Raw genomic sequence first — 72,089 nt, 5'->3', positions numbered from 1 at the left:
TATGGGTTGAACATTGTCTTAATGGCCTCCTTTGAGTCTCTCTTAAAATGTCCTGAAAACGAATGTGAGCATCTATCCACCTCTAGATAAAGGTGGACTTGTTATGATGTCTTCTTTGAAATGACTCTGGGTTCACAGACAGCGATGCCAGTGCTTGGTGTGTAAATACTGCATGTTCCAAGTAAAAGAGGGGCAACCTGGATTCTTTTGTGTGGAAATCCCATACACATTAGCAGGAAATCTCAGAACCTTATTGTTTTGTAAACTGTAAATCTGTCCTCCAGTATACTGTGGTTTGTGTCAGTAACCCCTCTCTGTCTTTGCAGTGTGCAATCAAAGCAAAGGCTAGGTTTGTGGTGACATTACAAGATTAGTCTCCACAAATTTTCTTTTTTTTATTTGGCTGGTGGGTGTGTAGGTTAATCAAACCCTAATGTTATGAATTAGGCGAGAGAATGATGGAATTCACAGATAGATGCCTCCACCCCCAATTCCTTGGCCATGTTCCCATCCTCTCCACAGACAGGCCCTGCAGGCAATGGTGGCTCAAAACACAAGTCCTCTCATTCCATCTGTAATGCTGTCACTCAGATTAAGAAAGTGTGAGCTTTTTAAGAGGATCTTGTTTCTGGAATTCAGCTTTTTATCTAACTGACCTGGGTAGTTAACTTGATTTATGTTTCACTTATGGACCAGAGAGATATTGGAAGTTGATTCTGCGACATAATAAACCAGCACTTCCTTAATTAACTGTATTCTCCTGTTCTGGCAATGTTTAGTGAACACTACTCAGGTTTACAGAGACCAATAGCATCAGGAGATACCACGGAACATAAATGACGTGCTTGGAAACCAGCACGACTGCTGTTGAATACAAAATGCTTGGTCAATAATATTAGTGACCATGTAAAGGTCTGATCACATTGGTTCCGAATATTGTTACCGAGTATTGATCACTTATAGTGTGGTTAAACGTGTGGATATGAGAATGTGAAATCTGTCACTAGTCTGTAGATGTTGTGGCCTCGAGGATTGCTGTTCGTGCCTCCTTGCCCACCACCGCCCCACTGAGGAGACCAAATACGCAACTCTGGGGAGGGCAGAACCAGAATGGAAGGCTCCAGGGATGGCACGGCAAAAGAGAGCGCCAAGAATAGCCAGACAACCTAAGTGTCCTGTGGGTGTGTTGCTAGACAGGAGAATGCAAAGTCCCTAGGCCAGATTATCCCACACAATAGCACAAGGATGGATAGTCTGCTTGAGACCTACACTGACGGCACACAGATGAAACAGAAGAACTGGGATATTGTCAGATTAGAGACAGGTAGCGGGTTCAAAGAGCATGCTAGACTATGGTACACAGAATATCCTTACACTAGAAGATACGTCAGATTAGAGAGAGATAGCGGTTCAAACAGCATAGAATATGGTACACAGAATATCCTTAGAATAGAAGAAGCATTGTCAGATTAGAGACAGGTAGCGGGTTCAAAGAGCATGCTAGATTATGGTACACAGAATATCCTTACACTGGAAGAAACATTGTCAGATTAGAGAAAGGTAGCGATTCAAACAGCATGGTGCACAGAATATCTTTAGATTAGTAGAAACATTGTCAGATTAGAGACAGGTAGCGGGTTCAAAGAGCATGCTAGAGTATGGTACACAGAATATCCTTACACTGGAAGACACATTGTCAGATTAGAGAAAGGTAGTGATTCAAACAGCATGGTGCACAGAATATCCTTAGATTAGTAGAAACATTGTCAGATTAGAGACAGGTAGCAGGTTCAAAGAGAATGCTAGAGTATGGTACACAGAATATCCTTACACTACAAAAAACATTGTCAGAGATGAGACTGTATTGGACAAACATACATCTGGCCTTTTATTATATGCCATTTGCTGAAAAGTGCCTTCTTGGGGGAAAGAGTTATAGAACATGGCAGTTTGAGCACTTTTCTAAAACGTAGGAGGTCTTCGTGTAGTTTCAGGTTCTCAGGGAGGGAGTTCCACAGCTTGCGCTACAGGCGCACCATCATTCTTCTTCCTAGTCATAGCTTGCTATGTTTGGCCATGCACAGTGGCATGACACAGAGGATCTTAGGTTTTCTGCTCTTTTAAAGGGAGATACAGGGGTGCAATATCCAAACCACGAATATCAGAAACTCTCAGTATCAGCTGAAACGTTATTCCTCTCAATGAACATTGCCATGACAATCCTAGAATCTAATTCGAGCACTCTCACAGTTTATCAGACACACAATACGACCAATTACTCTTGTAAAACACCAAAGCTGATGCTTAGAAAGATCCCCGGGAATTTTATAATATGGTGACCCCAAATGATTGAGTGGTAGCAAAGGTTTGAATGAATGCAACCTTTGTCATTGAGAACTGGGTTGGCACTCAGCATCCGGCTTTCCTATTTAACCTGCTAGTTTGCATTCATACCTTTTCCACCAGCAGAAGCCAAACCTTGGGGATAGTTATGCTGCAGGAGAAGAAGCCAAGTTAAGAATCTGATTCTGTGATTTAAGGTTGCACACAGATGTCAGAGATGAGCGCTGAATTTGCTCAGAAATCTCACTGGCTATGCCATGGTGGTATTTTACATACATTGTCAAATTGAGCCCTGAATGGCGACTCAGCATTTAATATATTCTAGAGCTGGTTTAAATTAGTATCCCATAATTCAGTACAAAGATAATCCCAGTTTAGTGAGTTTTGTTCTGTGAATCAAAAGGGATCATTGAAATTCTTAATGAAAGAACCTCGATCTCCTTTTCGGAACTGAAAAAAGTGTTTGATTTGAAAATGTGTTTTGTTGGCAGTGCATGAATACTTTGGAATTCCTTCCTCGACAACCACAGAGCTAAATTGTCCGACACTTACAGAACATGACACATCGTTGTTGGAATTTGAGGTGTCATTGTGAGACCACATGCAAATAAATACCCCTAATCAATGAAAAGATAAACAATGTTATGTCGGAAACTGATTCTAGAACCTTGGTGAGATTGTTACATGTGATCACAACAAATAAAAAAATAGTGAATTAAATAATACAGAAAAAATAAAAATATTGATTTTTATTTATGTTGGGGCCCGGGCTTGCCCCTAAAAACCTCCCATTTTCCCATGCTTTTTACCCTACCCCGAACCACCCCCACACTTTATAAAATCTTACCCCCACCTCCCATATATATATATATATATTTTTTTTCTGTTTTATTTCATTCATTTATTTTTCTCGATATAATTACTGCACACCGGCGAAACACCTACAGAGGTTTGAGTAAATAAAGTCACAATGTGCTCTTGAAGATGCCCAGGAGTATTTATTGTGGGACATGAAGTGAGCGAGGCAATGCACTTTTTGCACAGATTCGTGGGAGTCCTATCAGGTGGACTGAGTCACATACTGGGACTAAAGGTCCCCCATTCCCCTGTCATAATCACCTGGGTTACTAAAGGCAAAATATTATTTTCCTTATTGGTATGCTGTCCTCGTGGGTTTATCATTACTTCGGTCACAGGGATGAATGCAGATGGGACTTGGTCTAAAGGCACATCTCTCTGGGAGGCAAAGGCACAATGTGCAATAGAGGAGAAGTGTACAATAGCGGAATAGGGAGGAGTAGAATAGGCAATGGAAGGAGGTTCGGCCCGGACCCCAGGCACATTTTCTGGTATTGTAATATGTGATAATAGATCCATTCCCTATTTAAGAAAGATATCTACAAATTAACGCTTTCTAAAGAGGACAGTACTATGGTGGATTGCAGAGATCCTGTAACACAGGATTGACTCACTGAGTATAATTGTATAAAGTTTTAACATTTAGAAGATCTTGAAGAAGCAGCATCTCAATTGTCCTTTTACTATCCCACCAATCTACAAAGGTTATGGCAAGGCATATCATGTTCTGAATGGGAAATAAATGCCACAAGAGAAAATAATGCTCTCAATTACATGTAAGTAAAAATAATGAAGCCTTATTGTTGGAACAAGTGGTCATGATCCCAAGATAATGAGCTGCCCTCAAATTACATATGTTATTTTATGATATTAAGCTGTTGTACTGTAACAATCAACACTGTAGTGGATTTACACTACATGTACCTTGTCCATAATATGTGCAGAAAATGTGAGCTGTATCACCTTCAAGCATCTTTTGTGCAAGATAGAATTACAATAATGGTCACAAACCAAATATCCAGACAGACTCAAGGACTATGTCAAAGTACTACTTTATTTTCAGTTTAATAAAGCAGGGTCAACAGGCAGACATCGGACTGATGCATGCATACTCACACATAGGTCTGATTGCGTGGACTTCTTATACCTCAATATGTGGCATGTATGATGTCATTCTATGTGGCAAAATACAAAACATATGAAGGGTAGGGAGTGGTGAAGGGAACATATATACTTATAGAACAGACATGCTAGTGCTACATTGGCTACCCCTTGTCTGTAGGGCACCCCTTGAACTACCTCAAAATGCATACAGTATGATATGATAGGTTATTTATAACGTGCTTATTACCCAGAGGTTTCTAAGCACTGACCCGGGGATCAACCCTGTGTTGCTCTGTGTCATCTTGCTTCCAAGAGGAACACGTTGCTGCTGAGCTATCCTCCTGATCGATACAGTACTGATTACACCACAGAAAACCACAGACCCTTGTGGATGCTCCAGAAGTCCTTTCAAGATGGACATACGTGCCCAACTGCAGGCTCCCCTGGCAGAAATTAAGGCCATTAATCAACACACTCAGCAAACCAATGATTCTATGCAGAACATAATGAAGGAGGTTAATATCAGCATGAATCTGCAAACACAATGCACTATGGAGAATGAACGATGCATAACCACACTGAAAGACATCCCCGAAACACTGACTAAAGATATGTACGTGACCATAAAAGAAATGCAAAGGTTCAGCAAAAAAACCTGCGGTTGTTGGGAGTGCAGAATCTCATGAAGGCGCAAGCATGAAAGGGTTCTTGTACAAATTATTTTGTGACACACTTCAATCGATGAATCCATGGGATTTCGTTATGGAGTGCACATCAAGCACCCATCGCCAAATCAGCAAGTGGGGAACTCCCACGGATCATCACGATGAAGTTCCTGAAACTCCAACATAAATTGCTGGTGATGAAAGCATAACAAACAAAACAAAGGACATAGACGTGATAAGACGACATAAGGATTCAACCCTCTATTTGAAGTGTTAAAAGGGTCTGACTTCTGCTACTTCATGAAGTTCCCTCCAGTGTGGTGTTTTCAACATATGCAACAATGACACTTGTTTGAGAGTCCATGGAATGGGTGCTGCTACCTAAATCAGCAAAAGATAGTGGATGAGGACCATATACCAGATACAGAGGACCAGACCAGCCTACAAGAACCAAATCACTGATGCAATAATATCCAGGCAAACAAAATTGACGGTCAAAAGGAGGATGGAAACCAAGTGGTCTGAGGACAAGGCCAGAGAACAGACCCAACTGATGATGCAGAAAGACACTGGCTCCACTCCAGTTGCTGTGGTGTAGGGCACCTGAACACATGGACAGTGAGAGGTCCATATCAACAAGTATGCTCATCAAAGGGTGAGCTCAGCAAATAATACAAAGTACATTAACAACTGGAAGCTGTACCCGTCTTTTATACAGCCAATACAACCCACACCTAGAGTGTAGGGAAGTGTGATGTCGTCACGTAACTCCCTAGTCACGTGGAAAGGACACGGGGGCCTCGGGAAGGGGAGGGACGGGAAGTGACGTGGGATAATCACTTCTGGGTATTGAGTAGGAGAATAAAGGATGTGTTGACAGAAGCTCCGTGTCCGTGCCTTATTCTGAAGTGTGGTATCTATGCACATCTCGACACTGGCGACGAGCGAGTTCACGCAAATCATCACCTTCCGGCACTTCAGGCGTAACGGCTGTGTACGGCGTGAGGCGGGTGGGAGTGGATATACTCCCCGCCAACGGAAACTCTTCCCAGGAGTCCGAGCAGGGTCCTGCATGCACCTGTCAACGGCGACAAGTATTTTGCGGGTGGAGCACGGCGACTCCCTGCAATTGTCACGCATGTTTTAGCAAGTGGAGCGCATCGGTTCCTTGCGACCTCTAGCGTCCAGAGTGGCGAATTTACTCGTGAATAGAGCGCATCAGCGTGTCGGCTCTTCACAGCGTCTTCCTCGCCAACAGCGTGCGGGAGACGTGCGGGTGGAGCGCGTCGGCTCCCCGCGACGGCTCGTCTTCAGTGAAAGGAATTTAGCGTGTGAGTGGAGCGTGTCGGCTCCTCACAGCGTTTCCCGCCAAAAGACAGCGGCACCAGTGGGTGGAGCGCATCGGCTCCCCACGCTCATACAGGTACGCTTGCATTAAGTAGAACACACGTGTATGGAGCACAGCGGCTCCACACGCAGAAGTATGTGAGTGGAGCGTGTTGGTTCCTCACAGCGCTTTTCCCGCCAAAGGCAGTGGCACCAGTGGGTGGAGCGCATCGGCTCCCCACGCTGCAACCTGTCACGTCACACGGAACGTCCACCATTTTCAAGTCTTCAAAATAAAAAAAATTAAAAAAACGTAGCAGTTATCCTCCACTACACTTACTAAGTGCGCAGTTATATAATTTCTGTCATGCTTGATGACTCGTCTGAGGAATCACTAACAGTACAAGTAACTCCTGCCAAAACAACACGCACAAGCATGACGGATGGCCTGATTACACAACTACCCCCCAATTTTGACCTGAGTGACACCAGCACACTGGGACCAAGATGGAAAAAGTGGGTGAGGGATTTTGAAGTGTGTCTCAAAGCAGTGGGCCCTTTAGAGGATGAAAGGAAACACAGTTTACTCACCCATGCCATAGGATCAAATGTGAGAGACATTCTAGATGAAATTCCTGAAGATGACATAGACACCTACACCAAACTGAAGACAACCCTAACCAACTACTTCATGCCACACACAAACGTGGACTATGAGCGTCACATCTTCCACACCACTAAGCAACTAAAAGGTGAAACAATGGATGCATTTGTGATGAGATTAAGAATAAAGATGAAACACTGCGATTTTAACAACTACTCAAATGAGGAAGCGCTTCGCTCACAGATAATTGTAGGGTGCGAAAGCAGTGATTTCAGAAAACGGCTCCTACAAAAGGCTCGAAATCTGGAAGAGATTCTAAGCCTGGCTCGATCTGAGGCGGCACTAACAGCACAGGTGGAAAGTCTTGAGGGCATCACCATCATTCATGGGAAGCATGAAAATCTACACAAACTGGAGAGCACCACCAAAGGAAACACAGATCCATTTTGTTATCGCTGTGGACATGAATATCCTCATGAAGGCATCTGCCCCGCCATGGGTCAAATTTGTTCTGCATGCGGGGGGGGAAAATCATTACAAGGCTGTGTGTTTCATCTATCGCAGCAAAATGCGAGGAAGTGGAAGAAATAGACGCTCCTCAACAGAAAGAGAATTTAGGCGCATGAGTCCCAATCGTGAGTCACACTACCAAAATGACGCAACATGCCGCCGACAACGAGAAGAACCGTCAGATAGAAGACAATCAAAACCCACACATGAGTGGCGTGACAACAAATCTTCATCCTCCGGGCGGAGAAGACGTCCCCGGAGATATGTCAGGTGTCTGGTGGAACAATCACATTCTGACAGTATCTCTAGTACCTCCTCAGAGGACAAACCCAAGAAGGAATCAAATCCACGCAGAGGAGAACCACGGACAAAAGGCTACCTATATGCACTTGGAAACCCCACGGCAAAAGAAAACAGCCCTACTCTCATCATCAATGTCAACCAAGTGGCTGCAGAATTTCTGGTGGACACAGGAGCCACAGTAAATGTGGTGAGTGAGGAAGTATACAACAACATGCCAAATGCACCACGTTTGCAACCAGCTAGAGCGCTCATTTTTCCATATGGCTCCAAGACGCCGCTACCGTGTAAAGGTTTCTTCACGGCGTCATGTCGATACAAAGATCACGTGAAGGAAATACCCATGCATGTTCTCGAAGCAGCCACTGACAGTGGATGCATTCTTAGCTACAAATCTGCGGTCGACATGGGTCTGATTCATGTTCTATATAGACTCATGATGCACAAGCACCTTGACCCCACCGCCAACATTGACATGATTTTCCCTGCATTGTTCAGAGGACTCGGAAAATTGAAGGACAGACAAATTGAACTACATATAAACAGCAACATTCCTCCGGTAGCGCAACACTACCGTGGTATTCCCATCAATATACAAAAACAAGTGGAAACTGAATTAATGAAACTCTTGGAAGCGGACATAATTGAACCTGCTGAAGGCCCCACTCCGTGGGTGTCTCCCATTGTGCCAGTCCCGAAAAAAGACTCCGCTGACATTCGCATTTGTGTGGACATGCGAAGACCCAATGAAGCAATCTTGAGAGAACGTCATCAATCTCCCAGAATAACGGACATGGTGCATCTGCTCAATGGAGCCACAGTATTTTCAAAACTGGACCTCAATAAGGGGTACCATCAATTAGAACTTCACAAAAGGTCCAGATACATCACCACTTTTGCTACCCACCTGGGCCTCTACAGATACAAGCGGCTCAGTTTTGGAGTTTCTTCAGCGGCTGAAATATTTCAGTCGGAAATTCATAACATAATAAAACACGTACCAAATTGTTTGAACTATAGTGATGACATTTTAGTGTTTGGACATACTCAAGAACAGCATGACCCTCATGCGTGTGTGCATGGCACTGGAGGAAGCACACCTCACCCTGAATAAGGACAAATGTGAATTTAGAAGACCAACCCTGCGATTTTTCGGCCACATCTTCTCCAAAAATGGAATGACACCTGATCCTGGAAAAGTCAGCGCACTCACAAGCACGACACCACCAACCTCCGTCACCGATCTGCGATCATTCCTGGGTCTAGCAAGTTATTGCACGAGATACATCAAGGATTTTGCATCCGTCAGTGCACCCTTGAGAGCCCTCACCAAACTTAACGCCGAGTTCCGATGGACGGATGAATGTCAACAAGCGTTCCAAATTATCAAAGATCGCATCGCAGATGCCAAAAACATGGCATACTTTGACCCACAGAAGCACACAGAATTGATAGTGGATGCCAGTCCAGTGGGCCTCGGAGCCATTCTGACTCAACTTGATCACAAAGATGGACAGTCCACACACATAGTATCTTATGCCAGTCGCAGCCTCTCAAAAACTGAACAAGCATATTCACAAGCGGAGAGGGAAGGCTTGGCGGTCGTGTGGGCATGCGAACACTTTCATCTCTTCCTGTATGGGAAACCTTTCACCATAGTCACAGACCACCAGGCATTATTGTTCATCTATGGAAATGCTCAAGCCAAGATGCCTCCCAGAATAGCTCGATGGGCCTTAAGGCTACAAGACTATCAATTCAACATCATTCATCGACCAGGAAAAGAACAAAATCCAGCAGACTTCCTTTCGCGTCATCCCAATCAAGATTGCAACTCCGATCCATCCATTGCAGATCAATACATCATGTATGTGGTCCAAGAAAGTACACCACCAGGTCTGGACATGGAACAAATAGCCAGGGAAACCAACTCAGACACTGCAATGCAGATCATCATGAGATGTCTTGAGACAGGGCACTGGAAACAGGCAAAGCAACTCAAAGAAAGTGCGGAAGAAGAGACCAAGCAAGACATCACCTGTCTGCTCACAGTAAGGGAAGAGCTTGCAGAAACAGAAGGACTCTTACTAAAAGGGACAAAACTAGTGATTCCCCAGTCACTAAGAAAAAAGGTCCTTGAGCTTGCGCACGAAGGACACCGGGGAATAACGTCTACAAAAAGGATGTTGCGACAAAGGGTGTGGTTCCCTCAAATGGACACACAAGTGGAAGAACTACTCAAGAACTGTCCCACGTGTGTGGTTCTCAACCCTCAAACTAGACCTGAACCGCTCAGCATGACGGAATTGCCCAACGGAACCTGGGAAGAAATCGCAGTAGATCACTATGGTCCTTTGGAAGGGGGTGAATATATCCTTGTGGCAATCGATGAGTATTCAAGATTCCCAGATGTGCAAATTGTACCATCAACAGCAGCATATCACACCATCCCTGCATTGGATAGAATGTTTGCTATATACGGAATTCCAAAAGTAGTGAAATCAGATAATGGACCCCCATTTACCGGACAAGACTTCAAAACCTTCGCGGAATACATGGGTTTCCATCACAGAAAGGTAACACCGTTGTGGCCTCAAGCGAACGGTACAGTTGAACGATTCATGGGAAGTGTCAAACGCACCACGCAGATAGCTCGCTTGACGGGAGAGCCGGTGGAGAAACTACTGTGTAAGCTCATGAGAGACTATCGCAATACCCCACACAGTACCACTGGCAAATCACCATCAGAAGTCATGTTTGGTAGAAATGTGCGAACGAGACTACCCCACATAGAACTAGAGGAAGAACGGTACAAAGGTGATGCTGAAATGAGACAACAAGACGCGTCCCAGAAAATGAACATGAAAAACACGGCAGATAAGAAAAGGAGAGCCGAGGAGAATAATCTGGAGCTGGGAGACATCGTCGTTGTGAGACAGCCACAAAATCGCAAAAACATGGCGTCGTTCAATGAAGAACCCCTCACCATCACACAGAGAAAAGGCTCTTGCATCACGGCTGAAGGGACTACGCGCATGGTGACAAGAAACAGCTCTCACTTCAAGAAAATGCCAGGGATCATTCCCCTAAGTGAACATCCCGTGCCAAGGGACACTCTGGTGCTGGATGCACCCTATGAAGGAGACCAAGAAGATTCCGACACTGATGAGCCCCGTTGGCTACCTCAGGAATCGAGCGAAAGAAATAATTTGAGACCTCAGAGAACTCGAAGAAGACCCCCGCGTCTTATTGAGGAGATGCCCTGACCACGAACTTAATGTTTAGTATCGGGGGGGTGTGATGTCGTCACGTAACTCCCTAGTCACGTGGAAAGGACACGGGGGCCTCGGGAAGGGGAGGGACGGGAAGTGACGTGGGATAATCACTTCTGGGTATTGAGTAGGAGAATAAAGGATGTGTTGACAGAAGCTCCGTGTCCGTGCCTTATTCTGAAGTGTGGTATCTATGCACATCTCGACAGGAAGCAACACAGAAATGCAAGAAACATGTTACAGACTAAGATGATCTATTTAACATCGGCTTCCCCTTATGAGAGGACAATTATTGAATTTCTTTATATGAGGTAAATAATCGTTTGTCCCAAATTATATCAATGATATTTGCACTCATGTTGAGTTATTGGTACATACAAGTACTACTATTCATGGAAAAAGGGAACATGATACCATACCTTCACCCTCAACTCCTACATGGGTCGTTATATTTACTATTAGACCTCAATGTATGTAGGTTTCTAAGTTTCCTTCATATGGTAGGATTCATTTGAAACATCTGAGCCCAGGCGTACATAGGATATCATTTGATGTACAGATATGTTTATATAAAGCAAGGAAAGCATGAGTCGAAGTTGTGGGAAAAGCCACATCATACATCTGGGACATACAGGACGATCCCTGTGGGTGCCCTGAGAGGTCATATACCGAGCTACAGCGATTCATACGCAGCATTATGGCATTAAAAAAGGGTTGTCTGGGAAAGCTATAGGTTTGCGTCACATGCTCCAGAATGACCACCCACAAATGCATTACTATAAACATACAGGGGCTGGGGGGCCCGGTCAGGAGATGCAGAATGTTGAGCAGTATGAGGGATAATAAGGGAAATGTTATTTTCCTCCAGGAAACATATCTTGACACAATACAATCTGCAAAACTGTCCAGATCGTGGGTGTGACAATCGTACCAAGCACCGTGCCGTAAGAAAAGGGGAGTTTCCATCTTGATACATAAATCATTCACACTGCAGGTTCTTAAAACCATAGCAGACCGAGATGGGAGATACATTATGGTACGTGGGAAACTATATCAACACTGCATAAACCTCCTTAACATATATGGTTAACGTAGGACAGCCCAGGTTTCTTTACACATGTCATTACCACTTTTGCTACTTATACGGGCCAATAAACCCTAATAGGGGGAGATCTTAATGTTGACGTTTCACACACGATGGATGACAAACCACAATAGATGCACCTCAATACATCCCTCATAAAAATAGAACCCTACTCACTGATGAAGGAGATTTGCAGAGTAGAAGCATGGAGAACGTTACTGATGAAGGAGATTTGCAGAGTAGAAGCATGGAGAACGTTACACCCAACACAGAGATTTCACTCATTATTTGCATTTCCACCACAGTCATGCTCGATTAGATTATTGGTTGCTTATGAGTAATGTCATGCCCAAAGTAAGTAATTGCGCTAAACTCCCTCTGACACCCTCTGATCATGCCACAGTATTGCTTAACATCACTTATCCGAGTGAAGTGAGACAGTTCCCTTCCTGGAGACTTAACCTGGCGGCCCTACAATATCCAGACTGTATTACTCATTTGGCTGAGGACACTGAGAGGTTTTTGGGGGGATAATTTAGTGGATGTGTATGACTCTCATTCCTGCTGGGGTGCATACGAGGGGTTCCTTAGGGGAAAGTGTATATTGCGGTGGGCGTACAAACTAAAAAAGTGGTCAGCAAGAGAAGAAGAACTGACGACGGAACTGCGGGTGGTCAAACTCAATCACAAGAGAATGAAGATGGTACCGGACTGGCACGAGTTTACACACTTAGGGCATGATATGTGATATGATAGGTTATTCATAACATGCTTAATCCACAGAAGTTTCTAAGTGTGGACCCGGGGATTGAACCTGTGGTGCTCTGTGTTGTCTTGCTTCCAAGGCAAGCACATTGCCCCTGAGCTATCCTGCCAAGACAGAGAGGGCAGAGATCAAAAGCATAACCACCACACATGCGAACACATTTTCTCTAAGTGGTCCCAAACATTCTTTGAAGAGGGAGATAGGTCACGAAGACTGATAGTGCTAGCATTAAAATGCCAACAACATGCCCAGATAATTCAAAAGATCAAAACTAAAACAGGAGATGCTGATAGGGGATATCTGGAAACATGCGTTTTGCAGAATTCTGTATGGAACTATAAGCTGCACCATTGCAGGATAATGTAACTCAGATACACAACTTTTCAGCCCAAACTGATCTCCCGAAACTTTCTGCAGAAGAACTAGTCCTATTCAACCTGCCTCTCATTGAAACAGAAGTCTTCAAGGCCATTGCGAGCCTGGCCCCTGGAAAGGCAGCTAGCCTAGATGGAACTACTGATAGATCTATATAATGAAATGTCTGTATTAATGGCACCAAGACTAACTGTGGTGTATACAGAAGCACTAGACTTGGGACACTTACCGAGATCAATGGGTGTGGTGATTGTCTTACATAAACCTGGTAAAGAACTCACATACGTCCATCTCGTATAGATCTGTCTTGCTCATTAATACAGATACACAAATATTAGCCAATTGCCTGGCACAGAGACTAGATAAGATCCCTCCTGGGTTAGCACATCTTGATCAGACAGGCTTAATAAATAAGAGACAGTTGTTACATGTGATATCCAATCACCCCGTTGCTGAGGAGATAGTGTTGTCCCTTGATGCTGAGAAAGCATTCAACAGGGTGCTCTGGTACTATCTGTTCAGAGTGCTGGACAAATCTGGCATGAAGGGGCGATTCATTCACATGATTGTACTCTTATACAAGGAACCCACAGCAACTGTGGTCACTAATGGACACACCCCGCCCCCTTATCGGCTCTACTATATGCACTTGCCATTGAACCACTGGATGTGAAAATACAGAATGAAGACGTAATGAAAGATATTACCTGGGCGACCAATGAACATTGCATATCAGGATATGTCAATGATGTACAGCTGTATATTGTTGATGATCAAAGTTCTACTGTGCCTATGTGCTATTAGCCAAGAATTTGGTGCGGTGGCCGGATACAGAGTTAATTGGGAAAAGTCTGAGGCAATGCCACTGTGAACTGACATACCCTGGGATCTAGAAGATGTGATCCTGTTCAGACTGCAGATACAAGCAATTAGATATCTAGGTATGTGGATAAGCACAAGGTTTGAAGACCTAATCCAACTTAACCATCCACCTATTTTACTTAAGATTAAGAGTGACTTGACCAAATGGAGCATCTTGCTGCAATCGCTTACGGTCAAATGAATTCGGTTAAAATGAATACCTTGCCCAAACTTGTGTACTTGGCACACATGATCCCATTACCTCCACTGACAGGTATGATTCAACATATCAAAAAACATATAGGGGAATTCTTATTGCGCCATAAGAGAGAGAGAGAGAGACACTCAATATTAAAATACTGCAGGTGGCAACTACGATAAAGGACTGGTGCTCCCATCTTGGAGGGCTTACTATCTGGTGGCACAGGTGATCTGGGTTAAAAGATGGTTCAGTGATGAGGATAATACTAGCTGGAGACTAACAGAGCAGGATCTGATGCGCCTATATAGGCCGCAGGAGATTATTGCAATACCACCCAAAAAAACTACCGAAATGCATCAAGTCCAATCACATACTGGGTAACATGATATGACAATGGCATGAAATGCTTCGAGAGATGGGGACGAATGTAAATGACATACAGGCAGTATTTACCTTCTATTTTGGTAGACTGGACAAGATTCAGATTGGAAATGGACTCGGGTGATGTCTGAGTAATGGATCTTTATGATGGGGACACACCATTACCATTCCAAGAGGCTAGAGATAGATTGGGATTTACCAATAGTGAGTGGTTGAAACATAGAAAGCTAATGTCATTGATAATAGTAAACAGTTCTGAGACTACCCATTCTAGAGAAATGTTGCCATGTGAGCCGGAACTGATTAGAGCTACTGATAGGTGTTCCCTAGAATTAAAGTGTATTATATATTGTGTATACCTAATAATTTAGGGATATCAATAGATACCAGCGATATATACAGCATTTTCACTGATTAATACATTGTCACTTAATCTAACGAACAGAGATACAATGTTAATGTTAAAGGATATTTGTACCGTGCACTATCACCACCAGAGTGGTCCCCTGGCACTCTGGTAGCTCTGAAAGAAAAAGGGAAGGGTGGGGGGTGAGTTAGTGGGAATAAACTGGAAAAGTGCGAGAGAGCAGTGATGTGCTGTTGGCAGCCTCAGCCTGGTGGGTCCGTTGGCTGGGCTTGGGGTGTTTTACGGTCGGTAGTCGACGTGTGCTGTTGTGCGTGTCTATGTGTGGTTTGTTTTGTTGTTGCAGTGTAGTAGTGAGGTTTGTGCGGATTGTTGTGTTGTAGGCTTGTGGTTGTGTTTGGTTAGAGTTTGAGAGGTGTATGCAGAGGGGTGAAATAGTTAGTGGATTGGTTAATTGGCATTGCTGTCTTTGCAATTATGTCTAGGTGTGATCCTTGCTAGCATTCACTATTCCATCTGAGTGGGGCACTTGCTAATCTTCAATATCCTATCTAGATGCGATGCAGGTTAAAGTTCAGAATTACATCTAAGTGTGGCATATGCCGACATTCATAATCCTATCTAGATGCGACGCAGGCTAAAGTTCAGAATTACATCTAAGTGTGGCATATGCCGACATTCATAATCCTATCTAGATGCGACGCAGGCTAAAGTTAAGAATTCCATCTAAGTGTGGCAGAATCTAACATTAAAATTCCTATCTGGATGCGACGCACGCTAAAGTTCAGAATTACATCTATTTGTGGCGCGTGTTAACCTTCACATTTCTATCTGGATGCGACGCCGGCTAAAGTTCAGAATTACATCTAAGTGTGCAATATGCCGACATTCATAATCCTATCTAGATGCGACACAGACTAAAGTTAAGAATTGCATCTAAGTGTGGCAGATGCTAACATTAACCTTCCTATCTGGATGCGACGCAGGCTAAAGTTAAATATAAAATGCTGCAACATTCATACTATACTCCGACCAGACTCCATGCTATGAAGCTTATGGAAAAAACCAGAATACCGGAGAGAATGTGGGAAACTCTGCAACATGGGGCATATAACATGGACATGTCCACTGATTCAAGCATTCCGTGGGCAGAAGGGCATGGCAACGATTTCTCGAATACAAGGGTCCTTCACAATGAATCCCTCACAGCCCCATTGTTTGGATTGGGTATACAGGATTAGCATGGTGAGAATACTGGTACATACCATGTTTTTTACATCCCGAAAGGCCATTATCCTCAGGTGGAAATTGGAGACTCCTCGGGACCAAGGCATATGGAAAGATCTGTTCTTTAAAACTTGTGCACACAAAAAAAGGGCATGTAATGGTAGACGATTAACGCCCCGAGTGGATCGGTTATGTGAACTGCTTGTCCAATTTATCTGAAGCGACAGAGACTCCGCAGTGTCTACCAGACAATGAACATATAGCAATCACAGGGGAACAGCAAGAGGGCAAGTGAGCGGGGGATTGTCGTGCAACCACATAAATAGAACAATGACTCAGGGTCGCTATAACATTGGGTTATAGATTACTAAGGGAGAGGAAATCAGGGAATGTTAGCCCAGCCAAATATGACATGATCAAGCACTGTTTTCTCACCTGTGTTATATGTAATGTATTATAATTTCTGTACACAGGTCTGTAGAGGAAAGTACTGCCAGACGAAGCTAATATGGGCGATAACTATACTGAAGTAACTTTTGCCATAATATGAACAGTTTTAGTTGCGGAAAGCAGGTGGGAGGAGAAATGGGAAAGTTAATAGTCCTCAACCGTCATGAATGCACATATATGCGTTTTAAGTTATGGCACTGTTGAAATGTTTAAACTTTAATAAAAAGATTAAATCAAAAAAAGAACTTCGCCCCAAGGGATAGAGGTGGAAGAAAAAGGACAAACCAAATAAGGGACCCACCATACTGCTACTATGAGAGGATATGCACAGATAAAGACAGTTGTGCTAAGCACCTTGTTTACAATTATATGTTCCTGACAAACAGTTTGCCTAGAAAACATGTGTTGCTCTTTACAAATGTTGCTTTGCGTAAGAGCTCCTAAAAAATGTTCTGCCAGCCCCAATTATTTTCATCATTAAATCCCTTCTTCATTTCTCTCTCTGATTTCTTATTATGGGGAACCCCATAAATGGCTGCTACCCCATCTCCATCATACTCATCTTGTTTTGCTGCCACTACATATAACCTGGTCACATAATTATTCACAGAATAAAGTAGGTGTACTGGAATGTTTACACCTGAAGAATGTCCAACAGTCAAATCATCCTAGGACAGAAAAATGTTGGCTCAATTAATTCATATTAATCTATGGATTTTCAGCACTGACACTCAAACCAAAACACCATCTTTGAATGGTCTCTCCATCCTCAGAAGGAACTTAAATTGGGCTAAGAGGAACATCGAGCTCAGCACACCATGACTAAAGGCTCTCAATCCAGCTGCCTGAGGCTGCCTGCAGAGGTCGGGAAGGTACAAGAACCATCCAGGGTCGATATATGGGCAGATCGTGTTACACCTGACCCCAGAACCACCATCTTTGAATGGTCATTCCATACTCAGAAGAGGTTTTAACTGTTCAACTGGTCTAAGGAGAACATTGAGCTGAGCACAACATCGCCAGAGGTTCTCATTTCTTTTGCCTGAGGCTGCCTGCAGAGATCAGGGGACCTACAAGAACCATCCGGTATATGCAGAAAGGATCAAATTCTAAAACACCAACTGTAAAATGACCAAATTCTTCTGGTCAACTTTGTTGGGGAGTTTTGTCCTTTTTTAGTACAAAATAGAAGGGAGTGGGCTAAGGTTATAGGTTAAGGAAGGGGGAAGTGTCGGGGGCAGTGGTTCTGGGGGGGGGTCTCCCGCTTTAATATTTTAAAAAAATATGCCCTAAAAAGATTCGGTCATTTTGCAGTAGGTATTTTATTTTCACTCATTTCACGGTAATCCGAACCATCCAGGATTGATCTACGGGCTGATCATGTGACATCTGACCCTATAACTGCCATCTTTGTATGGTGATTCCATCCTCAGAAGTGGCTTGAACTGGGTTGAGAGGAACATCAGGCTCTGCACAACATCACCAGTGTCACTCATTCCAGCTGCCTGAAGCTGCCTGCATAGGTTAGGGGACCAACAAGAACTATCCAGGGTCAATCTACAGTTGGATGATGTCACCCCCACCCCAAAACTGCCATCTTTGAATGGTATTTCTATAATAAGGAGGGCTTGAACTGGGATGTACTTGCAGGTTACTTTGGGAAGTTAAGCAACTCCTATAGGGCATCCACTCATGCATCCAGAGCAGAGTTTTGACAGAGCTAAGGGTTCTTGATATTACCTTTGTCCTTTTTTCATTCTGTGTTCACCATTAGCCCCTCGTGTGCCACAGGTTGCCACAAAAGATGTCTCATACAAAGCACACAAATAACATTCAAATTACACTCCAACACAACACTCCACTAAAACAACTAGTTGCATACGCAGGCATTCTTCTCAACTGCCACTCTGCACATGCTCACACACATGAAATCAATAAACTCATTAGCACACACTCCCCAAACATACTCTTCCTTACAGAAACATGGCTCAAATTCCACCACACACCTATTATCCCTGGCATGCTTCCTCCACACTATCTCATCCACCACAGAGACCGCCCACACAAAAAAGGTGGTGGCATTGCCATCATATATGACCATTAATTCACATTTAGCAACATCCTACCACCCTCTACGCATCATTTGAAACACTCTCTCTCACTTGCTCCCCACCATCACACCCACAACCCACCTTTCTCCACCTCATTTACCACCCCTCAACACACAATCCTAACTTCCACAATGACTGGACAGACTTCACAATTAACAACCACTGCTCCCCCTGCATCAATATTATCATAGTGACTTCAACCCTGGTAGTTCCCACCCAGACAGCAACCCAATACTATAGAGTATAATTATTCCACTCACCCCTTGTGACCTCAGACAATTCATCACCTACACCACACATGCAGCTGGCAAAAACCTGGACCTTTTGATTGCAAGCAAAAATTATGAAACTAGGTGTTATGTCAGACTTCTTTGCTATCCCCTTCACAATCACTCTACTGCAAAAGATCCCCCACCTGTCACACAGTCTACTCACCCCCAGCAAAACAAACCAAACACATTACAGACATGGCCTTAGCACCACTCATACCACTGTCATGATCTCTGCTTCCAAAAGATCAGGACTTGCCCAACTCCCTTGGAAGCAGACCCATAACCCTGGTTCCGAGTGCCAGCCAGTCCCAATTGGGACATTTTGGACCCTGTCCTGGCGCCAGTGGCACCAGTCTCATAAAGATGCCCAGTCCCAGCGCTGGAAGCGCCGGGCTCATAATGCTTGGGTGGACTTACCTGCAGCAGACCATGCTGCTTACTTACCTGCCAGTTGAGCCCCTGATCCTCTTCTGTTTGGGACTACTTTTCCTGTTGGGTGGGGCAGGAGCCACGCCCTAGGTTCAGAACACTGGAACTCTTCTGGAAAGCAGGAACTCTTTTCTTAGGCGAGGCTGTGGAAGGAGACACCTAAGCACTACAGTAGGCTATTTAAACCACACCCGATGGATGAATCTTGCTTTGCGTTATTCTGCATTCTCTGCAGCAGAACGCTCATCGTGTCTTCTGCTTCTGATCCTGGGCCTAAGGGAACAAAGGCTTACCATCCTGGAATCCAGTCTTCAGCAGCACCTGTAAAGACAAAGAAAGAACAGGTTAGCACTACGGTCTTCAGTGGCAGCGCATCTCTTACCTGGTCCATCGGCTGTCACCAACGCCTCGCGCTGCATTCCGGCATCTGAAAGACAAAGGCTTACCTACTCTTCGCATGCTCCGGAGGTCTTCGCACTGCATTCCGGCATCTGAAAGACAAAAGCTTACCAGCTCTTCGCACGCTCCGGAGGCCTTCGGCGCTGCATACCGCATCTGAAAGACAAAAGAAGGTGCATTTAAAGACATTGCGCAACTTTATTACTCACGTGCCATTACTCCTTCCCACGCCGAATCCAGTGGGTATTCCAGCACCCTTCAGCTTCTCTAAAGCTCCGAACTTGTACCTGCAAGATAAAAGGGACAGTTAGTACGCATCGTGAAGCAGGCTACAAGCGCTTACTTACATGCTTCCAGGCGCTTCTATTCCTCACGCGGGTTCGATCCTCAACTCTCATCAGCCCGCCATCCGCCATCGCCGGAACCCTGTAAAACAAGAGATATCATTACAAAAGACTTTTAAGACATTTGAAGTGCCCAGAACTTACCGTTCGTGCAGTTAACGACGGACAGCAGTCCTCTGAGGTCAAGAGGCCTGCACCCTTATCCAGTGAAGAAACTGGTTACGGCACCCTGCCCCGAGGCAGATGGAGAGCTCGGCGTTCACTTACCTAAGGTGAGGGCGTTAACCTTTGGGGTTCTACAGGAGAAGAGAAAGGGAAGAGGAGAGAGGCACCCAATAACCCCAGTTCATTAATCCCATATTTTCTATCTGCAGACATCTTACTCTTCGAGTCAGACATACAGTGCACAGAGGTCCAGCCCAAAGAGCCAACCGTGTGTTACACATCACCTTTGAAGATACGGCATTCACCCAGTCAAGACCGGCGCCTCTGCGGGAATCAGGTGAGCGTTACAGAACGCAAAGCCTACCGCAAAACTCCCACCCAGGCGCTATGGAAACCTCGGATACCGACCAGCTAGCCCAGTTACTTGGGGAACTAAGAGCAGAAGTGCATGCAGCCCCTCAGGAAACGAATGCTCTAAGAAGGGAACTGATTATTTCCAAGGAGCGAACAGACGATCTCGCTAGACAATTGCTACAGTCACAAGCCGGACAAACTCCGTTACCCGCATCAGGGGCAAATCTTCCTTCAACATCCTCTATGAACCCAGTACAGATCAACCTACCTGGAAATGTACCTCTGGCTCCGCCCGAACGATTTTCTGGTGACCCAAAGAGGTTTGCGGTATTTATTAATCAGTGCCGGTTGCACTTCTTATGCCGGCCAGCAGCCTTTCCAACTGATCAAGCTAAGGTAGCTTTCGTGCTTTCGTACCTTAGTGGCAATGCGGCAGACTGGTCGATCCCTCTAGTTAATCAAGATGATCCGGTTCTCCATGATTTTCAAGCTTTTCAGTTCAGTATGGAAAAACTGTTTGCAAGACATTCACAGGGGCAGGCCTTGGACAATGAGCTCCTTTCATTGCGACAGGGTAATCAAGACCTTTTGGCTTATATTGCGTCTTTCAACAGACTGATAGTGGAAACTCGATGGCCTGAGGACAAAAGGATTACGTTGTTTTATAGAGGTCTACGTGGAGAGCTCAAAGATGTGTTAGCCCAAGTAGTGAATCCCCCGCAAGACTGTTCGGACTATATTGACTTAGTCGTTCAAATAGACCACAGACTGCAGAACAGGAAGGCCGATCGTTCTAAGTTTGATGCTCGAGTATTTTCCAAACCACCAACTCCTACCAAAGGAGTAGACTCCGGGGAACCCATGCAAATAGGGGGCCTGAAAGGACCACTAACACAAAAGGAGCGGGAAAGGAGAAAACAGCTGCAATTATGCCTCTATTGCGGAAACTCGGGGCACTTTCTTCGAGACTGTCCGGTGAAACCAGCCAAGAAGGCAGTAGGAGCTGCAGTTACCAGGGTCACAAACTCTGAGCAGGGAAACGACCTCGCCCGACAAGAATAGAGGTCCTCTTGCCGAGCGTTAAAACCAGTTCTGTGACCTCGCATTTCGTGATACCTATGGTCCTCATTAGCCCTGAACATCCGGATCGATTACATGCGATTGAAGCTTACGTCGACAGCGGTGCCATCAGCAATTATGTGGATCATGAAATGGTTTTGAGGATGAATATGACTCTTTGTCCAAAGGCTGTAAAGGACGTCATTACTACGGTGGATGGTACGGAGATAGCCTCCGGACCAGTAACGCATACCACCCAAGAAGTGACGCTAGTAAGTCAAGATGGACACCATGAGAAGATCGTGTTCGATGTGATCAAGGCTCCTCAGTTCCAGATTATTCTAGGAATTCCTTGGTTAGAGAAGCACAATCCTCAGATCGATTGGCGAGCAAGAACGGTTCAGTTTCCAGAATGTGTCTCTACTTGTCACCCTCGACCTGGTGTTGCACTGGCAGCAATTTCTTCGGAGGCTCCCCAGTTACCTCCCGAATACCTAGAATTCCAAGATGTTTTCCGGAAGGATCAGGCTAACTCTCTACCTCCTCATAGGTCTTATGACTGCCAGATAGACCTGATACCTGGATCTACTCCTCCTTGTAGTAGAATTTATGCCCTCACCGAGCCTGAGAATCTTCACCTCCGACAATACCTGGATCAATACCTAGCGAATGGGTTTATTCGTCCTTCCAAGTCCCCTGCTTCCTCAGCTTTGTTCTTCGTTCCAAAAAAAGAAGGGGACCTTAGAACTTGTATAGATTATCGCGCCCTGAACCAGATCACCGTTAAGAATAGATATCCGTTACCTTTGATCCCTGAACTCCTGGACCAAGTCAGAAAAGCATGCATATATACAAAGCTGGATCTTAGAGGAGCCTACCACTTGGTACGAGTAAAAGAGGGCGATGAATGGAAGACGGCCTTCCGCACCAAGTATGGGCTATTTGAATATCAGGTCATGCCCTTCGGACTTTGCAATGCCCCGGCCGCCTTTCAATATTTTATGAACGATGTCCTCAGAGAGCTCATAGATGTGTGTGTTGTTGTTTACATTGACGACATCCTCGTTTATTCTTCATCGGAAACTGAACATCGGAAACACGTGAAAATGGTCCTCGAGAGATTGCGTCAACACAAACTTTTCGCTAAGTTGGAAAAATGTGTTTTCAACGTGACTGAAGTTGAATTCTTGGGATTCATATTATCACCTAGCGGAGTGCGTATGGATTCAAAGAAGGTCGATGCAATTCTCAAATGGCCATCGCCATCCTCCGTAAAAGGTGTTCAAAGCATGTTAGGCTTCGCTAACTTTTACCACAGGTTTATCCCCGAATTCTCTCGAATAGTCCAGCCCATCACCGCCTTGTTAAAGAAAAACAAACGTTTTGAATGGTCTACCGAGGCGGAACAAGCTTTCCAGAATTTGAAGACTAGATTTATCTCTGCACCGATCTTAAAACATCCTCGCCCAGAACTCCCCTACATCGTTGAAACTGATGCTTCGAGCCTTGCCATGGGGGCAGTTCTATCACAAAAGGACCCAGTAACCAATCAGTTGCATCCCGTGGCATTTTGGTCCCGCAAATTCTCGCCTCCTGAAATCAATTACACTATTACTGATAAGGAACTTCTAGCTATCACGTCCGCCTTTAAGGCTTGGCGGCATTATCTTCTGGGGGCCCGACACACCGTTACTGTGATTACAGATCACCGAAACCTACAATATTTGAAAACCGCAAAAGCTCAATCCTCTAGGCAACTTCGTTGGGCACTATTCTTTGCCGAATTTGACTTCATAATTACCTATCGACCTGGTACAAAAAACGGTAAAGCTGATGCCCTTTCTCGGATGGGAGTGGAAGAACATTTGATCAATCCTAAACCTGTACCTATCATTCCCGAACAAAGAATTCTGGGTGTAATCGCCACACAATCCATAGAGGAAGTTAAGGATAAAGCCAGGCTACTGGTAACTCCAGCAGACATACAGAATTGGCATCTGCAGGGAAAGGACTTTACGGTGAAGGACAACCTATTATATTTCCAAGAACGGTTATACCTGCCCAGCACAGATTTACAGAAAAAGGTAATCTCTTGTTATCACGATTCTTTAATGGAAGGACATCCCGGTATGGCCAAAACCTCGGAAAAGATCAAGCGCTACTTCTGGTGGCCGTCTTGGAAAAAAGATATCAGAGACTTTATAATGTCCTGTGGAGTATGCGCCCAAAACAAGAGTCAAAAGGAAAAACCAGCCGGCCTCTTACGCCCTATTGACATCCCACCTCGCCATTGGCATACGCTTTCTATGGACTTCATCACCGATCTACCTCCATGCTCCGGATACAATACGATCCTAGTAATCGTGGACCTATTCTCCAAGATGGCGCATTTCATTCCACTCAAAGGCTTACCAACAGCAGCAATTCTGGCCCGAGAATTTCTCGAAAACATCATCCGACTGCACGGTTTTCCTTCAGTTCTAATTTCGGATCGAGGTAGTCAATTTATTTCTCATTTTTGGCGAAGTTGCTGTCGGTCGGCTCAAATTGATGTGAGACTTTCGACCAGCCACCACCCTCAAACCGACGGACAAACCGAGAGGACCAATCAAACTCTGGAACAGTATTTGCGCTGCATGCTACAACAAACTGAAAAAACTTGGAAAGATATCCTTTGGATAGCCGAATATGCCTACAATAACTCTGTCCACTCGGGAACTGGGAAGACCCCGTTTTTTCTTTTATACGGTAGTCACCCTCGAACCTCGGAGTTGGATCCACTCCAAGATCTTGGAACACCAGCAGTAGACCACCTGCATTCTACAATCACCCAAGCCTTTAAGGAAGCCGTTTCTCACCTTCAAAGGGCTAAAGAACAATACAAGAAAGGAGCAGACCAACATCGGAAGGAAGCCCCCCAATATCGAGTGGGAGATCAAGTCTGGTTATCCACCAAATATCTACCTCTAAAAGGACCACGCACATTCAACCCAAGATACCTTGGTCCCTATTCCATCACTACCATAGTAAATCCAGTAGCGGTCAAGTTGGACTTGCCCCCTCACATGAAGATACATCCGGTCTTCCACGTCTCTCTATTAAAACCCGTGCAACCTCAAACCCGACTAACTAAATCTCCAAAACCTATTCTAGTTGATGGAGAACTTGAGTTTGAAGTCAAAAGCATCCTGGATTCCAAGATCTCCAAATCTAAACTATTTTACCTGATTGACTGGAAAGGCTACGGTCCCCAAGAAAGATCCTGGGAACCTGCAGAATATGTCCACGCGCCTCGTCTAATCAAAAGATTTCATCGAACATTTCCTAACAAGCCAAAACCCCCGGAGAAGCCCGGTTTGGGAGGGGCCTTGAGGGGGGGTGCTGTCATGATCTCTGCTTCCAAAAGATCAGGACTTGCCCAACTCCCTTGGAAGCAGACCCATAACCCTGGTTCCGAGTGCCAGCCAGTCCCAATTGGGACCTTTTTGGACCCTGTCCTGGCGCCAGTGGCACCAGGCTCATAAAGATGCCCAGTCCCAGCGCTGGAAGCGCCGGGCTCATAATGCTTGGGTGGACTACCTGCAGCAGACCATGCTGCTTACTTACCTGCCAGTTGAGCCCCTGATCCTCTTCTGTTTGGGACTACTTTTCCTGTTGGGTGGGGCAGGAGCCACGCCCTATGTTCAGAACACTGGAACTCTTCTGGAAAGCAGGAACTCTTTTCTTAGGCGAGGCTGTGGAAGGAGACACCTAAACACTACAGGAGGCTATTTAAACCACACCCGATGGATGAATCTTGCTTTGCGTTATTCTGCATTCTCTGCAGCAGAACGCTCATTGTGTCTTCTGCTTCTGATCCTGGGCCTAAGGGAACAAAGGCTTACCATCCTGGAATCCAGTCTTCAGCAGCACCTGTAAAGACAAAGAAAGAATAGGTTAGCACTACGGTCTTCAGTGGCAGCGCATCTCTTACCTGGTCCATCGGCTGTCACCAACGCCTCGCGCTGCATTCCGGCATCTGAAAGACAAAGGCTTACCTACTCTTCGCATGCTCCGGAGGTCTTCGCACTGCATTCCGGCATCTGAAAGACAAAAGCTTACCAGCTCTTCGCACGCTCCGGAGGCCTTCGGCGCTGCATCCTGCATCTGAAAGACAAAAGAAGGTGCGTTTAAAGACATTGGGCAACTTTATTACTCACGTGCCATTACTCCTTCCCACGCCGAATCCAGTGGGTATTCCAGCACCCTTCAGCTTCTCTAAAGCTCCGAACTTGTACCTGCAAGATAAAAGGGACAGTTAGTGCGCATCGTGAAGCAGGCTACAAGCGCTTACTTACGTGCTTCCAGGCGCTTCTATTCCTCACGCGGGTTCGATCCTCAACTCTCATCAGCCCGCCATCCGCCATCGCCGGAACCCTGCAAAACAAGAGATATCATTACAAAAGACTTTTAAGATATTTGAAGTGCCCACAACTTACCGTTCGTGCAGTTAACGACGGACAGCAGTCCTCTGAGGTCAAGAGGCCTGCACCCTTATCCAGTGAAGAAACTGGTTACGGCACCCTGCCCCGAGGCAGATGGAGAGCTCGGCGTTCACTTACCTAAGGTGAGGGCGTTAACCTTTGGGGTTCTACAGGAGAAGAGAAAGGGAAGAGGAGAGAGGCACCCAATAACCCCAGTTCATTAATCCCATATTTTCTATCTGCAGACATCTTACTCTTCGAGTCAGACATACAGTGCACAGAGGTCCAGCCCAAAGAGCCAACCGTGTGTTACACATCACCTTTGAAGATACGGCATTCACCCAGTCAAGACTGGCGCCTCTGCGGGAATCAGGTGAGCGTTACAACCACCCCTTCCCAACTTGTGCATCCCTCTGCTCTCTTAAACAATTACAACACCATCATCCCACAGGCACGCAACAAAATTGCCTCCCTCAAATCACAGAAACCCTGCAGCCCCATACACCATATTTCAACAGCTCCCTCCTCTCTATCATTCCAGATTCATAGAGCCTCCACCGGAACACCATCAAACTCTGCCACAACAAACACAAAACAGCCTTATGAAATGCCAAAACCAACCATTAACTCCCAGAACTCCAACCAGCCACCAATAGTGCACAGAAACTATCAAATCCCTCTCCCAACCCACACCACAAATTCTACACCTCCATCCACTGCAGAATGCAACTCCCACATGGACTACTTCAACTTTAAAACACGCAACATCAGGCAAGCCCTCCCATGTACTCTACCAAACCCACCCCAAGCAACCCAATACATGGGACACTTTCCACTCCATCAACGAAGACACCCTTATCACCTTTACTACCAAAATAAAACCTGCACACTTCCTGTATGATGCATGCCCACAAGCCACATCCAATTGCATCACCACTCTCTCTCCCCACTGGCTCAATATTATCAACTCCTGTCTCTCACATTGTACTATCCCTTCTGCTCTCAAAACGTGACAAATCTCCAAACCCCCGAAAAATAAATCTCTCAACACTCCCAAACAATTACTGCCCCATTACTATCCTGCCAATACCTTACCACAATCATGGAATGCTTTGTCACTACCTAACTGCAACAGCACATCACCATGAATAACCTACTTAACCCTTTCGAATATGGCTTTTGACCTGGACACAGCACTGAGAGCACCACACTTGAAATCCTTGAGGACCTTCACAACATCACTGATAAAGGACACACAGCACTACTCATACTCCTTGGCCTCTCTGGAGCCTTTGTCACCCCATACCATACCATTCTAGTCAACATCCTATCCCACAGGATGAAACTCTCAGGCACAGTCCTTATCTGGTTCACCTCATCACTTACTGACAGGACACACTTCGTCTCCATGCCCCCTTTTCGATCTGACACCACACCGGTCAAGTATGAAGTCATGCAAGGTTCCTTTTGTCTCCACTCCTTTTCAAACTATATGTTGAATCCCTTGGACAGACCTTTACCAAACATATCCATTGCCACCGATATGCAAATGGACCCAACTAAACTTCCAAATATCATCCCGCTCACAACACCACATCCACAAAAGCTGTCTCTCCACCATCACTAACTGGATGTCCACCCACCTCCTCAAGCTCAACCCTTCCAAAACGTAATACCTTCTCATGTGCCCCCCCAGACACAAAACCAAACTCACTCCCTGGATCAAAAATCTCACAACAACCAACACATAGATCCATCCTTTTGTCAAATCTCTTGGTTTCATCATCGACTTCCACGTTTCCTTAACACACCATGTAGCTGTTGTCACCAAATCATGCAATCTACAACTATACCGCCTACAAAAGATCAGACGCATCCTTCCTCCTGACGTCTGCACCGCAGTCCAAGTTTGGTTCTCTCCAAGCTGGATGATGGCAATGCCCTATTCACTGGAATCCCCAGCAGCACTATTAACCCCCTGCAAGCCATACAAAACACAGCAGCCAGACTCATCCTGCCACACAAAAAACATCCACACATTACCCTAGCCCTTGGACCAGCTTCACTGACTTCCTGTACACTAAAAAATTGCTTTCAAAGGACTGTGCAATGTTTTGAAAACCATCCACCACAAAACCCCACCTTACCTTCACGACAAACTCAAACCCATCACTCACAAAAACGCCAATCAAGCAAGCCAGAATCTCCTATATATTCCAGTCTACAAACTAACTTGGCTTCAAAAGCAATAATTTACCCAATGAACATCCACCCTCCATCTTCACATGCGCACTACACCCTCCATCACCACTTTCAGAAAGAACCTCAAAACATAACTGTTTCCCCATACAAGCCAGCATGTCCGTCTTCCCTTCTACCACTTGTCTATCCGAATATTTCTATCCTATCCAGAAAACATTTTGAAACTTCTGTTTCACTTCCCACTTTTCTAAATGTTAACCTTATAAGGTGCTCCAACACGCTCTGGGTCAGGCGCGCTAAACACAAATTCTAATAAAAAATGTTAAAAATAATGTATTTAACAAAATAGTCTACGAGACATTGAGCAATGTTATACAGTATTTGTGTGCCTGCAAAGCTTCATTCTTCGTCCTTTTTGTCAAGCCAGGTCACATATCATGTTTTTTTTTTTGTAATTTCTTGTTTTCTTGAATTCACTAGTATCTTGTGGCTGAGGTAATATAATGTAAGATGCATTTTATTATAAACGTCATTCATTTGTATACATGTTTTTATAACAAATATCATCATGTTGCATGTTTTTTGCAAACTTTCTGTACAAGAATGTAAATCTACAAGAATGCAAACCAATTAAAAATAATCTAGTCTCTTTAACGGCATTACCCAAATTGACCTTTTACAATAGACCCTTTGTCCTGATTGATCTAATAATAGTGGTCCTAATAGACCTTCTGCACAATTGACCTTGACCTTTATTTTACTTTTATATATATATGTGTCGGGTGGGTTTGGGGTAATAAATAATATAATGGGATTGGGTTGGTTGTTGCAGGGGTTTTTGAATTGAGTGGGAGGTTGCAGGTGGTTTCCCCCTGCATATATGTTCTTATTAACCTTGATTTCACGGTCAATTATGAAAAAGTCAATTCTTCTGCGATCAATTGTGAAAAGGTCAATTAGTATACATCCTCTTTAACAGCGGATATCTCGATTGGGTAAATATTTACCCCACCCCAGATCAAGAGTTTGAAAGAAAGATCCTCCGCATGATGTGGCTATTTTTTATTAAATCTTTTTCTAAATTAGTTGTCATTATAATTCACAGATAATATGCAAAAGTGAAATACAGAAACAGGAAAAAGCAGCTACATGTAACTTAACCCAACATGAACAGCTTCTCTACTTGCAATTTACAGAGCTTACTCAGAGTATCTCTTCATTTGTCATATTAAACATAGCAAGTTCCACAGTCAGTGTCACCTATCTCCTCTTTGGTGAGATATCTCAGATTTGCTAATAGTCTGCTGCAAAAATTATCTGAGAGTTTACAGAGCACTGGCACCTATATTAATGATCGAGGTCTGATTGCACAAAATAGTGTTGTTCACAACTTACACTGTGAGAGCTGGAGGCAAATTTGAAGTAATAATATAAAACGTTATGCGAGTCTGTTTGAATTCAGAATTGGTGTCATCTAGGCAGTTGGAAATAAGTAATATCCCACAAAAACTAGAAACCGAGACGTTTCTATATTGCGAATTTAGTCATTTGTGATCCCTGATTTAAAATTGTATATTGTGGTAGAATGTCTTCCACAATTAAAGAGTCTGAGTTAACTTGCAGGGAGTTGATATTTCAGTGATGAAATAGATTGTTAATGTTGATTTGCTGCATATTGCAAGTTCCTTATAAAACCAGGCATTATATTCAGTTTTGGATATAAAATTATAAAATATTTTTCTTTTATTTTCTTCTTATAAAACGTGGGATAGATTATTTCAAGGGAAAGTCGTTGAGAAAGTGGTGGACGTCATTGAGTAGAGGGTGTTTAGCCAATCAGGCGCATGGAACGGCAGGCGGGAATACACATGTTCTGTCGGCTACTTACAGCACTCGTGCACCATTTTTTTTATTTTATTTTTTTAGTGTGGGGAGGCGTAATCCTGTAGCCCCAGATATCATTGGCACCCAAGTTACTGGCTCAAGACATGGATTGCATCTCAGATGGCGCAGTGGCGCGCAAGCATTGCCTCGATGTCAGATGCGACTTTCCTTCGCAACATTTCTTTCCCTAAAGCACGCTGCCGCCTCGGGTGATTACACATTTCTATAGTTCCGGCTCATGCATTGTGAGTAAGATGACATGTAAACACATGCTAAATGCCAGTGGTGCACTTGCCACAATGCATTTTACTAAATGGTGGTAGGAGCATATCTCGTTTTACTCTGAGTACTTCACGTTTCACGTTTTAGGCTCTAAGGAGTATTGCCATGAGTATGCCTTCTGCCTTCTGCTGCATCAATTGACTATGAGTGCTTTCCAATTTAAACTCGGGCACAATAGATGTACGTGAACGCCTATCGAGGGCCTCATTATAGAAACGTTGCACCAGTGTAAATGCAATTTGGCATGGAATCATATATAATAATGTATTGGGATCGAATTCACCCTAGTGTTCTGTCAATGGATTTTTGCACAACGGCAACGTTTTCCTTTCCATGGCATGATATGAGCACTATGGCAACCAATACTCTTGCGCAGAAACATGATAAATACGTTATTTCCAATAAGGCAATTTATGTATTCATTTATATTTTTAAAGTGCTCACACTGCCCGCAGGCATCGAGGCGCTGTTACAGGAATTTATATATTTTTTGTTGCGTAATTGTTTTTTTTTTTTGGTTGCGTATTTATAACGCACTTAAATACCCACCGGTTTCTAAGCGCAGACCCGGGGATCGAACCTGTGCTGCTTCGTGTCATCTTGTTTGTAAGGCGAACCCGTTGCCCGGCAATGTTTACCCTACTGCTAATACCATGCAAATTGCATTTGCAAGGGTGCAACGTTTCTGTAATGAAGCCCTCGATATGCTTTTATGTACAAATATTGTACCTAAATGTAAAGCACTCAAATCAGCAGTGGGCATATGCTTGCCTGGATTCTCCTTATAGAGAATCCCAGAATCCCTTCAAGCTTAATAATGGAGTGCGATCTAAGAGAACGCAATGTATGACTAATAGAAAGGAAACAAAGTGCCTCATTACGAGTTGGGCCGTATTGCGGCGGTAAATCCGCCGGAATACCGCCCAATGGAATTACCTTTACTGCAACTTGGTGCTTCAGAATTACTGCCAGATTACAAGCGGCGGTGGCAGAGTTAATCCAAAATTCTTTTTTTAGCGTCCATTGGACTATATTGGGCATTTTTGGAGGAATTATCGCTGCAGTAATTCTGCCGATTTTGCCGATTTTCAGTATAAAGTTGGAAGATTGACCTCACTCACTCCAGGTAGACTCCCCACTCCAGGGCCATACTCCTAGTATTGCGGTGTGGGAAAAGTGATAATTCCGTTACCAGCAATTCTTTCCTGCACCGCCATACTTGTAACGAGCCCCAACAAATCTACTTTTTGCGACACCATTCAGTATTGCAGAACTGCTTTGTGGGTGATGTGGTAGGTTGGGGCTTTATTTTTGCAAATCCATGAAATAACATGGCCGCCATGACAAGGGTTGCTTTCAGCCAGCGCAATCCCTAAAGTGCTAAGGGCGTCTATGTGCGTCCTGAATTCCCATAAGGAATCAGTGTAGGCTCCACCCCAGCACTTACCACCAGAGCATCAAGTGTAGCATTCTACCCTGTTGGCCTTCTGCCAACCACCCAACATTCAGCGTTCTGTGGGCTGTAACTAAAAGCAGGGTGTAGCTCGAGAAAACAAAATTAAGATTTGGGCTCAACGACTTTGTCTCTGTATACACACGGGGTATCTTTGAGAAGCAGGTGCTAATATCGCTCGGATTCTTAGGTAGGCTATGACTATTTCAAGAGCTTAAAGATCAGATTCCTTTCCATTTTAGCTGCAAGAGATTTACAGTGAAACCCCTCACTTTGAGTAAACTGGTTTATCAGAGGACAGACATAAGTGCCTTTGCCCTTTATTCCAGAGCACACAACAGTGAAGGTAGGAGCACTGGCTTCCTTTGGGCTAAAGATCAATACCCTCTAGAGACACCCTTTGCCATACACTTGCATTTGAACCTGTGCTGAAGCCTGTAATCAAGAAAGGAAATTACTTCTTGCTTTATTGTAAGTGGGAGATAAATCATTCTAGATTAATTTTTAAAATATGCATTGTTGCCTCTGCGCTAATAAGACATCGCTAATTATCACGTCGTGCCTAAGTGGAAAAAAAGACGATAATGAGCGAGATAACCTACTACCGAAAATGAAAGACATGCAAACCTATTGCAGTTGTGTCGAATGCATTGTGCAGACATTAGCGGTGCACATGGACGCTTGTGTTAAGGGAGTGCGAATCCTTGTGTCATTATGTCATGGGTAGGTGAGGCACATGTGCTTAATGGAATCAGAAAGATGCTGTGCGACGGGTTTTTATTTAAAAACGTGTTGGTGTGTAACCTAAAAATTCAAATATAGCCAACTGTGTTTTGTGTCACAAAATGGTTGATAAAGCATTGCTTGTTTCAAGCGTGCTAAACTAGATCCAATTTATAGACACAGCTTGTTTCATAATCCGATTCCATTCTGTCATCAAACGCGGGTTGAAAACTACTCTTGGCACGTCTGAATCTTTGTGTACTGACAAACTGGACACAATTTGAGACAACTGTCTTATAATTCCTTGATTATAATACGTCCCTAATTTTCCTCCAGTGCAGAAATCCAATGGCTATAAAATATGATAACGAGGTGATATTATCCGAGGCAGTGGGACGATCCTGTTGGTAAGGGCCCGCCACCAAAGTTAATGACAGTGACATCATCAACATTGAAAAGGGACTACAGGAACCACGGAGTGACTCTGGGCCATGTAGAACAGGTACTTTTCCTTTTGTTTTTAAAAAGAAAAACACTCTAGCACCCGCCTAGGTAACTACACGGGTGATAAGAGGTGAGAGGTAGGGAGAGGAAAGGAATGAGGAGCAGGAAAGTGTAGGCACGCTGGCCAGCAGCAGCAATGATGCTCGGAACACGGGCTTGTACCATACAGTACTGCCCACGTTCCGAGCATCCCGATTGGCCAATTCCCCCTCCCAGGGTGCTAATGAAAAATAAAGGCTGGAGAGGTGCATTACAACTTCATTGTCCATCAACCATCTAGACTCTTTTTCTGTGCATGGTCACTTTAAAAAAGTGACACAAATTAGTTGAGTGACCATGGGGGGCGGAACAGATGCAGGTTATTCTGGGACTCCCAGCGTCAGTTACCCTTTTTGAATGATGAATATTTAAGATGACAAACATTTATCAACACCCGCCCAAGAATACAAGAACCAAGGAGAATGTTCTTTCTTGGACAGTTCATTAGACGGCAGCTTCATGCATGCTAAACTCATCCACGGAAGGAAGAAATGACTTAACCTGATCACCTGCAGGGACACTGCTTCCAATGATGTGTAACTGAATACCCGAGAGAGAGTAATAGTCATGTGAAGCTGAGTGGAAGAGTTCATTTCTACTTGTCGTCCATTGTATTAGCTCCCAGATCCATTGACATTTGTCATACAAAATGACATTCCTAAAAATTATTGATTTACTGATGGTCCTTGTGATTGCAGAGATCTTGCAAAACTTGAGGCAGGAACAACTAGAGTCGGGCATGCCAGAAAAGAGCAGCCGAACGCACACGCCTGATCCCTCTTCAGCATTTGAACTTGCTCTCAAGAGAATTTTGCTGACTACCGCCTCTATACCCCCTTGTGTTGTCCCCTTCTTTTCCGACCTCCCGCTTATCGTTCTTTGACTGAGACCTGAGTTTATTACCCATTAATCTTGAGTATTTTTACATGACCCCTGATTTTGACCTGTCTCTGTTTAAGAATCAAGCTTCTGGATCTGATCCCCATGGTACATAGATGTTCCCTTCCTATGTCCCTCCCATATGAGCATCCTTCATTGATCTGGGAACCCCATCTGCACAGTGCTGTTTCACAGAGGCCTTGACCTGCAATATTGCAGTTGTCTATGCTCTCACAAGAAGCATTTTGTCATTTTTTGATTCGATAGCTAAGCTTAACCACTAACATTTCATCATCTTCCAGGATGCTGACTTTAACATCTGGCTCAATCACCCCCCTTCCTTTTTTTTCAACTCTAAGGATTTTCTATGTTTCGTTGAATGGCGTTCTTTTCTCTAGCTTACGTCTGGCAGGACCTCAATCAGTTTATACCACCGTCCATGCTTTCTTTGTTTTGGCACCTTTAACCAAATCCCTGTTGACTTGTCTTGTCACCTCACTATTACATTCTGCATTCATAATGCTTCGCTCTCTGCCCGACCTGTTCCTGCCTCGCCCCCTCATCCCCCTAAGCCGCCGAAGCATGCGACTGCTCATACATTGATGCCTTTTGTAAAACCAGCCATGTCCATGTTCATGTCCATGTCCATGTTCAGCTTTCAACCTAAAACGTCAACCCCACCATTAATAACCTACCTTTCCAGTGCAATAGACAAGGCTTCCCAACCTTAAACAACCTAAGGGTAACCCCTAAATAAACCTCTCAGATGGTCTTAAGTTGGTCCACATATCCAGGAGCTTAACTTATTCCCCTCCAATGATGTTGACCACTCTCTATTCCCCAAACCCACTCGTGCCTTATCTCCATTTTCCCTTCTTCTGCAGGATAATATGACCATCATTCGGTGGACAAGGACTCTTCCCATTGCACTCCAACCTTCTTCTCCTTTCCCATCATTCGGTGGACAAGGCCTCTACCCATTGCACTCTAACCTTCTTCTCCTTTCCCATCATTCAGTGGACAAGGCCTCTACCCATTGCACTCCAACCTTGTTCTCCTTTCCCATCATTCATTGGGCAAGGCCTCTTCCCATTGCACTCCAACCTTCTTCTCCTTTCCCATCATTCGGTGGACAAGGCCTCTACCCATTGCACTCCAACCTTGTTCTCCTTTCCCATCATTCATTGGGCAAGGCCTCTTCCCATTGCACTCCAACCTTCTTCTCCTTTCCCATCATTCGGTGGACAAGGCCTCTACCCATTGCACTCCAACCTTCTTCTCCTTTCCCATCATTCGGTGGGCAAGGCCTCTTCCCATTGCACTCCAACCTTCTTCTCCTTTCCCATCATTCGGTGGACAAGGCCTCTACCCATTGCACTCCAACCTTGTTCTCCTTTCCCATCATTCATTGGGCAAGGCCTCTTCCCATTGCACTCCAACCTTCTTCTCCTTTCCCATCATTCGGTGGACAAGGCCTCTACCCATTGCACTCCAACCTTCTTCTCCTTTCCCATCATTCGGTGGGCAAGGCCTCTTCCCATTGCACTCCAACCTTCTTCTCCTTTCCCATCATTCGGTGGACAAGGCATCTACCCATTGCACTCCAACCTTCTTCTCCTTTCCCATCATTCAGTGGGCAAGGCCTCTTCCCATTGCACTCCAACCTTCTTCTCCTTTCCCATCATTCGGTGGACAAGGCATCTACCCATTGCACTCCAACCTTCTTCTCCTTTCCCATCATTCAGTGGGCAAGGCCTCTTCCCATTGCACTCCAACCTTCTTCTCCTTTCCCATCATTCGGTGGGCAAGGACTCTTCCCATTGCACTCCAACCTTCTTCTCCTTTCCCATCATTCGGTGGACAAGGCCTGTTCCCATTGCACTCCAACCTTCTTCTCCTGTCCCATCATTCGGTGGACAAGGCCTCTACCCATTGCACTCCAAACTTCTTCTCCTTTCCCATCATTCGGTGGGCAAGGCCTCTTCCCATTGCACTCCAATATTCTTCTCCTTTCCCCACCTTTGTTCTCCTTCATTTCTCTCCTTGTCCGCATCATCCCGCCAGGACCTATTCAATGACTTCCAATCTGGATTCCACCATGCAAGGCCATTGAATTTCCTATTCTCTTAGCAATCAACAAGCTCCAAAGGATCTCTGCGAAGGTGCGTTGATCATTCTGGATGGCTGTACATGTTTTTAACAAGGTCTCTTTCTTCATTTGCACAACACTAGGGCATTTTCCCCCATCGTCGTTGTATAGACAAATCGGGCCAAAACCATCATGTGGATCAATGCAGGAGTAATGTGCAGACGGGGAAAGTGACCTTGGTAAAAATACAGCCTACATTCTGGAGATCGCTGGTGCAGTGGACTCAGAAGTTTGCCCACCCTCACAACATACCTCAAACATGGCATGGTTAGAGTCTCTGCTTTGTCATGTATCTCCTCTTTCTTCATGGACTGACATCAAGAATTCTCCCTCTCTCTTTTCATGTCCCAACCGCATGCTCTTTCTTCTGTTGTATTCAGGTTTCCTCTCTGTCACCCTACCACCCCTCCTCTTCACCATATGCCTCAGTTTTCTTGCCTTAATAATCATGCACTTTTCCTGCACCTTCTCCTCCTAGTTTAACACCCAAACCCTACCCAAGTTCGTCTAAGTAACAACTGTGCTTCAAGTACCACTGCCTGCTTCAGCTACCCCTGGATGAAATCCAGCCAGCTCAACCTCAAAAGAAAAAAACAATTGTCCTTTCAATTATTAACTGCTGAGCAGACATCTGGCACTCCTTCATCTGGTACCCCCTTTTCCTCCCTCTCTTACTACACTTTTCACTGTGATTTAAAACCTTAATTTATGTATAGGTGACTCTGCAGTCCTACCCCTGTTCCCCAAGTCAACTCTATGCCTCCTTTGTCTTTATTTAATTCCCAAAGGAAGTACTGCCTAAAATCCATGAATCTAAACAAGTTACAGTCTTACATGCCTCCATCTTCATCAAAATGTAAAGAGAACCAGGTGTGCTGCTTCGATCCTCCGACATAGGTTTGGCAGATTTGCTATTACTGATGCTCTCTCTCTCCTCTGTTGTCTCCTCGTGCACACAATATGTAATTTTACATCTGTATTGCAAGCCCAGGAGGCTGTTCGCTGTCTTGAAACACCCCCAGACACAGTTCAGCATCTGAAAATTAAAGGTTTAGTAACCTACATATCCATTCAATAGTATTAGCCTATTTGACATAAAACAATTGACCTAATGACCAATTTGATCGAATTTTTCATGGGTGATTTCGCCTTTGGGCTAATTTGGTCGCATGTATTGCAAAATACCAACCATGGACAGCAGAGGTTGCGGGGGTGTCCCTCGCTCCCCATGTTTGATATTTTGCAATTTTAGGGGTTCTTAAAATTGGAGATGGGGACCACAAATAAAAAGATGAATGTGCATTTAAATTGGCCCACGAGCAAATCATTTTCGGTCAGTTTGCCATGATCAAAAAATGTTCGGTCAAACAAACCCAAACCCATTCAATCCGCCCTTACTTGTCTTCATCCCACATAGCAAGAAGAAATGACTGCATAGTCACTTTTCCTTCTTACCCACCTGCTCTAGAACACTCTTCTTCCGGACACCAAAAACATGCACCACCATCAAACCTTCCTCCAACCTGTGAAGGCTTAGCTCTTTGCACTCTGATATCTGCATCATCCTAGTGCCAAAATACCACCCTAATGGTTTCATCCTGTGCTCTTTGAATGCTCAAATACATGCACTGTTTCGAACTTCACGCATCAAATGTTAATGTAGCTGATTAAATTAACAACCTGCATTAAGCTGTCAAGACCATCCTATCATTTTATAATAGTAAACTGCTAAAATATTTGTAATGATGAAGGCCTGCTACCAGAATAGACGTAGGTCCAGTGGTCAAAGTGTACGTAAAGAAGTAATGGAACTATGTTCCCTGCTGGCCTGACCTTGCTCCCCCCAAACCCCTTTGCCAAGCCCCCTCTCACATGCAATCCAAACCCCCAAATAAGCACGCCTGCTATTAAAGGGAATGTTCAGTCCAGGGAACTGAAGCGCAAGTTAAAACTTCTCACTAAACTTATTTTAAAACATAACCATCTCGGAACATTTCTTTTTCAAATAAAAGTATAGGAATAGTAAAACTTAAAAAATAAAATAGAGGAGGACCGCTCCCAACCGCTCCCACTCACTTCGGTCATAGTGTTGGTTGAAACATATGTTGATTTCTTTTTTAAATATGACACTTTTGATAAATATGGTTCCACATCTGGTACAGTCAAGATGCAATTGAACATTATTTACTAAGCCACCAGCCACTTTATGCTCTGCACCTTACTAACCACACGCTTCGTGAGTCACACTGCAAAACGATTTCCATAAAAGACAAATTGCTAAATTAAATAGCTGTTTTCATGTTCAAATATGAGATTACTGATTTCAAAATAAATAAATGCATGACTGTGCCTCAGGGTAAAATACATTTAATATATGCAGTCTTATTATCTGAACAGGGAGAAAATCGATTCAACTCTTGTGAGTAATTCGACCGTACGCATGGTGGGTTTGCACTCGACTCAGCTTTTTGAAATTTTGTATTAAATGGAATGATGGTATACCAACCTCAGGAAAATGTGTTGGACTAATCAACACTCATTTTTCTATGCTCATTCCATGACAAAAGCATACACCTTTGTACTCCGGGCAGGACAACGCCTACAGGCACAATCCGCCCCTGTCATATTTAGTTGGAATGTGACAGCTGAGGAGTGCATGATGTCATCCTCAGGAATTTGGAGGACCAACTCTCCCCCTGCCATAGTCAGCCTGATAAACTGACAAAGCCTCCATGGGTCCACCCTGCTTTTTTTGGCCCTGCAGCTAGTGACAGCGATTATCATACCAAAAGGGGGCATTTTCGAACAGGCCCACACAGGGCCTGGCTGCAGAGGATAACAAAGGAGGTAGGACATGTCATATGCAAACATGTCAATCTGAAGCCAGCACCTGCCTCTCAGTATCGATGGCAGTGAACTGTTATGTCTGGTCTGTTGTTCACAGAAGGCCACCCCGCTAGGGGGACCCCATTCATAAGGTATGAGAATGTGGTTTACAGGATCCAGAAAGTCCGGTCTCAATGCAGCTTCAAGGGAGACCTGCCACATCAACAGGGACCACACAGGGAGGACCATTAACCAGAGAGACACTTTGAACATGACAGGAAGATGGGTGTGACTTAGTAGCACAAGAGAGTGTGCCTAGAGCTATTTCTGTTAAGAGAAGTGTTCAGCCATTTTAGTTCTGAAGCACACCTTGTTCCTGTTTTGATCCCTTTACCTTTCCTGTTTTTTTTTTTTATTTTTTTTTTTTTATTATTGATTTAGTTGCATTATTTTTATGTTACAACTTTTCAATAAACATGACATATCAACACAGTCTGAACATGGTAGATTAAAATAATATTAAAAGCAATTTAAGATCATTTCTCTAAGGACCATTCAGGGTGGACAACAGTAAATACAAGATAGATATTAATAATCTGATATTCACAATTTGATCAGAGTTTCTTCGAAAAAACAAAAGGAGGACACAGTGACATACATTTCATCATACTCGGTTCAACTAAGAATAATCAATTTTCCCTTGATCTAAGTTTAAAGAGAGAAGAAAATGGACCGTTGCTATCTGAATTTTCAAGTCTGTCGAGCCAAAAATACGATCCCAACAAGCATCAGGTTCATACATAGCGTATCCAGGGCAGTATTTATGAAAATGCAATTGCCTCAGACTGGTAAGAATTGGACATGCAGTGATTAAATGTGCTAAGGTTTCTGGGATTTTGGTTGTTTGACAAAACCGACAAAAGTTTTGAAGAGGTCCTATTAGGTGACGCGTATAGAGCAGGTCTCTCGTTTCCCATATATGTAGCCGGAAACGGAGATTAAATTTCTATATTTTGGTGAAGGGGCTCTTGATAAATAGAATTGTGGGGTGCCTCTCGTATGTGGTGGAAAACGAAAGCTCGAAGCATGTTCATAAATTAGACATTTTTGATGATTCATGATCCAGGAGGTCTGATGGATTTTTTGTTTAGCCTTATCAGGATTTTGCAGAAGAATTTCAATTGAGATATCTGCGTCAGCCAAGATCTTGTAAACTGCTGACAGCCATCTTCGGATAAAAACGTGATCTGTCGTAAAGATGTAATTTGACAATACCTTAAGTAGGTTGTCTATCCGAGATGATATTAGACATTTCCTAAAAAATGAACATTGTTTCCAGTTAAGATGTGCTGACAGAGAAGAGAGGCCTAGTTCATATCGTAACCATGAGATGGGAATACACTGCGGCAGATGCAACACATTCCACCAAAATTTAGCCTCCCATTTATCAAGAGTAGTAGATGGTATGGGGGATCCTGTTTCCAAACCATATAATACGGTGGGAATTACTTTCATCTGCCAAAATGTTAAGGCCGGGATTATGGAACATTTTCCAAATTTTGCAAGAAGAATACGTGATTGTGAAATCGCTGTAAGAAGTTTAACTTCGATCTGAGCCATATGTTTCAGTGGATGGAGAGAGGCTTCAAAAATAATACCTAAGTAGGTATATGATGAAACCAAGGACAAAGACATATTATTACCAATCAGCCAATGTTTCCGAGTATGGAAACCAGAATGAGGGTTGTACATCAAGACTTGAGTCTTTGTGGAGTTAATTTTTAAATCATTCTCTATGACATAGTGGTCTAGGGCTGATAAAAGTTTTTGTAAACCATTGGGAGTCTTTGAGATGAGAACGATATCATCGGCATAGAAGAGTGCTTTAATTGAGACACCATTAATTTTCGGAGAATCTGATTGGATGGGTTCAAAGGAAAATTTGATATCTTGGATATAATAATTAAAAATGGCTGCCGCTAACAGGCAGCCTTGTTTAAGGCCGCGTGTAGTCGGAATCGGATGGGAAAGTAAGCCATTCAATGTCAATCTAACCTGATCTGTGGTAGTAGAATGAAAGTGATAAATAAGATCAGTAATGGAGGGGGGACATTTGTCATGAATAAGTTTAGACATAAGTTTGACTCTAGAAATTGAGTCAAATGCAGAGTGCAGGTCCACAAAAGCAAAGTAGACCTGCTGTTTTTGAATGTGACACAAAGATTTAATGGAATTTAGAAGGAACAAGTTAACTGCTGTGCCCATTCCGGCAACAAAACCTGTTTGGAAAGGGTTGCGATGTAGATGGATTGATGTCCATGCAGAAAATTCAAGCAATAAAAACTTTGCAAAAATCTTGCTCGGCGAGTCAAGGAGCGCGATGGGTCGATAATTCTCAGGGAGCGAACGATCTCCCTTCTTGTAAATGGGCACGAGAATAGACGAGTGCCATGAAGATGGGAGTGTTCGAGAGATCGAAATATTTTGAAATAAAAGGAAGAGAATTTGGGCCCAATGGTTTATGTTGGATTTAAGCATTAGATTGCTGATTCCATCGGGTCCTGCAGCTCTTGAATTTTTAGCCAATTTTATGTAATTAATAATGGTTTCCATCTCGCAGTTCAGGGACCATTGCGTGGTGGACTGCATTTGGTATTTGAAATTACTGAACTCCGGATCAGAATATAATTCGGAGAAATGTTGGACCCATTGCGCTTCTTGCACGCCATTGGCTTGTGCATCTAGTTGATGATTACAATGTTTATGCTTAAGTAATTTCCATACACTTGCAGAATTTTTTGTAGCTAGAATGTTAAGCATAAGCTCACTGTCTTTTTGAAATAACAAGGCTCTATGTCCACGGACCCAGTTGGTATAGCGGGTTTTTGCCTGCCTTGCATGGTCAAACCGAGAGCTTAGTGACGAGGAGAGCAATAATTTCCGTTCTTGCCTATAACTAGACCTTCTATGATGTAATTCATGATCAAAAAAGTGTAAGTGAGTAATCGACCTCTGTTTAGAGATAAGAATGTTGTTCTGAAATTGTTGTAACAGGTGTGTATATTCAACCTTGGAATTGGAATTGGGCACCGTAGAAGGGGCAAGTGATTGTTTTAACATCCAAAACATTCTAGAGGACGCCGAGAGGCGATTACCAGAGGGATTAATAACAAGTTGTTGAGAGGACCTTTTAGTATAAGAAGGCGCTAACGCCAGGGGTCTTAGGAAATGTAGTGTCAAAAGCTTGTGGTCACTATACATCTGAGGAGTGATGTTTAGTGAAGTGATGTTATCAAACAAATTTAAATCAGCATATATGTAATCAATTGTACTGGTGCTTAAATCACGGCGCCAAGTAGTTGCGGGTGGAAGATCACCAGGCATAGACCCGTTGATCATCATAAAGTTATAGTGAGACATAAAGGTAGACCAAGTCAGGACCTCCTGGGCTGTAGATTCAGAAGTTGGATTAAAACAATCAAGATTAAGATCACCAAGAAGAAAAGTGGCAGTAACATCAGATGCCTGAGCAACTATTTCCAACATATAGGAAAGTTCTCTAAGGAATAAATTCAAAGAGAGTTTTGCCGGATTCCGGTATATATTGAAAATGGCCATATTGCCTCCGCAACCAATTACTCGGACTAATTGTATATAGATGTCGAAGGCGCACCATGGAACTATTTCTAGGTCAGAAGATTGTCTAACTGCTACGAAGAGGCCCGACATTGGATGACCTTTCTCAACCTCTTAAAGCCGCAATAAGAGCAATTGCATAATTGTCCCAAACAGGAGGAGTTAGAAACCATGTTTCCTGAAAAGCCAGTATATCATAAGAGTGGGTGAACACATCAATAGAATGTTGTAAATGGACAAGGCCTCTGGTATTCCAACAACCTAATGTAATGGAACGAGAGCAGCACTAGGCATAAACAAAAGATCCCACATCTCTGCCGCCAGACGCTCTCACAACTGGCTGACCACTGAGAACAAAATAACACTTAAGATATTATCCCTGACCCACAAAGCCCTTAATAACTCTGCCCCCAAATACCTGATTGACAAATTCCACAGGAGAACATCCCTCAGACCGACTAGAGCTGTCAATTCCAACTGTCTGACAATACCGAACTTTAGACTTAAGACGATCGGAGGTAATAGCTTTCAGGTAAAGGCTGCAAAGACCTGGAACTCGCTACCACAAGATTTGAGAGTGGACTCACCCTACCCTCGCTTTAGAAAAAATGTCATCGAACTCCTCAACTCGACTGACCTCAGCTGACCTCACATGACCTATGTCACCTATAACCCTGATTGCCCTCAGTTGAACCTTGTACATTTGTAACTGTGTCCCATGTATATTTTGTAATTATCTGTGCCCTACATGTGCCCTATGACCTCATGGTATTTTCTACTGTACATTCTTCCATGATGTAACCTGTAACGTGATTTACCTTTCTCGAATTTGTAAACTTTGTAATTACTGTATTTTATATTGCACGCTATGCTCCGATGTAACTTGTAAGCTTTGCATTTTCTTGCATCTGCGCCCTGCTACCCCTGGGTCTGGCACGCATAAAAAGTGAACAAACAAACAAACAAACAAACAAACAAATGATATTTCGGAGGATCTTGAGGTTATAAATTGGGAAAGCCATTTTTGGTAGATTGGTAAACTCGTGTGGTATGAAGGGATTTACCTGAGTCACTAGCCGATAAATTTGTTGAGGTGAACAGAGATTGTGATCGATCGGGGTCCTGAGAGATAAGAAATCCCATCTCAAACAATATCAGCTTAGCTTTACCTTTCCTGTTGCAAAGCACTCTGGTTATGACTTCACACATGCAGGAGATTGTTGGTAGGGACTCCAAGATTGATTCACTAAGGTAGACTTTTTACCTACAGCAATCAGTGCGGCCCACTCTTCTTTAAAAGATGGCTGAGCCCCTCTTTTGGCAGATCATCTGAAGACTTAATCAGAATAAACAAAGAAGAACTAACCCTTGGATCCTGGCTGAAGGTACGGCCTGCTTACGTCTTCTGCCAGTGAAGGAAGGCTAAGATATCCAAAGAGGGAAGCAAGATCCAACCCCCTAAACATCTCCAGGGAAGAGAGGGAGATACAGAACTCTGAGGACCCTCCAGCCACTCCAGAACCAGTATCCATCAAGCATACAGTGTGCCTTGCTAAGCTCTGCAGCAGGATTCCTGGATAGGAAGTGCCAGAAAGTCACTGAACCTACAACCAAGTACAAGGCAGCGGCCTGCAACACATTCCTAAGCTGTGGGCTGTCTGCCTTAAAGGACGACAATCCCATTGAAGAAGCTGGGAGAAGTGCCTAGATGAGTATCAACCAACATCTGCCTTAAGGGACATTTTCCGGCCAGTCGAGTTCCTCGATCCCCAACCGATGGCAATACTGACCGTTGTCAAGCCGCCTTCGCTTAACGACATCCAAGGCATCTCGGCCAGTTCTTCGGAACCGTTGATTAGCACTTAGACAATGATTCCTCACCCCGAGCCACCATGTAGTCCAGCCTGCATCCTTTTGTCCATCTTCTCTTGAGGAACCGTCTTGCCGTCTGATACCTGCAACTGACACCCATCTTGAACTCTGTCAAAGAAGCCTGCAAAGCGCCCTGAAAACGACTTGACCCTGTCGAGCAGTAAGAAAACCTACAGCATAAGGTACATTGTGGTTCTGTACCCCTGGTCCTTCCCAGGAGGCCCCTAGAGACCCATCGCTCCCTTTGTGCTGAAGGCAAAAAACCTTAACAAACTGTTATGGTTATGAACAATACCGACTACTCTGCTGTCAGTATTCAGAGTGCATCCCTTTTCCTTCTTTTAAACGGTCTGTCCTCTGCATTCCTTTACAGGGTGGGTTGTATTTCGTAGTATTGTTAGACTGTCTGTTGTGATTAATGAAGTAGATATTTGTAATACAACCTTGGCTTGACAAACCTTTTATCATTGGTTAATAATTGTATTTTCCCTGTGCTGCAACTAACCAACGATCCAGAGACTTTGGGAGATAAGCCTGCCATTCCGGCCGCGTTACCAAAAAAATTGGACAAGGAGTTTTATGACGTGCTTGTTATTCCAATCTGTTCGGATCCCTTCAGGTGTGTTACAGGTGTGGAGCTGATTTAGAAACTTATATTCACGCCTGGACCACTGGTGCCGCAGAAGTTGATTCGTCACAACTCTCTTCATCATATCATTTCAGGAGTAGGCGGATTAGTAGTCCACCTCCTGAAATGTAGGTTATTTTTACAGGGTAGATTAGGACAGTAATATAAAGTGTGTGAAACTAGACCAGCACTTAACTGATCAGCCTAAGCAATACATGTTTAATACTGATATATATTTCCTTTGTCACTGTAACCTTAATGCAGATAGGGCATGTTTACTTTAAAAATCTAAACGTTCTGAACATGTTTAATAATATTTCGAAGAGAAGATAAATATAAACTGCTTAACCACATAATGCATTCTCACTGCAAACGTAGGAGGCATTAAATGACCAAATAGCCGTTTCTCGCTCGCTCTCTGCTTGCAGCGAGGAGTTACTACCACATCAGTTACCTGCCACAGGGTGTATTCAAATGAGGAAATATGACCTTTCCTGCGTCACTCGTGATAAATCAGATGGTCTCTGCACTTTTATTGCTGGTTCTTACAGTCACACATGACTGGCATCAAATGCAAAATAGCACAGGGTGCTAGAAAGGGTGACATTTCTGGCCAGCCAAACTCTCGACTTCATCTTTCATTTAGTTTCAGGTGAGCGGGTGCTTCTGATCAAACAAGTTTACATTTCGCATGCAGGGAAGCCATGTGGAAGCACTGGTCAAGAGCTGAATATGAAAAGGGGGGGGGGGGTTATAATGCTGGCTGGACTCTGGCATAAGCAAACAGTAACTTCTGAGGCAAGAAATGATTGATCCATTCTTTATTGCCACCTTTGGCGCCCTCAACATGTCATGGACGACAACCCAAAACAATACATATACAAAAATACAAAGACAACATAAATACTAAATACGCACAGCATACACAGGGATGGATTGGCATATTCTTGGGGGAGGGGGGAACTATTCTTGGTATGTTACCCCACAACCCTATCACAGCAGATCCTACTGCAAAGGGGAGGGAGGACGTTTCGCAATGTCTACACTCACCCCTATCGTATCAAACCTCAAACTTCAGGGAGACCCTGTACATCTTTGGATCTCCCATTATACAAATACATCACTGCGTGGGCCAAGCCTCGCTACGGACCAGAATACACCCCGCCTTCATCACCCGTGCTGTAGCCAAAAACGTGCACACTGACGTTATAATTCTGTTATTCAAATTGGGGAACAAAAATAAAAACAAAAAAACCTTATCTGCCTCCAAATTACCTCAGATCTTAAATCAGGAACAATACGTGATTTCCGGTGGGAGGTATAGAGTGGCAGAACAAGAGGAAGGGCTGAAGAGTACCAATCTTTTTTGTTGGGAGACATTAACATCAACCCATCTTGCCATATGTACACCTAAGGGGGTGTTTGCCACACCTTGGGAGGGTGATGTTTCTCCTATCCTGAGCTCTAGTTAGAATCCTCATGTATCGCTGTAAACACTCTGCAATATACGCTTTATCCATTCCTCGAGGTTTGCTCTTCCTGCTGCTTACCCTCTAAGCCTCTGCTTTCCTTTTATAACCTTCACTTCATTTATTAGGAAGGTCATGAGTAAGCGGCCTCCATAAAAATCTCTCTCGAACCAATGGAGAATCTTCAGAGTTTAGAGGGGAGATCTTGTTACAAGTGTTTCTTTCAATGTTACATAAATCTGAGGAAGCCCTCTTGGCGGCATACGTAGCCGGTACAGTTTCTGCTTTATCCTGAACAGGCAATATTCATTTATCGACCAGCAAGGCCACATTTGGAAAACAATTTGGCAGAAGCAATACTTTCTTGAAGAATGATCTGTGGTTGGCACCTCACATGCGAAAGCTGGCATCCAGACCCCATATTGAAGCAATGTATGTTGTCTTCCTGCTAAATTTAGCGTGAAAGACCAACCCACAGTGAAATTATGTTATTCACTTGCGTGATCTTAATGTCACCTGGCCTAGTAGGATCGGTGTATGTCTTCCCTCTGTTTCCCCTCCCTTGCCTCGTCGCGCCTTGAAACACCTGTGTAAAGGCGTGTTATAAATGCCATATCATTTCATATCATATCATTATGTTTTTGTGAATGACTGTCCTCTGGCAAGGGTGTAAAAGCCCTAGATGTGTTTGATTTGTATTAGTCATAAAAAGATGCGGGTAATCCATCTAAGAACGAGTGCTCTGCTAAACATACCCCCCTTTCATTAAACTCCATGCCAAGCATAATGTACACCCGTGACCTGCTCCAACAGTATCCTGATCTGCAGCTCCTGCTCTCCAGGGGCAGATATCCAGTTCAGAGGTCACAGGTGCCCTATCTGACAGCTACAGTGGCATCGAAATAACTGCAGAGCAGCGGCTGCATTTAAATTTTCACCTCTGTTCCAAAATCACATAATCATGATGAACTGTCATCATGGTGACAGTGTAATATTTAAGCTTAAGCCATAACTGTGTTTTGGTATATGGTGGCTGGTAGTTCCCATAATTATCAAAGCCATCTTGGACCTGTATCATACACATGATAACACTGTGAATCTAGGCCAGCCATGGAAAGGCAATATGTATTCTCCCTAGACTGGCTGTCTCTCCTGCAACCAGTGGGACAATAACCAGTGGGAGCTGCCTCTCTGATTTTTTGTGAGTGTAGGTAACACCTCTGTCAAGTTCAGAAAGGTCTCAGCAGAATCATCCCGGGAAGCAGGCTTCGGAAGGAACCCCCTAAACAATCGTAATAGCAACACGCCAGCATCTTGCGTAACAAAGGACTTTAATGCAACGGGCTTGCGTAGGAGGCAGGATTAGTGTAGCTAGAGGGAGCTCAGCATAGTGGCGAGGGAGTCACCCTTCTTGCTTTTCTCTACACCTCTCTTTCCGTCCTGTCTCCTACATTTTCTTTATAGCAAAACACTTTGTGTTTGATGCAATAAGGCAAAATCCAATTGACACAAGAACAGAGATTGGGCCCTTTCACATGTTTGCTTTCATCCAATCTCATGGGACTTTCCACCTATAAAATGGGGTTCTGCTAGCCCTTCTTTGATTCACGTTTGGATCATGCATAACCTACAGAAGAATTCCTATGGATTTTTCTTCTTTTTTCGGAGTGTTACTATTTCCAAAGCCCCTAGCCATTGAGGTGAAGCATATGTTCTCTAATACAGAGGCAAGCTCTGCTCCCTACCCACTCCCAGGGCACATTGTAAGTGACTGTTGCTAAAAACAGAGATCTACCACTATGCCTGCAAACCTCCCTAGGCTGAGATAGCAGAAATTGAAAGGACTTGCCTTGTACTAGAGCTGCCTGCATTAAATCACATAGTATCTGGAAGACCACAGCAGCCAGGATCTCTGTTTATCACCTGAAACCTATCAAACTGCATTTGAACCATGTTTGCTGCCCTCAAACTATAAGGGTCCCCAGTGCTACCTTTGGCCCTCACTGGAACTTCGAACCACTGCTGCTCACATCAAACTGGGTCTCTGTCACATCACCCCAGCAGAGCCTTGTCACCTGTCTGGCTCGAGCACCAGTGCACTGTGCAGACAGCTTCTTACCACTGCATCGAACAACCATCACATCGAAGCTCAACTCAACCTGCATGTCCATTGTGTCACTCATTAACGCAAACCAGTAGTATTAATCATTTCAAACAATGCTTAATCATTGCCCAGCTCCTGGTGATCCATTCAACCTGCCTTGCTGAACATCCACTCAACCCACATGACCGACTCATTGCCTTGAACCAATGCAATTCACTGTCTTCAAACCGATTCCACCTGCCAGCACCACCTTTTGAAAGACTGGTTGTACACTGTTAAACTGCCTAACATTGGAATCAGGTACTGTGAATTGACCCTGTCCTCCCGGTCCACCCTTTGAGGTCCTACAGAATGGTTAAGCCCTTTTTGCACTTTTGTCCTGAAAGACATATCCTTTTGAACTCCTAGTAGCATTTCTTGCCTATTTTCTCTTCCCTGATAACTATCCATAGTACTAGAATCAGTACATTCCGCATTTTTGTCTTTCTTTTCAGGGTACTATGGTTTTATAGTGTTTTTCTTAGTTGAGTGTACAATTGATTTGTGTAATTAAAGTACATATTTTCATAGAACCTTGACTGGACATTCTTTTATTTTGGAATTGTTGTACTATTGTTGTTTGGATTGCTATTGGCTCACAATCACACCCCTTCGGAGAGTACATATATACTTCCTTTGTCCCATGTCGACAAATAGCACAAGAGGTATATCTTTTAGCTGTGCCTGTTTCATCTTTATGATTCGGATCACTCTTGTTTTGTAGCATTGTGAGGGCTGAGTAGGTGATTTAGCTACTACTCACCCTCATACACATGTGTAATTTCCCCAAATTCATGGCAGCAATGGGATTGAAATGTTGAGGAAAATCGCACTTATTCTTTTTCACCATGACATACATTAATCATTAACACTCTGGAAGGGGGCGCTGGCCAATCAGCATGCTAGGAATGTGGGCTGTATTGTATGGTACAAGCATTCGTTCCGGGCAGCCTGGTTAACCAACGGCCTTTCCCTGCTCCCCTTAAACACTCACCTCCTAGCCCCCACATAGTTTCCTAGAAGTTCTAAGAGTGTGTTTACAAAGAAAAAGAAACACTCCTTTGCTGTGCGGACCTTTTGCCATGCACTGCTGTCGGTCACAAAGTCTGTTTTCAATATTGATGACGTCAGACGTCATCAACATTGAAAACTGACTTTTGGCTAATAGAATTCCCTGGTGCAGTGCAGAAAAGGTACATTTCTACTTTTTTTATTAAAAAAAACACCATTAGCATCCACGCAGTTAACTACACGGGTGCTAATTGTGACATGCCCCTCGGCAGCGGGCCGACCCTGTCAATTAAGACACTGCTGCCCTTGTTAAGGGACCCTCACTTTGCTCGGCCCTCAACCTAGGTTGTGGGCTGTTACCGACTGGGCCAGCCCGCCGACTCTGGGCATATCTCCTCAATAAATGTTTTTTTCTGTCACCCCCTGCGAACACATTTTAAAAGGGAATTGTTGTCCTATTTAGGTTACAATAAAGTATGTATTTGGGGTAGTGCTTTTGTCTCCGTAGACAGTTACATTTTGGGTAGTTTTGGAAAATTGGAGTAGAAGATTGCTTAACTTTACTAGTATGTTTCTTCAAACTATGGTTTACATAGATGGTTTATCCATGAAGTAGTTGGTATATCTAAGGTGCATGCCTATGTTCATTTTACAGATCAATCTTCTTATGGTATAGAAGTCTGGGGTGGACATTTTGGAGGTGATATCAGGTTAGTGAGTTAAATAGAGACTGGTGTTAGAGTTGAATTGAAATATTGTAACATAATATCAAAGAGTGCGGTTTGGAATTTACAGACATTTCAAGTGGTTAATATCCCTGATGAAGAATACTGATTCGAAACACGTTGAGTACAAAATGTATAACTACCTGAGACTGGTGAAATTCGGCCCAGTTAGAATTAACTCAGTACAATTATACTTTATATAGAAAGTGGTTTTCTTTTTGAATAGGGAACTATTAATATGTTTTGATTTTTGAACTGATGTATTTAATTATGTAAATGAGGCAAACGTTAGAGAATGAAAATTTGAATTTTTTATTTGAATTTTTATCTCATAAATAAATCATAATGATTTTTGACAAGAACTTTATATAAATATTGTGACCTTTTTAATTATTTGCATTGAATATATTTTGAAGAGTGGTACACTTGTGGTAGAATGCAGGAAGCTCAACCTCAATGTTTTTTGAGTGTTGATTATTTTTGTGTCGTCATTTGTCAGGGTTAAGCCATGCCCTGTTTATACTTCCCAGCCCCATAATCATTAGTGAATGCAAAAGTGTTCTGTTAAATTACCTATTGAATCTAGCATAATTTGAGTGCACCAGATACCTGTTATTTTGTGGCCTAGAAAAGGTGCGTGGAACCTTTGGTTCTTAAGATGTTTTGGATAACAATACCCATCAACCATAGCCATCATAGTCAAGGGTGAAGAGTCATGGACGTTGTAGCCCATAACGTCTGAAGAGCCGCAGGTTGCAGGAGCCTGGTCTGGATATTCCTTCAATTTAGACACCAGAGGTTTGTGACATCAGGCATGTACATATTTGTATTGATGCTGGAAACACTAGCTGCAAAACGTATCACCTATTGTGTGCATGTACATTTATATTATTAATGGACCTATGTGTATTAGTGTGTGTGTATATGTGTTAGCATCTGCTTTTGCCTTTTTATGAGTGATGTGTGTGTGTGTGTGTGTGTGGAAGTTTACTCAATATAGGTTAATGTATACAGGTTCCTCATCACATCTATTTTCAAAGTTGTGATATCCCTCCAGCCAAGTCTCCTGCAACTCGTCTCTCTCTCCACACCAAAGCCAGTTGAGCTGTGAGTGTTGACAAATACACCTCACCACAAGCAATCTGACAAGATTTGCTGATAGCGAATGCACATTTCCATAAATACCCATGTAGTATTTCTAGAAATGGTCAAGCATGATTTCCTCACCCTCTTTAATCAATTCCTGCGCTACTTGTGTGTATACAAATTGATGACATATCATAGCAGCTCACACTGATTTCGTAAAATATTTCTTAAATGAAAATATGTGTCTATTTTGATCCTTCTGTATACTACATGGCAATGGTGGTGAGATGATGGGCATAAGATACCCTCGAGTCCATGATTACTGCTTCATTTGTCCTCCATGTCTTCATCTCTCTCTGCAGATGACTTTGTCTTATTGTATATGCTAACATCCCCGATAGCCATGGCACTCTAACTAACCTCATTTCCTTTCCCCATTTCTCTTACCCATATTCCGCTCCCGCCACCCCACGCTCAAGCCGTTTTCTACATCATTGCAGCTGAACTAGCCTCCATCCACAAGTCTGCCAAAGCTTTCTATTCTCCTGCAGATAGTTTTCAAGGATCAAGCAATTTGCATGTCTTATCTGTAACTACCTCTGTCATCTTTTCAACAACACCCTGTCCTCTGGGATCTTCCAAACCTGTCATGAGTTGCTCACCATCGTACCCTTCCTAAAGAAATATAACTGACCCCAATAACCCTGCGAGCTACCAACCTATTCCCCTTCTCTCTCCTTATCCAAAAGACTTAGAGTATTTGATATTCAATCATAGCACTACCCATCTTGAGATGCTTGAGCTCATCGACTCCATCACCTACTGGTTCTGAGCCATTTCTCCATGGAAACAGCACTCATCCATCTCTTGAAATCTCTTAGTTCTGCCTCTACGTCCCCTCTATTTTCATAATCCTTGATCTCTGTGCTGTCTTTGACACTATTGATCACTCATCACTCTTCCTGACACTCCAACAACTCAGCTTCCAGGGAACTGCCCTTGCCGGAATTGCTTCTTACTTGTCTGGTCATTTGTTTTCCATCACATGGAGTGGGTCATAGACCAAGCATGGCCTATCTTTAGATCCCTCTCATTCAAACTCGACATTTCTTCTTGTGACATGCTCATCTGTTGCTTTGCGTTCTCATACAATATCATCTTTTCATCGATACACCCAATTCTTCTTCTCCTAACCAGCTTTTAACCTGTGGATTTCTTTTTGCATTGCTGTCTGTTTGACTGCCACTGACGGTATTACCCAAATTGTTCGTTTACAATTGTTCGAATGAACAATTGACCGAATTTAAAGGGTCTCAATTGACCTTTTCACAATTGACCGTATATATATATATATATATTCAGTGAAAAAAACTTTGTTAAAGGGACGTTATGGTTAAGTTGCGCTACTAAAAACCTATGAAATTCAGTGAAAAAACTTTGTTAAAGGGACGTTATGGTTCCAAGTAAAACCGAAAAACCCTTGAAATTCGCCAGTTATGGTAAGCTAAGCAACCATAACTCGCGCCACCACCGTGCACTGCTAAGACTAACACCCAGGACATCAAAGATAACATCACAAATGTCATTGATGACATCACTGATGACATCACATGTCTGGCTCACTATTTTTTCTTTTGCTGACATATCTAGGCCACATGGTTTTCTTCAGTAACAGTCAGAAACTAAGAATTTTATTTTATTTGTAGACATATCCTTCTAGTAGGTTCTTACAGTAATTCCCTTAGAGTACAGTCACATCATATGAAATATATACATATGGGAAAACACAAGCTTGAAAGACAGCAATCCTTTTTGTGCATAAAGATAATCACTAGACTTATGAGCACTTTCTGATAGTTCTGTTGTTTTTTTTTATGGCTGTACTTTCCCTGTATATGGTCATATTTGTATACATTGTACTCACACTACTTTCCTTAGGGTCCAATCACATCAAGTGATACATATACATAGGGTAAATAGCAGCTTTGAAACAGAGCAATCATTTATTTGCATGAAACTAATCAGTTAAGTTATGAATTGTTTCTGCTACTACTTGTGCTTTTTTGCTAACTTCACTTTCCCTGTATATACCCATATTGGTATGTTTTCTTGTGTCTTTGTGTTTTGTCTATGGTAATGCAATTATGTAATACATGGGTTTTATTAGCTACTTATTACATATTTCACAGTACACAAAAATCTATTAAGAAAACAATTATCATTTCATTATTCAACATATTAACATTACGATTATCATACCTTCATCTTGTACGCTGCACACAATGTTATGTTTCTGTACGAGTAGCTTAGTATACTAGATAGAACCCCATAATAGGATGCTATTTATATCAATGGATCGTTCAATGCACTTATTAGGGTATATTTCTTGCAATGATTCTTGACACTTTTTTCGCAACATAATAAGAATCCCTTCTACACATATTTCATGAGAAGTACATACACATGTGATGTCATCAGTGATGTCATCAATATTGTCGTTGCAAATACAAAAACAAAGGCAAATACTACACCAAATGCCGATTTGGTTTCCCTAGACCAGTTACAAATACAGGTCAAGTAAACAACCTCATGTCTTCAGTTAGACATAGGGCCTCATTACAACTCAGGCGGTAAGGGGTTTACGGCAGCGTTAACAGCGCCGACCCTTACCGCCTGATTACGAGGTCCCCTAGCGCCATGGTGCTTTTAACACCTGCTTTTAGCAGGTGTTAAAATCCATGGCGCTAAGGGACCATGGAGTTAATTACGCCACCGTAATTTACGGTGGCGTAATTAACGCCTTCCCCACTCCCATTATGCCCTATGGGGCAAAAATGGGAATGGGGAAGGGTAAATGGGGATTGGGGACTTACCGCCCCGCCTAGGTCGGAATGGGGCGGTAAGTCCGCCAACCACCATGGCGTAAACGTAGTTTACGCCATGGTGGTAAAGTCACGGCCCAGGCGGTAACTTACCGCCTGGGTCGTAATGAGGCCCATAGTGTTAAAGGTAAGTCACCTAAAAATACATATTACATAAAAAGAAAAGAAGAAGAAAAATATATCAATGATTATAATGCAATCATTGCCCACTTATGGAATTCAAACATAGATGTGCAGTACATTGCAGACAATTCTACTGCAGTTGCACGATATGTCACGGCATACTTAACTAAAGCAGAAAAGACAGAGCTCCAAGACCTCTGGAATGACCTGTCATCAGATAAAACAGTATCTCAGAAATTATACAGCTTGGGCATAAAAATGCTCACCCATAGAGAATGTGGATCTTATGAAGCAGCTGATCGTTTAACTGGTACTTCATTGTATGGTAAATCTGAAAATATAGTATGGCTAAGTCTTGGTCCAGCTAAATCTAGAAAAAGAGCTCTAAAATCATATGAAGATATAGAAACAATAGCCAAACATGATCCCAACAGCCAAAACATTTTAAAAAACAATTTATTGGACACATACTACCCAAACAGAAGTAATACTTTGGAAAACATGTGTCTATACCAAATAGCCCAAAACTACACATACAAAAATAATATGAAACCTGATGAAAAAAAAGGTAAATATAGAGTGACAGACTGTGAAGGCAGCTTAGTTAAACTCACTAAACCAAATTTAATTAATCATATCAAATTGTCATTGAAGACTCCTCAACATAAAGAAGTATATTACATGTCCCTGGTACAACTCTTCAAACCATGGAGAAAAGAAGAACAATTACTAGATAACTATGACTCATATGAGGATGCTTTCAAAGCAAATGAAAGCACTATAACTGATGTAAACTTTACACAGTACAAAACAATGTTGCACAATGAACAGCAACATGAAGAAGAACTCCAAGCCCAACTAGATAAGGATACTCCTGACAGTAGTCAACCTTCTGTAACAGGAAGCCAAGAACCACTGGGAGAACCACTAATAACAAATGAGGCAGAATTAGCTATGATAGAAGTAGAAAACACCATGTGTCAGCATTAAGATAAGGAAGACTTAACTATACTACAATCAAAACTAAACAATGAGCAAAGTAGCATTTTTCAAGAAGTAACACAACAAATTTCACATGGTGTAAAACATGAAAATAAAGAATGTTCCTGCCATAATTATAAACCTATACTACTGTACGTCAGTGGTGAAGCTGGTTCTGGCAAAACATTCCTAATCAAAATCATTAGTAAGTTCCTTCAACAATTGACAAACAACAAACTGTCAGCTGTTGTCACTGCCCCCACAGGTTTAGCTGCCTACAACATAGGTGGTGTTACATTACACGATTACTACTATTGCCAGTAGAACACCAGAACAAATTAGACTATTACAAACTTTCTGCAGAAGCTGCAATGGAATTACGCAGAGTATTGAAACAAATGAAAATGCTACTAATAGATGAAGTGAGCATGGTCTCCAACCTGATGTTAGCTTTGATTCACCTCAGATTACAAGAAGTACTCAAAACAGACTATGAAGAGCTCTTTGCAAGAAAACACATTATTGTTTTTGTAGATCTGCTTCAATTAACACCAGTAAAAGGTGAACCTATTTTTAAAACATTAGGGCACAAACTCTGCCGTAAAACTGTTGGCAGCATTGGAAATGTCAACCTTTGGCAACATTTCCAATACAGAGAATTAACAGAAAACATGCGCCAATCTGCAGATCTAACTTATGCCAACATTTTAAAAAGTTTGAGAGTTGGTATACTTTCTAAAGAAGCAGAAGCAACATTGAAAACCCGGCACATTAATGCACTTTATGGCGATAATGCATGTGCTACAGATGTTATGGAACAATTAGCCCACAAAAATGTCAATTGTATGGCCTTAATGCCAACTCTTGCAAGCTGTCTCAAATTCAATGAAATAATGTTAAATAAAGAAATGCAACCAATAATGGAAATTAGCTCCACAGACAAACTAGATGTACATGGTATGACACTACCCATGTGTGACCAAGCCACAACAAGACTAAATAATTTAGAAAAATCAATCTCAAACACAGCAGGCTTAGAAAAGATGTTAAAATTATCTTTAAATTGCAGAGTAATGCTTAAACGTAACCTTGACGTGGACCAAGGACTAGTTAATGGAGCACTGGGTACAGTTGTTGGCTTTCAAACATACCCATGTGACAACAAAATTCAGTTTGTCAATATACTCTTTGACAAACTTTCAGAAGTAAAAAGGATAGGACGCTCAACAGCTAGATTCCTTCTCTTCAAAGATATGTATGTACGCAGAGAACAATTTTCTCTAACTCTTGCATACGCAGTCACAATTCATAAATCACAAGGTCTTACCCTAGACAAAGCAATGATAGATATTGGTAACACAGTCTTTAAAGAAGGCATGAGCTACGTAGCACTATCACGCTTACGTACACTTGACGGTCTATTTCTAATCGACTTTGATGCAAGTAAAGTAAACGCTGATATTCCTTGCATTTTAGAATGTAATAGACTTCGCTCACTATACACTCCCCATCTAAACACATATTCTGTTCCACAAAAACTAAAACGTTGTAAAAGAAAACTAAATCAAACAGAAATGCAACAGGACGTCACTGCAAATCCTCCAAAGAGAGTAAAAGAAACTAATACTTCATCAAGTACCACAAACAAAAAAGAATCAATTAGAGAAAGTAAACCAGGTACTTCTTTAAAGAAGGAAGACACACTCCAAAAAAAGCAGTTAGATACAGAACTACCTGGACCATTTAAATTCTCAAATATAGTTGGTGTAAGTTGCTATGCAAATGTAGCAATGAATATTCTATTTCAATTACCACCAATTGTTGACAACATTTACTTACACAGTACAGACCCATTGTGTTTGCAAATGTTAGTACTTCACAGAAATGCAGCAAACAATCCTGACAACACATATAGTGTTTTTGGAATAAGACGACAATTGGACTACTGTGCTGGAATGGTGAAATTCACTATAAACTCACAGGAAGATCCACAAGAATTTCTAATGTACTTACTACAAGTACTGGAAAACAAAAACATACCTATAAATGAAATCTTTCAGATTTCATACATGTGGAAACATACATGCACTCTCTGCAACAATGTGACACAAGAAGAAATCCCCAATGAACGCTTCATATATATATCAATACCAAATTGTGAATCAATTCCATTTCAGCAACTTGTACAAAATGCAAACCATGGTAGATTATGCTTACCTGCAATTCAGATAATCGCTCCACGTTAGTAATACAAACACATAGTAAATACGTAATACTAATGCTTCTACCTTACAATGCAGATGGTACCAAAAACAACTGCAAGCTGACTGGATTCAGACATGGTCAAATATCACTTGGTAAGAAAACCTTCACAACAATAGGTATAATCTACCACACAGGAGCCACAACCAATTCAGGGGACTACACTGCATATATAAAAAAGAAATGTGGATGGTTTGAATGTAATGATAGTACCATGACTCTATAGCAGAGATTACCAGCAAATCTTACAAACGCTTATTTGATGTTCTTAAAACCAAAATTTGATAAATAAACTGTATTTAAACCTTTAAGTAAATTTGTGTTAAAAAAATATAAACTGTTAGAATACTCCAAAAGCTATCTAACTGCTCAAAGACTCTACAACAACTAATCAGATGAATGAATACCACTAAATTAGACCAAAAAATACACAGTTAGAATACGCCAATTGGTATCTAACTGTCCCAAAATTATAAATTTGTGTTAAAATAATATATACTGTTAGAATACTCCAAAAGCTATCTAACAGCTCAAAGATTCTACAACTAATCAGATAAATGAATACCACTAAATTAGGCCAAAAAATACACAGTTAGAATACGCCAATTGGTATCTAACTGTCCCAAAATTTAACAATATCCAAATAGATAAATCAAAACCACTAAAATATATTAAAAAAATAGACAGTTAGAATACGCCAATTGGTATCTAACTGCTCCAAAATTTTATAATATCAAAACAAATGAAGAATCTGTTACTGCTCCAAAAAAAATACAACAAAGCAAAGTATAAAGCATTAGCCAGAAACAACAAGTGAACACTGAAAACAAACAAACAAATAAACTGTAGCATAACAGAAAAAGTTTTTTTTTTAATCCAACATGGATTTTTTTTTCTCCCACAGACCCAATGATTTTAGCAACAAATACAGAAACTGAGCAAATTGCACAGTACTCTGATTTGTACTCTACTAAATATGAGGGTCGAAAAAAAATAAAAGTATATTGCTTATACAATGTAATAAGTCATTACAAAATACCAATACTAACATGCTATTTTCTTTTATCACAGAAATGAAGAAGAAAAACATGGACTCCCATTACTAGACCAAACAGTAAGTATACAATAATAAGGACAACCATAGCAGCATATCACATCCATAGTATCTAATACCTTTGTTCCTTATACATTTGTTTTTCACCCAAAGTTATAAGCAAATATGAATGTGATATGCTGCGGTGGTTGTTGCCAGGGCATAGAGTCTTGGGTGCATGGTCAAATGGCCATGCACCCAAGACTCTATGCCCTGGCAACAACCACCGCAGCATATCACATCCATAGAGTCAAACATTTCAACTATGATCTATGGGAAACTTTTAATGTCCGCGAACAATGTGAGTGTTCTTAGAACACTTTGAACTTGCCAGCGAACAATACGGACACCGTTTTCAGGACACCCCCTACGAACATTTCAGAACAACGCGATAGTTCTTAGAACACTTTCAACTTAACAACGAACAATACGGACAGCGTCCTAAGGACACCCCCTACGAACATTCCAGGACACCGGGAGTGTTCTCAAAAACGTCTTCAGAACACCCCCATTTTGTTTATTTGCGAACATTTCAGGACACCGCGGGTGTTCTTAGAACACATTCAACTTGACAGAGAACAATACAGACAGCGACCTCAGGACACCCCCTACGAACACTCCCCAGACACCGCGAGTGTTCTTAGAAGCGTCTTCAGAACACCACCATCTTGTTTATTTGCGAACATTTCAGGACACCGCGAGTGTTCTTAGGACACATTCAACTTGACAGAGAGCAATACGAACAGCGTCCTCAGGACACCCCCTGCGAACATTCCAGGACACCGGGAGTGTTCTTAGAAGCTTCTTCAGAACACCACCATCTTGTTTATTTGCGAACATTTCAGGACACCGCGAGTGTTCTTAGGACACATTCAACTTGACAGAGAACAATACGGACAGCGTCCTCAGGACACCCCCTACGAACACTCCCCGGACACCACGGGTGTTCTTAGAGGCGTCTTCAGAACACCACCATCTTGTTTATTTGCGAACATTTCAGGACACCGCGAGTGTTCTTAGGACACATTCAACTTGACAGAGAACAATACGGACAGCGTCCTCAGGACACCCCCTACGAACACTCCCCGGACACCGCGAGTGTTCTTAGAAGCGTCTTCAGAACACCCCCATTTTGTTTATTTGCGAACATTTCAGGACACCACGGGTGTTCTTAGAACACATTCAACTTGACAGAGAACAATACGGACAGCGTCCTCAGGACACCCACTACGAACATTCCAGGACACCGGGAGTGTTCTTAGAAGCATCTTCAGAACACCACCATCTTGTTTATTTGCGAACATTTCAGGACACCGCGAGTGTTCTTAGGACACATTCAACTTGACAGAGAACAATACGGACAGCGTCCTCAGGACACCCCCTACGAACAGTCCAGGACACCGGGAGTGTTCTTAGAAGCATCTTCAGAACACCACCATCTTGTTTATTTGCGAACATTTCAGGACACCGCGAGTGTTCTTAGGACACATTCAACTTGACAGAGAACAATACGGACAGCGTCCTCAGGACACCCCCTACGAACACTCCCGGGACACCTAGAGTGTTCTTAGAAGCGTCTTCAGAACACCCCCATTTTGTTTATTTGCGAACATTTCAGGACACCGCGAGTGTTCTTAGGACACATTCAACTTGACAGAGAACAATACGGACAGCGTCCTCAGGACACCCCCTACGAACACTCCCGGGACACCTAGAGTGTTCTTAGAAGCATCTTCAGAACACCACCATCTTGTTTATTTGCGAACATTTCAGGACACCGCGAGATTTCTTAGGACACATTCAACTTGACAGAGAACAATACGGACAGCGTCCTCAAGACACCCCCTACGAACACTCCCCGGACACCACGAGTGTTCTTAGAAGCGTCTTCAGAACACCCCCATTTTGTTTATTTGCAAACATTTCAGGACACCGCGAGTGTTCTTAGGACACATTCAACTTGACAGAGAACAATACGGACAGCGTCCTCAGGACACTCCCTACGAACACTCCCCGGACACCGCGAGTGTTCTTAGAAGCGTCTTCAGAACACCCCCATTTTGTTTATTTGCGACCATTTCAGGACACCGCGGGTGTTCTTAGAACACATTCAACTTGACAGAGAACAATACGGACAGCGTCCTCAGGACACCCCCTACGAACATTTCAGGACACCGGGAGTGTTCCCAAAAACATCTTCAGAACACCCCCATTTTGTTTATTTGCGAACATTTCAGGACACCGCGGGTGTTCTTAGAACACATTCAACTTGACAGAGAACAATACGGACAGCGTCCTCAGGACACCCCCTACGACTACTCCCCGGACACCGCGAGTGTTCTTAGAACAGTTTCACTTTGCTTGCGAACAAAACGGACACATATTGAGTCCTTAGAACACCCCTAGTCAGTTTATTTAGAACATTTCAGAACACCCGTGATGTCCGCAAACAAATCGAACACAAAAAGAACGTCTAACACATAAAAAACACAACTTTCATCCTATCTCATACACTGCCACCCTCCCCAAACACTCCTACACACCAACACACTGTACAAAATACACATTTTGAACAAAGTTTCACCGCGCTGTCCGCGGACGTCCGCGAATCCAAGATGGTGGGCGCTACCGAAAAATCTGACGCGCTTCATGCTCCACGCCGTCCAATGAGCAAACACGTTGCATGTCTGCGAACATCACGCAAGACGATTGGCCAATCAGGACACTGTCCGCGGAGCGAACAGGGAAGTGTGTCCGCGAACCGAACACAGATATCACAAATTTTTTTTTACCTACTTTCTGGTCATTTTAAAAAAAACTACTGGACGGATTTTCACCAAATTTGCAAAAGCACGCTTTTGGGACCAAGCCGCTGCTCCTGGTCCAAATTTGGTGGAAATCCGTCCTGCGGTTTGGGCTGTAGGCGCGAGCAAAAAAATGTTCCCATTCAGTCTATGGGAAAAAAAAAAGTTTTGGGACCCCCCCTATAACTTTGCCCTCCCTGGACGAATCCTCACCAAACTTTGCAAACAAATTCAGAGTGACCCAAATACCTTTTTTGCAAAGTTTGGTGAGGATCCGTCCAGGGAGAGCGAAATTATAATCCACCCAAAAAGTGCTCTTCCTATGGAAAACAGCAACTTAACCATAAGTACATGGCCACTACCATGGCCATGTAATATGGGTGGGGGGTTGTGGGGGGTTTCCCCCCACATATATGTTACAATTGACCTTCACAATTCGGTCAATTGTGAAAAGGTCAATTGTAATTCGAACAGTTGTAAAACGAACAATTAGTATACAACCCCACTGACCACTGGATGGCGATTCAATGTTTTATGTTCAATTCCTCCAAAACTGGAAAATCTTTTGCCCAGCTTGTAATGGCTCAACACATCTTCTATTTCCTTTACCCGTTAACCACAGCTCATCCCAAAGACCAGAAACCTGGACGTTATGTGCAAGAGCGATATGAAACTACACCAGTTTACCTCCAACTTTACAACAAGTAGGCTTAACCTACTCAAGATACCGACAATCAGCCAGTTCCTCACCTTCTACTCTGTAAGACCCTTATCTAAAGCCTTGTTCTCAGCAGGCTGGTTTACTTGCCCAGCCTCTAAATGAGACTCCCTCTTTGCTCCTTTAACACACTCAACAAGGCACACAACTTTGCTATCAACGCCGTCTTTAACCTCTTGCAACCCTCATCAACTTTGGTGCACCACATCTAGGTAGGATAACTGCCCATGAGCAACTGCTCCTACCTCAAATGTCTTCTTCTAGCCTTCCAATCTATACATGGCCTGCCCCCCTTCCTTACTCTACATTTGCTAACGCCCCTGCACACTCTGCAAACCTTAGCTTATTTCAAAGTAGCTGTTCCTGCCCTCCCTGTGCAACCTCCTTCTGTTGTTCCTCCGCTCCCCACCACAGACTCTCCAGGCCCCCTGGCAACAAGTCCATTCCCACTTTGCCAGGGCTCCGAACGTCTCCTAAAAGTAACGTCCTCTCAATTGAAGGGACTCTCAACATAGCATCTGGTATTCTCCTTGTTCCCGGATCCTCTTCCTCTTCCATCTCCTCTACAAAGATGTATATGCTGAGGATGGCATTCGTCTATGTTATGCAACCACTCAAGATGGTAATTCTGGTCTCTGTACCAGTTAATTGTATTGCAGCTGTGTTGCCTTCTCATTCTGTCCAATATCCTCCCTGCTGTGGTTCTATGTTCTTTCATCATCAGGCATTATTATGAATGCCTAGAGAAGGTTATAGGTGAAAGATTGCAATATGATTTCAAGACTCTAATATTGGATAGTGATTTGATGTTGGAGGATCTGACCATTAGTCAGAAAAAAATGATTTTCAGAGGTGCTATGGTGGGTAAAAATATAATTCTGAGAGGATGGAAGACACCAGATTCTGCAGACATCGCAGTATGGCTTAAAGAAATGCATGATCTGGCAGACATGGCAAGAGTTCTTTACCATGAAGAAAGGAAATTGCATTGTTTGAAAAGATATGGGGTAAATCTCTTACATTGTACTAGATAACTGATTGTAAATGTGAACTTTGACCGTTGGAGGAGGTTAACATGAAATGGATTTGTTTTATTGTATTATTTCATTGCAATATTGAATGTATATATTACCTGTTTGTTTATTATGTAGTACTTCGTATATGTTTTAAACTAAAATAAAGTTATCAAAAAAATAAAGAAAATACAAAAAAGGTCATCAAAGTTTTATTTTAAGTGGGGGTATCCCCCAAACTCTGCTCCCCCACCTATGTTTACCTATTCCCTACCCCCAACCCGTTATCTGCCCTTTCCCACCCCCCTAAAAATTTAATTGACTTTTTTTCGTAATTTTGTACACGTTTAAAAGCCAATCATAAAAATGACTGGCAATGAAACAACGTTATAGCACCACTACACCTGGTGAACGCATCTGCCACTGCTACTCTGATATGATAGGATATGATATGATATGATATGATATGATATGATATGGCATTTATAACGCGCCTTTACACAAGTGTTTCAAAGCGCGACAAGGCAATGGAGGGTGAACAGAGGAAAGACAGAGACAACGATCTTACTAGGCCAGGTGACATTGTGCAAGTGCAGGGGAAGGGGAAAGTGTGGGGGGCGGGGGGGTTGGCTATGCATTTACATCTACAAGGTGATGAAGCAGGTGCACCCAGGCACCGGCATCTCTTCCAAGGACATGGGCATCATGAACTCATTTGTCAATGACATCTTCGAGTGCATCGCTGCAGAAGCCTCCCCGCCTGGTTCACTACAACAAGCACAGGACCATCACCTCCAGTGAGATCTAGACTGCAGTACGACTCCTGCTGCCAGGCGAGCTGGCCAAGCACGCTGTGTCCGAGGGCACCAAGGCAGTCACCAACTACAACAGCGCCAAGTGAGGCCACAGTTCCCAGCACCAAAAAACTCTTGTATTTATTGTAAGGCACTCGAACATGGCAATGACTAGCCGTCCCTATGTGTTAATGGACGGAACTTCTCGTAGAACCTATCCTTGCTACCTGGAAAATTAAAACTAAAAAACAAATACACTTTTCTCTACCACATTTAACTTTAATTTTTACCTCCACCTCTTGGACCCTTACTATACGTTTTTGGCGGTGACAGTAAACATATGTAAGATATTCAAATACTGCCTGTTTTTACCGCCTGTAACGTTATGGACCGAGGGGTATTTACTGCGCGTTGCATTTCATCGGAATATGACGTGATGTAACTATTGCTTGATTATCAGGTGCAATGCCTCCTATGTTGTACACTATTTTTTTTTATCTGCAACCTGGAGCAGCAGCTTCACATTTTAAAAACTCTCCTGACGTATAAAAATGATTTTTCACCTAGTGAAGGGAAGTGCATCCCTGTAATGACTGAAAAAAACCTCATCCGTGAGGAGAACTGAAGGGTTGAAAAAGCGGGCACAGCTGATGGCCGCCTTCTCACCCTTTTCTAAAGCAGTGCACCAGAGGGATTGACCATTTTACGTATTATGAAATAGAAAAAGTCAAACGCACCCCAGCAGAGTGATCAGCTACTTTACACAGTTCATGGCCCCTCGGCAAAATGAGGGTGGAAAGGGAGTTTACGTTATTCTTAGAAAGAATGGCTGCGATTTAAGTTTTGTCTAAGTGGACTTGGTTGGAGGGGAAAACTGGGGTAAATATTGAGGTATTTGAACTAACTATACATGTAATTACCACATGCACTGTTCCTATGGAATGTGGCATTCAGGTATTCAGTCAGGCCCATAATCACACTGGATATAAAAATATATAGTATTTCTGAATGCAACCTGTTTTTACCGGTGTCCAGTTAAAGGATCGAAAATAAAGGATTGAATGACCTTTGGCTCGAATACAAAAGGATCGGAAAAAAAAGGTCGAATTTTTTAAATTTATTTATTTATATATATTTTTAGTTTGGGTTGGTAAAAAAGGTGTTTTTAATAAAGAAAACGGGGGGTTGGACGGGGGAACTCCCCCCCCCATATATACAAAATTTGACCCTTTTTTTCGACCCTTTGACTGACGAACAAAAGGCATTCGACCCTTTTGTTTTCGAAACTATAACCTACAACCGTTTTTACCCATATCATGATACTCATAATGAAGGCCTCGAGGGCCATCTGGTGTGGGATCTGGTACACTCAGCGATGGATATAGTTCATCAAATTTACTGGGACGTTTCCTCTAAGCTTTATGTCTGAGGTCTTTTCACCTTCGCTAGACATTCTGGTGGTTCCTCGTGCCCATTAATGCAGCATTAACTTTTATTGTAGTATTGATTGACATGTTATATGCTTGCATCTCTGCAACAGGATAGCAACACTGGATCCGTATAGGCTTTCTTGCTGTGCCTTCACTGGTCCAACCAATGAAGGCCTGTAATTTTAGGGATCTGCCAGTGTTGCACAAATCTTGTCCTAGAGCTGGTAGGTGGGTTAGATGAAGTGAAAATCCTGAGAATTGGTGGCATGAGTCCTCTTTGGCAAGGATTTTGGTGGCCTTGTTGGGCATGTGTGTGTGTGTTTGTGCAGCTATGATTTTCTGGGTAGAAGCTGTATAACCATCCAAATGACAGCATCTCTATCTTTAGGGATGTATGTCTTTATTTCTGCATTCACTTCACCATACATTCACTGTGTCACATTTGCCTCTTCATGCCTCTACTTCTTCTAACATTCACTTCATCATTATGAGTGACTCTCTGTATCCCCTTCTTTTATAACCCATATTCTCCCCTCTACCCTTTCCTTGACACCAACCCTAACCTTAAAGCTAGTGGTGTAGCACAAAATCTGCCCAGCCATGCTGAGGGCGCCTCAGCTCAGCAACAAATCACGGGTCGCCCCACACTCTGGCCCGGCCGTGATTACCGCGCTTGCGCAATGCGCACAAACGTGCTGCTGCAGGGGTACACCACATACTGTACTAGGAGAAGGATATATATATGTGTTTTAATGCATTATACAACACACTTTCCGAGAAAAATTGGCTAAAAAGCCAGAGTGTTTGCAATTGTTTTGTAGGGTAGCACCAGTCCAAAAATCCAATACATGCAAGTCACCAACAGTGCACAGGAACATTTATGCTTTAAGTCAGTTCATGCTCTGCTATTAAAAATGTCATGCCACAATGAAAATATGTCCAACTGCCTTCACATTATAGACCAGTCTAGACACGTAGTAGCATATCACAGTAAAGCATGCCAGGCCACATTTAGACATACCTAGCTGGTTGTACCAAAACGCCAGTCGAAGCAACACCACTTATCATAGTTGTTTTATCACAGATGCCCAGAAAAATATACAATGCCACAGTAAGAAATGGTTAGACTGGCAGTAGACAAATGTCAGTCTAGCCAGGTATTTACACTTAGCAGGACTGCTTTATCAGAGATGCCCAGTTAAAAAAAAAGTCAAGCCAAACTAAGAAATGACCAGACTGGCTGCACCAAAATGCCTTTCTAGCCACTAATGCCACATATCATGCCTGCTTAGCCTGGAGATGGATTAGCACTGCGATTTATTGTAAAATGCTAGCCCCCCCACACAGCCCCTCTCCCTCCAGCCCCCTGTCCAAACCCCCAAAATCAGCACCTTAGCCCAGAATCACTTCCACGTCCCTCGTCCTTGTCCCAGTGCTTACGTATGAGGCACCTTGCCTCATAGGTAAGTACTAGGACAAGAAAGAGCCAAGCTAGGAGTAATGAAGATTACAGGTAACTAAGTCAGGCATTACCTCCATGTCCTGCTACCTCATCCCAGTACTTGTGCATTAGGCAAAGTGCCTCATACACAAGTGCTGGGACAAGGTAGAATGGGGCCATGATTAATGAAGATTACAAATAAGTAATCATGGCATTAAACACAAGCAGTAGCATAACACCATTGATCTGACTGGTCTACAGTCCTCTTTCCAACCCCCTGAAAGTTTGAGCTATGTTGGTTCAACATGGCTGACCTACAAAGCCGTTGCCAGACAGAACAGGACGCAGATGTTAAACAGCGCCTGGATTTAGCTGTTAGCAAAGGCCCGCCAATTACTAGCATAGAGCGTTTCACTGTTAGCTATTAGGCAGTTCAAATCGTGATGTGCGTTTAATACTTGTATGCCAAGGGAGTGACTGGAAGGGAAGTGAGGGGACAGGAGACTGCTCATTCTCACAACAGTCCATAAGTGGGTGATTTCAGACTTAAAGGAGAGAGTTAACTGCATGTAACATTGAAGCTGCACTAAAATAGTCTCATTAGAATGTGTAAAGGAGTTGGATGCCCCCACACAAATTTGTTTGCCCCTTCCCCACCGCCCATGAAGTTTGCACCTCTCCAAACATTTGAAGGGTTAGCCCCCCAGAAATGTAGGTTTTGTTGAGCCCCTGAACACAAGAATACACATCATTCACCATACACATACAAAAATGCACACCCATCAACCCATACATTTAAATGTGCACTCTTTCACCATACAGGCACACCCAAGCAGCTACCCATACATTTAAGTGTGCACCCGTTCACCATACATTCACACACGGACAGCCAGCCACCCATACATGTGTGTATGCACCCTTTTACCATACACTCATACAGGCATACTCAAGCCCCATCATGCACTCACTCATTTGTACACATTACCTTCTATACATATATATACCCACAGTTACCTGCACCCACACACATTTAAAGAAAATAAATGTTCTTACCTTTAATCTGTTGGTACAGGGAAAGAGACCTTCAGCTCCCTGCAGCAGCCCGGAATGCTTGTTCCCGTCATTTGCAGATGATCTGGAGGCCTCTGTGTCATGGGGTGGAGGGGAGCCCCATCACTTCAAAAAGAAATGGCTATTTTTTGAAGTCACTGTGACTTCATAAAGAAACGATTTCGTTAAAGGACCGAACCGGAACACAAATAATTTCTTTATGAAAGCAGAGTTACTTCAAACAGAAACTATGGGCCTCATTACAACTCAGGCGTTAAGGGTTAACGCCGTCGTTAACCCTTAACGCCTGATTTCAATTTTAACGGCTGCTTTTAGCAGGCGTTAAAATCCATGGCGCTAAACCGCCTTGGTGCTAATTACGGCACCGTAATTTACGGTGCCGTAATTAGCGCCTTCCCCACTCCCCTTATGCCCTATGGGGCAAAAATGGGAATGGGGAAGGGTAAATGGGAAATGGGGATTTACCGCCCCACTCACCTTGGAATGGGGCGGTAAATCCGCCATCCACCATGGTGTAAACTTAGTTCACACCATGGTGGTAAAGTTGGTGTACTTACCGCCTGGGTCGTAATGACCCCATATGTATTTTTGAAGTCATAGGGATCCCCAGAATTCATGAAGAAAATGTATTTTTTTCTAGTCACTCTGCCTTCATAAAGAAATTATTTTTTTTACGCTGTAACAGAAATAATTTCTAGATGAAGGAATAGTGACTTCAAAAATAAATAATCTTTCTTTCTGTTGTTGAATTCTAAAAAAAATAGTTTTTGACCCCTCGCAGGACATGTGCGGGGCCGCCCGCACCATGGCGTTAGCGAGGGCCCCTGCTACACCAGTGCTTAAAGTTAACCTTGCCATATCCCTTGCCAACTTGACAATGTGAAATTGCAGACAAAGTAAAGATAAGAAGAAGTAATTGCATGAAGAAGTAAATGTCTGACAAAGTGAACACTGAAGAGGTAGGGGTTGAAGATGTGTTTTTGTTAAAGTAAAGGGGGGTGCCTCTCTGTAAACCCTCACTCCTTTACTGGATTCAAGAGTCAAAGGTATATTTACCAGACCTTCCATTTTCTGTAGACGAATTTGTAGCAGTAATGTTTTTCTACACCCTTACCATACAACACAAGTGATTTATATTCTGCTGGAAGATCCAGTTTTGACCATCTCAAAGACACCGCTGTGGAAATGCCAGCATATTAAGATTTTACCTGCCTCTCAAATCTCTCCTGGCAGCATTCGTTGAAGGAAGAAGGGGGAATCGATCCCAAGCCAAGACACCTGGTATGCATACTTTTAATCAGCTGGGAAGTAAAGGAGCACAGGGGAAGGGTACAAATCTCGAGGTGGTGGGGGGCAGGGAAGGGTTCCCTGCCAGATCAGTGGATTATGAGATGTTCTTCGAAAAGCAGTGCCTTCATTTCTCTCTTGAAGTGCATCTGAAATGGCACTGTCCTGGTAGACCCTGGGATGTTGTACTAGACTCTGGGCACATAATTGGAAAAGGCTTGTTTTCTTTTGTTCGCGCTTCCTGTTTTTTAAGACTGTCAATTTCAAGTTGTGGGGTTTGACAAACTGTGGACCTGTAGGCGCTGGTGGGATTGGATAGTCTGGTGACTATCCAAACCCACCAGCGCCTACAGGTCCACAGTTTGTCAAACCCCACAATTTGTCTTCACAATCAGGAACCCTGGAGTTGGTTCCTTGACTAACCAGGACTCAGGCTGCAGGTTTGACAAAGGAATTAAACTAACCAGAGGTGCGCAGGAGTGAGGGAGTTCCGCCTTTCAAAAACTCCACCCATGCTCAAATGTCAATTTCAAGGCTTCTTGTGCTGTGCTGTGCAGGGCTCTGGAGATGGTGAGTTAGTCAGCCAAGTAAGAAGGAGCCTTGGTCTTTACTGCCTAGTTTTGAACAATAATACTGTGCTCATATGTATTTATTTATTGTTCGCCTGTTTGGCGCTTATACAGGAAGTAAATACTGTTTCAAAACGCCCACAGGGCAACATGGAGGGGACAAAGGGATGCGAAACAATTAAAACACATACAAAAATATTAAATACAGTGGGGGGACGAACCTACTGAGCCTTGTGTATGTTCACAATGTGCAAGTGCAGGAGGGAGGGGGAATGGGATAGGGGCTGGGGTGCTCATGGGTGAGCAACAGGTGAAGTGCAATGTAAGTTAAGTGCGAGCCTCCTAGGGTGGAGGGTGAGCTGAGGCAAGTGCTGAGGATAGACGTAATCTGGGAGCGATTCGGTGTGGGAGGTCAGACAAGCAACTGCGAGATTAGCAGAGGAGAGGGGAAGGGAAGGAGCAGCTAAAGAGGAAAGTCTTGATGATCTTCTAGAATTTAAGAAAATCCTGCTGAAGATGAAGAGGCAGGGGGAGGCTATTCCAAAGAAGGGAGCCTGCTGAGGAAAGAGATCGACCACCTGTCCTCTGTTTAGCGAAACGCTTTACACACAAGGAGTTGATGCCAGAGGAGCACAGAGGTCAGGAGGGGGAGTACTTAGTAAAATAGAGTTGCAGATAGTTTGGTCCCCCGCACCAGACAGCCTTGTGGATGATACAGAGGGATTTGAATTTAATCCGTGAAGCAACCGGTAGCCAATGAAGACTTTTTAGGTCAGGAGAGATGCATCCCTGGGCTTGAGGCCAAGGATAAGTCTCGCTAGCCTATTCTGGATTAGCTGGAGGGGTCGCATAATTGAAGAAGGTAAATTCAGGAGGAGGCTATTGCAGTAGACAAGCCTAGAGGGAACCAGGGCTCGGGTACCATTGAGCTTCTGGGAGAAGGTGAGAAAAGGTAGAATTCCTTTGAGATGGAAGAGCTGAAAGTAGGACTTCCTGGCAATGTCCTGAGTGTGAGAATGAAGGAGAGAGAGGAGTCGAAGATGACTCAGAGGTTTCTGGCTTCAGAAGAGGGAGCAGGGGGACAGCCCATGAAAGAAGGTCAGAGTGAAGGGAGGAAGTCAGGTGCAGGGGTACCAATTGGAATGATCTCTGTTTTGCTGGCATTGAGGCAGAGATCATTGGAAGTGCACCAGGCCTGGATGGCAGATAGGCAGTCAGGGATGATGAAAGGTGCAAGAGGGTCAGCAGAAAGTTTGAAGAAGAGCTGTGTGTTATCAGCATAACACTGGAAGGTGGGGTAGAAGGAGGAGATGAGGAGTGCCAGCTGAGTAAGGTAGATGTTAAAGAGCCAAGGCGAGAGGATAGATCCTGACATCACAAATGGAGAAGGAAGTTGGAGAAGAGAAGGTGTCCAGGATAACTTGGGAGGAGCATTCAGTTAGGAAGGAGGTTAGCCAGTCTAGTGCCCGCTCCAAGATACCAAGTGTGTTGTGCAGCCTTTGTATGAGGATGGAGTAGTTGACCGTGTCAAATGCAGAGGAGAGATCAAGAAGGATGAGGACAGCAGGGGAGTTGGAATCGTGGGATGAAAGCAGTTCTTCATGGGTGTTTAGAAGAGCAGTTTCCATGCCTGGATGCTCACAATCCCGATTGATGATCGTGGAGACCTCCAACAAGTTCAGTGTGAGAGTTGAGTTGGGACAGGGCCAACTCCTCCAGCAGTTTCCCCAGGAAGGGGGTTATTGATATAGTGCGGTAGTTGTCTGGACTGAAAGGGTCTGCTGATGGTTTTTTAAGGAGGGGGTGCACAAGGGAGTGTTTG

Source organism: Ambystoma mexicanum, chromosome 7q (genome assembly GCF_040938575.1).
Source record: "Ambystoma mexicanum isolate Mex_15411 chromosome 7q, UKY_AmexF1_1, whole genome shotgun sequence".
NCBI lineage: Eukaryota > Metazoa > Chordata > Amphibia > Caudata > Ambystomatidae > Ambystoma > Ambystoma mexicanum.
Note: the sequence above shows the minus strand (reverse complement) of the source record.